The following is a 72089-nucleotide window of genomic DNA, read 5'->3' as shown; positions in this document are numbered from 1 at the left end:
CCCTGTTAGGGAGAGTCACCCTCTTGTCCTGGTGACCGTTATCACTGAGCATGGAAGTGATAGAAAAAGTTGAGTTGTCACCAGAACAGACATAGAGTGAAAATCTTCCAATGAGGACTCTATTTTCAGTGACCCTGGTGACTACTAGGAATTTCCTTCACTTTGGAAGGATTTTCTCTCATTTCCTGTTGTGACTATGGGATAGGAGGTCCCAATAGGACACATATGGCAAAAAACTTTGCAGGGTTTATAATTATCCTTTACTTCATCTTAAATGAGGACAAAAGTATTGCCTTCAGTTCTACTTTAAGTACATAAGGCAATAATGCAAGCATGGCCACATGAATGAGGTATCTTTAGTTAATGCTGAATTCCAGGCAATTATAAAGACACACCTTTTAATGCAGTTGTATATTTCTCTGAAATTTTTTTTTCAGTGTATTTTATCATACAGCTACCATATGTAACACAATCTGGCTTGATGTCAGCTTCTGTGATCCCCTGCACAGTAACATAATGCTAGTCATAAACATACATTTTTCTTGTTCAGCATGTGGCCACCCACAGCTCAAATTTTTGATTCAGCAAGAATTGGCCTAAGTTCAAGATGTGTATGTCCAGCTTTAGGGCTGGTTCACACCAGAACATGGTGCGGGAAACCCGCGTTCCGTGCATATTTCTTGAACTGTGTTCAAAATGCCCTGCAGCGGGTATCAATATTAAGTTAATGACACCCCAAACACAGGTCACAAACGCATGCACTACTTTTGGCGCGGTGCGATTTCATCCAATTCAAAATTAATGAGCTGAAATCTCACTGTAGAGAACTGCATGGGAATTGCACAGCGTTCCTGTTCAATTCCCGGTGTGAAGCGGCCTTTAGATAGGAAGAGGATGGGATCACACCAGGAGCCAACCGGCCTCTGCTGCAGGCATATGTAACTGTAATGCAGGCATAAAAAGCCATGAGTGACCAGGATCTTATTTCTCTGAAGACTGGATGACATTTAAGTGTGTTGATGCTCCTTTATTATCCAATCAGCAGGATGCAGGGGCAGACTGACCATTTGGAAACTCGGACACTGCCTGGGAGCCCGAGATCAGTAGGTGGCCCCATGAGATGCCCCTGGTACCTTTTTCATAGGCTTTTTTGAGTGTGGGCAAGGACACAGGGGCCCCATGATCCCCTATTGCCTGGGGGCCCCAGGAGTTGTCAGTCCGCCCCTGGCAGGATGAGTGCAGGTAGGTGACATCACTGTATTGCTTAAAGGGGTGTCATTCCTGACTGTGCTGTCTGGTGTATAACAAATGTGGATGAACTGAAATACAAATCCTGTGTCAGTTAAGACAGTTCACGTGTATTTATTTCAACTGCGTATTCCACTGTTTGCCTGGATTTCACCACAGCAATTTTCCCACCACAAATGCTTAAGGGCTCATTTATACTTGCAGTTGGGGGGGGGCATTAAAAACGCACAGTTGGGCTGCATCTCTAGTGTCCCCCCATAACCCCCCCCCATAGGCTGCAAAGGCAGCAGACGGGAGGAGTGTTTACATGCCGTGTTGGCAATGCTTTGCTGCCATAGCAGAAGCATGAGCTTTTGCACACACACCCAACAACCGCATACAGTGATTGCTTTGAGTGATTGCCAAGGCAGAAGGTTTTTTACTTTCATACATTCTCTGCATTAGGTTAAAAAACCTTCTGCATACAGCCCCCCCCCCCCCCCTTATACTTCTCTGAGCCTAATCTCTGGCTCAGTATAGACAAATATTACCCTCTAGATATTATTATTATTATTATACAGTATTTATAAAGCGCCAATAGTTCGCTCAGCGCTGTACATTACAAAGGGGGACAGAACATGTGACAGAACAATACCAATACAATGTGATACACGAGGGGTTCGAGGGCCCTGCTCTTTCGAGCTTACAATCTAGGAGATATAGGGACTGTAATGCAGTAAAATGTCCAAGAAAAGCCTTTTTGTATATAATAAAAGGTAAGTTTATTTCAAGTAGTATAAAACATCATACAGAATTAAAAAGTACACATATAGAAAGGCGACTAAATGGTAAGAGACACATAGTAGTACTATACAAATCAACAGATCCTAAGCATGAGGAGCATGAAGCAACACCCGAGGTGTTTCAAGACTGAATATATCTTCTTTAGGGGTGCACACTTTCAGGTTCAGATTTTTTCTCGTTCAATACGAAAGATTACAAGGGGTTGCCAACAATAAAAAACACATATACATATGCATTATACTGCTGCCACAAGGTGTTTCCACGGAGGACTGCCCCCAGTCAAGGGCACCCACAGCCACTGAGGCCACCAAAGGAGAGGGCAAGGGCCCAAAGATATCACTCTGATAATGGTAAAGCATATCCCATAAGAATTAAATTGTGAAAGCTTGCAACTAGGTAGTCAGACTGATGTTGGTCATAGCCACCATTTTCAAGGGATATCAAAAGTAATCATGTAAGAACATCTCCACTGCACGTATGAACAGGCATCATCCCCTCATTGGCTCAGAGACAGCAGAAGGAGCCAATGGCTGTCACAGCCAGTAAGGAGGGAGCAGAATGTGGGGCTGAGACATTCTCTCTGTGTTTATGGATGAGCAAGCACAAGTGCCCCCATAACAAGCAGCTATGGGGGCATATGGCGGAGGGTGGAGCCAGGAGGTCCCAAGAAGGGGAGGATCGAGGCTGCTCTGTGCACACTCACTTTAACTTTGCCATTTACTTTACTCTATCATGCTGTTGCTATATGCAGCTCTCCCACTGTACACTTAAGAGGACATAACAGCACATATGACAGAGTAAAGTACATAAAACTACACTTTCTATGGGTTACTTGAGCTCGGCCACAGACCACACTTTAGGTAACTCTTCATCTGCAACATACATAATGAAAGTTCACAATATTGCCCAGGCTTTAGCCTGCACATGTTTCTGCAGTTTCTGGATCCTTATTGACACAAGAATAGTTTTATGGGTGGATTGGCCTGTGCAGTGCCTCGCCTTAATCATTGGAAAAACCTCCCAGAGTCGACTGGTTTCATAGTCCTGAGACGCACGGTGTCAGTTTCACCCATGACAATCAGACGTTTAGGTGAGGTTACTCTGAGGAAAGCCCACATACCATTTTAGTGAAGTAGCAAAGAGCGTTACTGTCTTAGTATGCAAAATACTTGTGGTCAGAGTGATGTAAAGGGAAGCATATAGTAGTAGAGAAAAAAAAAAACATTAAGCGTCACAGATATTTGACTGGTGAAATCAAGTTATTTCATCCTCAAATGTCGGCTATGGTATAGAAAGGTCATTGACATAACAGGTCATTGTGGGAGAGTAATACATTGAAGCTACAATCTTACTAATTGACGTCTAGCCTTTTTATCCCTAGGGTGAAATACATTTTTGTTTCTGGTTAGAAAAAAATGGCTTGCAACACTGAAGCACATAGTTAAAGTGTTAGACTCGGTTCATACTGCCGCAACTTGGGACCCGACTTGTGAGCCCCCAAGTCGCATGACATGTGAAATCCCATGTTAGTCAATGAGAGCTGTCTTAATTAGCACTATTGAAGTCGCTCCGACTTTAGAAAATGTTCTTGTGCTACTTTAAGGCGACTTCTATCCGACTTGTGCCCATAGACTTTAATAGAAGTCACCTCCAAGTCGGATCCTCATCTATATTGATGTGATTTGGATCCGACATTACAGGAAGATTGCCCAGGCATTCCCTGAAATTTGCCTAAAAGTTGCTTCAGAGTTGCTACAAAGTAGTACTCAAGTTGCCTGGCAAAGTCGCGCTGCAAGTCACATGACTTTCAGGTAGCAGTAGTGTGAACGCAGACTTAATGCTACAGCTGTTCAATACTACTGTAATCTGTCGTTTTATAATGCAGTGTATCATTTGCCTTTGTGTGCCATTATAAAACACATTAAACTATTTTACTTTAATCTTTTGAAGCCAGCCACACACATATATGTGGCAACTCGGCATGTGGGCCTGAAAAAATTACTTACTGTGCTGACAGCACGCTTCCTACACTCTCCCAGCACAGTACCTGGTGGAGATCGGTAAGCTTCCGATCCATACTTGTGATCAGGAGCTTTCTAATCATGTGACTGCTGCGACAGCCAATCACTTAACTGGTTAACAGCTGTTTAAGCAAAAAGAGGGAGCTGCTGAGCAGGAAGAGTTCAATGTACTGAGTCCAGCAGCATTGCACTGTGGGAACTGTAGTCCAGAGGAGAAAGTCTCTACTGTAATCAAGAGGTTTTCCCAGAGGGAGATTGCCAGAAGGTGAAAAGCTGCATTTTTCATACTGTACAGTACACAGCTTCCTATTGCTATAAGGGAGACAGAATAGTGCACATTGCTGTCCATTGTGCTCCACCACTGCTGCATAACAGAGGCCTGAGCAGAATCCAGTGCTGATTCCAAGTGTGCTGACAGTCAGAGTCACCTGCGTGCAAAGCAGAGAGTGAATTAATCACTGTGTGTGACTGGATGGTAAGCTGCAATATCCCTGGGGCTGGTGAGATGCTGCTGTGGGGAATTATAATCTGCTGCTAGAAAGACTGAGCCCTTTGGGAACTGACCATTCAGCCATCTAGTAGCCTTATTGCTGCCTGCACGCTTGACTGAGACTATTCTCATGCACACCAACAGTACAGCTGAGCCCCAACTCTACCTTGCTGAAGAATTAGGACTAAAGACTTCCCCTTTACAGCTGCTATACAGATACCTTCACATATTGCTTATGTTGAGAGGCACCTCTTAAAGGATGTTGCACCATATTCTACCCATTCCCCTTGAGCAGGGGTCCTCAAACTACGGCCCGCGGGCCACATGCGGCCTGCCGAGGCCATTTATCCGGCCCGCCAGCAGGGGCGTATTTTCCGCGAGGAAGGAACACTAAGTACAGGGACGGGCAGGTGGCTGCTGTACCTTACCTGGCTCCGGTCCCAGCCCCATGACGATCCAGTCCAGGAAGCGCTGCTCCTTCATTCACTCTGGCCACTCCCTCACTCCTGCCGCTCAGATCCGCCTCCTCACCGGTGATTGGGCGCTAGAACTGTAGCTCAGGAAAGGCACATAGGCAGCCAATCACCTGCGAGGAGGTGGAGCTGAGCGGCCCCCACGAACATCGAGTGAGGGAGAGGCCGGCTTGAAGAAGGACAGCTGACAGGTAAGTGTGCCGTGCTGATGGTGCTGCTGCAACCAGGTATGCTGGCTGCAGCAGCACTATGCTGGAGCAGGGGCCAGCAAGTTAAGTGTCATTGGTGTCAGTGGGAGGATTAGTGCCCCATCATTGGTGTTACTGATACTAATGATGGGGCATTATTCCTCCCACTGACACCAATGATGGGGCACTATTCCTCCCTCCACTGACACCAATGATGGGGCACTATTCCCCCCCCCCACTGACACCAACAATGGGGCACTATTCCCCCCCCACTGACACCAACAATGGGGCACTATTCCTCCCCCACACTGACACCAACGATGGGGCACTATTCCTCCCCCCACTGACACCAATGATGGGGCACGTTTCTTCCCACTGACACCAATGATGGGGCATGTTTATTCCCACTGACACCAATGATGGGGCACTATTTCGCTCCATAAGACATACTTGGGGGGAAATGTCTGTGTGTCTTATGGAGCGGCCGGCCCAGTATTCCCACCGCCGTTGTATGTCCGCAGTCTCTGGTCATCTCCTGTACTGTGTCCGCAGTCTCTGGTCATCTCCTGTACTGTGTCCGCAGTCTCTGGTCATCTCCTGTACTGTGTCCGCATTTGTCCATAGTTTTTTTTTTTTCTTTTAAACTATAGTCCGGCCCTCCAACGGTCTGATGGACAGTGAACTGGCCCCCTGTTTAAAAAGTTTGAGGACCCCTGCCATAGAGTGCACTCTAGACTTGTTATAGTATTAGCATTTAATTATAGTATTTTTATGCACATTGCTAAAGCCTTAATTTATTCTAGCCCATACCATTCCACAAGTTCATATACCACTAAGTGGTCTTGTCTGATTCCTGGTGCTATTTCACAGCCAAATTAAAGGTATCTATACTCGTATTCTTATAAGTGCTGGTAGAAACTTTCTTACAACTATATTATCAGAGGGGCTGAGGGTGTTTTTGGAGTTGATTTGCAGAGCAGTGAACCTAAATTTCCAAGCGGCTCCTATGGGAGAGAAGCGCTACATGTATGTGGTTAATTCACTTCATAACAGTACTAGGACTCAAAGTAAGCAGTTTTCTGATTGCCTAGCTATACAATACCATACTGAGCTATGTGTGGAGGAGTGATGGACTTCAAGCCAGCACCTCATTCCAGCATATAAGGGGAGTACTTGGAGGGTTGGAGCTGTTTTCGATGACTCTACAAACTGAGCATCAATACCATTGCATTGACTCCAGAAGTATTTTATTCCTACTCCAGAATATTATTGTGGCTTCTGCTCCAGCTGCAGAGCATGGGGCATGATATGTAGATCTTTTCTGAAGTATGATTTGCAGCCTGAAGGCTTACAGTAAAAACGCCAACAGGTTTTTGGTTAGAAATGAAACAATTCACCTTTTTTACAAGACACATCGGTGTGCACACAGGAGATTTACTAAAACTGATACACTCAGAATCTGTTGCAGCTGTGTATTGTAGCCAATCAGCTTCTAACTTCAGCTTGTTCAATAAACTTTGAAAATAAAACCTGGAAGCTGATTGTTTTTGCACCATGTTATGGAGATAAGAAAAGGGGAGTTCTGCTGTTGTCCAAATCAGATGTGAGCAGTCTAATGTGACATGGCTGCTTCCCATAGAATGCCTGCTTTTCTCTTTGTTTTGAAGTTTTTTCTCTTTATTTTTACTTGGTCATCTTGCCAGTAACACATCTTCTGTCCAAGGACCCTTGTCGAGGTTTTTGGTTTGCATCAGTCTGATTTTGCTTTAGATGGATTTTGAATTCCAAAAAATGTATGGGAATGCAAAACATGCTGGAAGCAGTTTTAAATTCAGGTCAGAAGGATGTCAGCTGATGTACCTTTCAATGAATTCTAAATTATTTCAGATGCTGATGTCAAGCTGATGCCATTGAAACAAAGTCATGAACCACCAACCGTTAGGGTAACCACACTGCTTATTCATAGAAATAGCACCGTAAGTGAGTTGTCACTGTAAGACAGGAAGTGTGTTGCTGGCAGGATTGCCTGCTGAAAACAAAAGGAAATAAAACCCTACATAAGGAAAACTAATGCAATCACCCTAAGCTGAAATATGTTAATTTTTGTTGTTGGGTTAAGATATGCTTTAATAAATAATGTGCTGTTTATATAGTTAGGAAATATTTAAACTGAATAACATAATGCCTGTATCTAAAGAACAGAGGTCTCCACAGGTGGTTGTAGTCCATTAAATTTAAAAGGCAGGGGCCCAGAAGCACCAGCAGGGGACCTGAAAAGAGAAGGATCGGGGCTGCTCTGTGCAAAACCACTGCAGGTAAGTATGACGGGTTTGTTATATTTTTTAATATCACTTTAAAGGATATGTCCAACCAAAAATGTTTTTATTATTATTAATAATAACAATAATAACAATAGTAAAAATAACATCAACAGAATCTAAATAACAGATCAAAGGGGTACAAAACATTTCTAGAGTTAAATTAAAGACAATTCAGAGCTCTGATCCACCACAAGAATTTCAAATTAACTACCTTGTAACAAGCGGTTGTACATCAGAATGTGTGTATAATTGTTACAATATAATGCCAAAAGCGGATTTTCTAAAGCATCATGAAATCAATCTACACATATTTGGGTTAGATTAAACCTTTAATCGAATGACAATAATTAGTTAATGACTTTATTCCAATAAATGATTGTAGCTATTTAATTAAACAAGGCAATCTCTTTACATCACAAACTGGAGGTCAGGAAGAATCAGCTGGCCGCATTCCACCTGCTCCCATGAAAGGGAGACCAAACAAAAGGAATCCCCAGACTGACCTAGTTGTAATATTGGAAGAGGAGTGGCTTGTGTCCCCATTGCACAGTGTCACTCTTCACGAATGTCACCTTGTGAATTGTGGCTGGGCTTCATTGCATTGTGCTAAAGTGCTCTTAATTAACAGGGTTTAAGCTGAGGTCCTCTTTTGGATAAATTGGATTCAACACAGCAGCTGTCATCCTCTATAACATAATTACTATGCTGTGTAGTAATGTGCTTTATAATATCATCCTTCCATCATCAACTATATATATATATATATATATATATATATATATATATATATAATTTCTTCGAAGTTTAGATTTTGCTTTACTAGTCATGTATAAAAAAAGCAAAGAAATAAATAGCACTTCACGAACATACTTAAAACTATTATATCTTATTTATAGCACTGTCCTGCTTCCTGGAACATGCACTAAAATTAAACGTATTACCAGGAAACATAAGCATTTCTTCTTTTCCTCTAAATCTTTCTTTGCTAGCCATGAAAGCTTGTGTATGGTCAGCCTAATAAAATGTGCCTATCTCTAATGACATTAGTATATGTTAGAATTTTCCCAGTTGAGAACCGCCTTTTATCTCCTCATTAAAAATTGCAGGATCAGCTTGGAATTGGTACTTGTCAAGAATACCCCACTATGTTACCAGGTTGGCTTGGATCGAAAATCATTACAGTCATCCAATGTGTACTTGGACTCGGCAATCACTGACTATTATGGTATGATGTACACTGCTCACATAAATTAAAGGAACACTTTTTAATCAGAGTATAGCATCAAGTCAATTAAACTCCTGTGATATTGATTTGGTCAGTTAAGTAGCAGAGGGGGTTGTTAATCAGTTTCAGCTGCTTTGGTGTTAATGAAATTAACAACAGGTGCACTAGATGGGCAACAATGAGACGACCCCCAAAACCGAAATGGTTTTACAGAGGCCACTGACATTTTTATTCATACTCATCTTTTCTGACTGTGTTTCACTGGATTTGCATTTGGCTAGGGTCAGTGTGACTACTGATAGCATGAGGAATTACCTGGACCCTACAGAGGTTGCACAGGCAGTTCAACTCATCCAGGGTGGCACATCAATACGTGCCATTGCCAGAAGGTTTGCTGTGTCTCCCAGCACAGTCTCAAGAGCATGCAGGACATTCTGGGAGACAGGCAGTTACTCTAGGAGAGCTGAACAGGGCTGTAGAAGGTCCTTAACCCATGAGCAGGAATGGTATCTGCTCCTTTGTGCACGGAGAAACAGGATGAGCACTGCCAGAGCCCTACAAAATTACCTCCAGCAGGCCACTGGCGTGAATGTCTCTGACCAAACAATCAGAAACAGACTTTATAAGGGTGGCCTGAGGGCCCGACGTCCTCTAGTGGATCCTGTGCTCACTGCCCGGCACCATAGAGCTCGATTGGCATTTGCCATTGAACACCAGAATTGGCAGGTCCATCACTGGCACCCTGTGCTTTTCACAGATGAGAACAGGTTCACCCTGAGCACATGTGACAGACATGAAAGGGTCTGGAGAAGTCATGGAGAATGTTATGCTGCCTGTAACATCGTTCAGCATGACCATTTTGGTGGTGGGTCAGTGATGGTCTGTCATATCCATGGAGGGGCGCACAGAACTCTACAGGCTAGACAATGGCACCCTGACTGCCATTAGGTATCAGGCTGAAATCCTTGGACCCATTGTCAGACCCTATGCTGGTGCAGTGGGTCCTGGGTTCCTCCTGGTGCACGACAATGCCTGGCCTCATGTGGCGAGAGTATGCAGGCAGTTCCTGGAGGATGAAGGAATTGATACCATTGAATGGCCCCCACACTCACCTGACCTAAAACCAATAGAGCACCTCTGGAATATCATGTTTCAGTCCATCCATCGCCACCAGGTTGCACCTCAGACTGTGCAGGAGCAGAGTGATACCCAGGTCCAGATCTGGGAGGAGATACCCCAGGACATCATCCATCATCTAATTAGGAGCATGCCCCAACATTGTCAGGCATACATACAAGCATGTGGGGGCCATACACACTACTCAGCATGACATTTTTCCCCATTAAGATCTGATGTATTTTCAACGTTTTCCTTGAGCACTGTATTTACCCCCAGCCAATAACCACTTGAATATCAGACAACTGAGACAGAAAATCTAGGTTCATAGTTAATGCATTTGCATGTGTTTAGTATAAACGTATCTCTAGTGTCTTCCATAAAACCTGGAAATTCTTGTGCTGAATGTTTACATTGAATGGACTTGCCAATGTAGAGTGGTCAAATTGGGTCTTCTGTAGCTTATTCTTCGTTTTCTGTATTAGGCTTACTCCTTCCAGCTCCATTCCCATGCTATCTGCAGCATTTTGCAAAGCAGGCAAATTATTGGACCAGTATAAATCTATTGTTTTGTATTGGACTTATGCCCACTTGTAGTGTGTTGGGAGAACACATGCTACATTTATAGTCCTGAATGGTTCAGTTAAAGTCTATTGAATAAGATCCGTTAGCTCTTCGGTACCATGCAAATCCAAGCACATGGTAATGCTAATCTGCCAGTCTTTTTCAACCAGGATGCCTTCTGGGTTCTTCAGGGGTGCCTTGGAAAATGCTTAAAAATTGCTCCAAATTCCCCAAAAATAGTAAACAAGACAGAAAGTGGATCAAGCCTGCCTTTTTGTTACACAAAGCACAAGTTTTTATTGTGCAGTGGACTTGACACTGTGAGGACAGCCGCTGGCATACTAACAACTGATGATGTAATTGGTTGATAAGGAGGACATCTGTCGCCTGAATCCTTGTTTGGCCCTCTCCATCAGCACTGGAAGAGGAGCATTGGAATACTAGTCGGTAACAGTGTGCAAACTTGCAATAGCTTTGAGCCTGGGTATATTGCATGTGATTCGCACAGGAACCGCACCACATTCTTGTGCAAATCACATGTGATTTGTGTGCTGTGCAATTGAAGCCATACATTTTGTATGGCTTTAATCACACTGTACCCGCACCAAAAAGGTGCAGGACCCCTTTTTGGGTCCGCACTAGAATTGGATTGCATGGGTATTCACACCTATGTGGTCTGATTCTGCACATCACACCGCGTTTTGCGGACCACTTTCGGGGTGTTGTTAACTTAACATACACACCCGCAGCAGTTCTCATGAACGGGGTGCGATTCTGATGCTGTGCGGATTTCGCACTGAAAACACTACAAATTCCTCACTGCATCAATGTGAACCAGGGCTGAAAGAATAAACCACTTATAATGTTGGGTGAACGGTCTGGATAAAAGTGCACAGATATGTCCCAAAGGAAATCAGTGAATAGTATATGTCAACTGTGATTAGTGGGGAAAAAACTCACTGCTGCCATGGTAAAAACACATCGGTTTGTGGAAATAATGAACAAGAGCCAGGCGCTGTGTAGTTTTGTGATAAAGGTAATACACCTTATATGGAGGTGTGCCTTTAATAATTCATATGGTAAAAAATAGATAACCAGCCTGTGGCTTTAAGAAGCTAGGTTCCAAGATGGACGGCCCATTCACTGCTTCCCTCTTGGAACCTAGCTTCTTAAAGCCACAGGCTGGTTATCTATTTTTTACCATATGATTTATTAAAGGCACACCTCCATATAAGGTGTATTACTTTTATCACAAAACTACACAGCGTCTGGCTCCTGTTCATACTTATAATGTTGGGTGTCCTACTTGTGTGGATGTTGCTGCGTTACATAAAACTATTTGTTCAGTTTACTTTACATTTTAGAACAGGGTGCCTAGAAAATATGTGGAATTCTAAACGGTGCCTTGACTGAAAAAAGGTTGAGAAACACTGCTGTCTACAATTAAACCCATGTAGCTTTAGTGATATGTTTCTTTTTTTTTTTACCTACCAGTATCTCATTGTGTATTTTTGCTGCAAACAACCCTCTCTAAAGCCACCTGACAACTGAACCCAGATAAGGTGAAAATCCCATGTCTGAGAGTCTCTTTGGACACTATTATCAGACATTTCTCAAGGCAAATAATGATCAAGTGGTTTAGAAAGCTTTGTCTGGTTGCTACATATCCCCAATGTTAATCCAACTCCATAGGGTCTTTGTGTGCGCCCCCATGCCCCCCCCTTCCCCATCTCCTTTCCAAAAACACAATGTTCTGGTACAGAAAAGTGTCCTCTGATGCATGTGGGTAACATTAGCACATTCTGCCATAAACCCAGACATTACATGTTGGCAAACAGACAAAACTCTATTACGGTAAATTCCGTATTCCAGAAATAGTTCTACAAGTACTCTAAGTAGGATTTAAAAAGCGTTTAAGTTCAGCCAATTCTAGCAAGACCTGCATGTCTCCTCTGCAAGGGTTAGTTAAGAACCGGTCGAAACCAAAAAAGACCAACAACTGTTTATACATTTTGTGCTTGTGTTTTGCCATCAGGTATAGAATGTGTGTATAGCAAACAGCAGTCCTTTGCTGTCTGACTTTCTATTATTTGCATTGAGTCAGTCCTAAGGCAGAAACAGTGCTGTCACATAAACATACATCAAGGCATGAGGCCTACAATCAGCACAGGTGACCACAAACAGGTACCTGCTGCCTAGTGTTTAATGTCTTTATGCAGATAACAATGGTATGCAGGTTAAATAGCACAAGGCTGTCTTCCTTTTTTTTTTTTTCTTTTACGATGATAACAGATGTCTACTGTTGTTGAATAAAGACTGCTTTGTGTAATTATTGCTGTTTATTGTACAATATAATTTCTGTTAGTTCATATGGGTCACCAGGATATATCATCATAGATACTGCCATCAGACTTATGGTACTGTAAGATAAGTTGGTTAAAAACCTGTGTTAACGATTCATGGCAATGGAAGCAACCCAGCCTGCTATTACAAAATTTAAATTGTTTTAGGCATCAAATTATACCTGTAAAGGCACTACGTTTTTTTCATGCTGTGTCCTGTGCCGCCATGTTCTCTTCTTATGTCTGCTGCCTCTTCCTGATTCTTGCAGCCAGCCCTCTAACGATGGGCTGCTGCCCATGTGGCATAGATTGCCCTGAAGCCTTCTGGGGTGTGATGCTTGGATCTCAAGAGGCTTCGGGTTCAGAGGAGGTCATTCTTGGTGAGAAAGGTGGAAGTGAAGGTTGTTCTCCACAAAAAAGGTTTCCAAAAGACAAATTTGTATCTGTAATGTCATGAGAAAAAAAAAAGTTGCATTATTCTTTGCAAAAAAAAAAGATTGTATTCCACTATGACAATGTAGGAGAATTCCTTTAAGGTGACTGGAGCATGCACATAATATCGCTAACAGAAATGTGCATAGGTGCATCGCTTATAGAAATGAACATGCAAGCGTTCCTGCGCACGCACGTGGGAACGTGTCCACAGTTTCTGGCGCCAGATAGGCTATTTAAGGGATGCTCTTGCTAACTGTCAGTCCTGACTGGTCTTCAGCTTTTCTTGTGTCCTGGGTGTATCCTGTGTATGATTTCCGTTGATGACCTGGCTCGTTACTGACCTGATCCTGGATTCCATTTGTACCTCTGTCTATCTGTTCCTGACCACGCTTTTGCCTATGCTTCTGTACCTCGTTGCCTACCTGCTACTGACCTTGGCTACCTCTGTGACCTCGCTCCTGCTTCCAACTTAGCTTCATACTAGTTCTAAGTGTCTGATTCGGCTGTCCTTAATAACCGCTCCAGTAATCACAGTGTGTTCCTGCCTAAAGAATGCTGAGAGCTTTGACAAACCACGTTTCCAGAACCTGCAGTGCATGCAGAGTACCCCTTTAACCTTGGTTGGTCCCGCATGCATCATATTTCCTCCTGACCTGATGTCCTACCTGACTTCTGAACCCTGCCTCTTCAGCTGCAAGTTCTGCTATCAACACTCGTGTTCCTCCTGTCCCTTGGCACCATCTGTTCAACTTTCAGTGGGGCCTTGGCTTGAGGCAAACCTCCTCAATTCAGTCTCCTACCAGGTGCATGACAGACAAATACTTTGTTGCATGGTATCAGACATCCTTTTCTCACAAAAACAGCCGCATTATACTGCGCATGCATGCCACAGTCCTATTTATCACTAAAGGGAAGGCTGTACTCATGGCAGCTCTCAAAGGTGCAAAAGCTAAAAATGTCCTGTTTCATGAAAAAATAGCAATTTAATAGCTGTAAATTTTAAATGAACATTCTGATGGGAAAAATACCATCAACAGCTGGAATACTTCATTAGTAAATCGACCCCAATGTTTATTAATGCAACTCTCACTAGGTGGCACCAATGAGTTGCTACATCTGCACATACTACAAGAGGGCAAGACAATGACAAGTGATTTCAGGATTCTTTCCCAAGAAATCATTAACTTCTCTGAGACACATGGGGGTAGATTTACTAAAAACTAGTGCACTCATAACCTGGTGCAGCTGTGCAGGCTAGCTTTGACAATAAAACCTGGAAGCTGATTGGTTTCTATGCTAAACTGCACAAGATTTTGCACACTCCAGTTTTAGTAAATAAACCCTATAGAGTATATATATTCTCTGCACCTAAATTCGCTTTTTATTTGATTTACCAATCCTTAAAGCAGTGTCATACTCAGATTTCTAAATATTGCAAGCTTAATATAATATTTGAAGACTAACACATTTTAAATGGTATATTTTCCGAAAATACATGTATGTACCAGGCAGGGGCGGACTGACAACTCATGAGGCCCCCGGGCAATATGGGATCATGGGGCCCCTGTGTCCTTGCCCAAACTCAAAAAAGCCTATGAAAAAGGAACCAGGGGCATCTCATGGGGTCCTCTACTGACCCCGGGCCCTTGGGCAGTGCTTGAGTTTCCAAATGGTCAGTCTGCCCCTGGTACCAGGTTTTATTCATGTTCAGGGATAGACGTATGATATAATAGATTCTTGGAGGAATCAGACAGACAAGTAATGCAATAGAACACTGTTTTTCAATGTTTCCTTTTTCCTCTAAAATGTCTTAGCTGCTCTTTAGGTAAAATACCTTTTACATATATAGCTGTGAATGTTACTAATAGGTTCTTTGCACTGTATTATCATGCCCTAGGTCTTTAAAACACAAGCTTTCCTAAGCCTGGGTCACTAATGGGCCCACATGTCTTGTAGTAACTGCTACTCTTCTTTTTACCTTTACTGCTACCCCGCTGAGAGCTCCATATGTGAGAGACTCTTTATTTCATTTTATTGCTTGATTGCACCAATGGTGAGCCTTCTCCAGCATTGACTATCCACAGGAGGCACTGTTTCCATTAAAAATACATGCTCACAATGCCTCGTTTGCCTTGAGTGGAGCAAGCGGCTTGGATGGTTCCTCTATGCTGGAGAATTTTTCTTAATAGCAGATGTCTGTCCATGCCTTAGTTTATTATGAATAACACCAATAAACTGATTCTTTTCTAAACAATACATGTCTATGAGTACAAATACACCTCGAATGCGTGCCTAGCATGCAGTCTTGTTTAGTCATCTAGTCAAGTGAACACAAGGCTTGTATTAGTCATAATGTAAGAACAATTTTACTGTATATGAGATGATGGATGAAGGCTTTGATCTGCCACATTATCATTTAAACATAAAGACAATGTATTGTTTAGAATTGGTTTATTTAGACAGATACAGTATGTGACATGGTTAGTGTGTCATTACAAAGAACAGTCAGTTGAATTTTGGTTTACGGCAATCAGATAAGCACATTACTTTTTATCGGTTGGGTTATTGCATTTTGCACACTTATTTTTGAATTGTGAACATACTGTGGCAAATGCGGTTGAATTATCTGTTATCCTTTGGTAATTACCACTCCACACTTCCATTTTTCTCCTTGCACAATCCCATGGGGTTTGATTCAATAGAACTGGAGAGTGCAAAATCTGGTACAGCTCTGCATAGAAACCAATCAGCTTCCATTTTTTATTGTCAAAGCTTAATTGAACAAGCTGAGGGTAGAAGCTGATTGGTAAACCTGCACAAGAGTTTGTACTCTCCAGTTTTAGTAAATGAACCCCGTAGTTTTTGTTCTAAATTCCTTGCTTTTAATTATAGTACGGCTTGTAGTTTTATGTGGTTTCTTATAATATTGGATTTCATTACCTTAATCTTCAACAATTAGCATCCACATAATACTTTCCAGTTTATTCAGTATGATCATTTAGCAACCAATCAATAATTTTCTATTTTTTTAAGTGTAGTAAAATAAAACCTTTATCTGCACATCCTCACTGACAATTGCCTGTACACCTGTTTTAAAAAGTGATGTTACCTATAGTATGAAATGGCAGCCATAAGATATAACTGCTACGCATCCTTTATTTAAAGAAAGAATGGCATAAACATGTAGAGCAACGACAGACAGTGGTGCATGTTTGTTTTCTGTGCAGACATTTACCAGTGCCAGCCTCTTCTAGGAGGAATAGTAACAATTGGCTGAAAAAATTCTTTCCCAGTACTAAACCCAATTGTCTACACTAATTGTGATTAGATTATAAATATATAACTTTTCAGCTCCTTATGGACATCTGTGGGTCCCTACAGAATGATATTCTGCAAAGCACAGTAATTTACAGCAACCAATCAGAAATAATATTTAACTACCGTAACTGTAATCTAATTGGTTTATATGAGGTCTGCAATGTGGACATCCTCAATGCCTTACTGACTAAGTCTGGGTGAATGAGATGAATCTGCTATGCAGCATTTTCTCCAGAACTGCATATGATACCCACAAAAAAAATAAATGTAGCCCCTTGCTGAGTTTACACTCCTTCAGGTCTTTGGTTTCAAATCATTTTGACAAGCATGGGCTATGATATTGACTTATTGAAACAAATTGCACAAGTAGCAGCAAAGGATGGACAGCCCCCAATGTGGCTTGTGCCATACACACTTTCAGTCTGATCACCTAGTTTGACTAATGGTTAGGTTATTACCGCATTTCAGGTCCAAATGCTTCAAATAGCCAGAGCAGCCTTTTCATTTGCAAACGATTCATTATAGCCAAAAGTGTGCTGTTCTTCTGGCCCTTCTTGATGCAGCCTGTTGTATTTGTGAAAGGACCGTTTCAAATTTCATGTGCAGGAGCAGCTGTTGCGGGGTTGAGCCGGCTCTTTCAGATTTGCACTGAGCACCCTTTTCACTTGTCTCTTGTATGGCTTTTGTCTTTGTCAATGAAATGTCCCCTTTGACCCTGATGCAAGCTCGAGTCTACCTCTTTTGTCAGCCTTTGCAGACAAGTTCCAGCCTAAATCAAGCATTGTCTGGGCCTCCAGAAGCCAGCACGTGCCCACATCCCCTTAATCTTTTAATTTCACCCCAGCAAGAGACAGCTGCTACTGATACACGCAACTCACAGCTGTCGACTGTGGCCTGCTGCCTGCATTCTGAAAGCCATAATAAAAAGGAGAAATAAGTGAAAAGTGTGTGTGTGTTTTTTTTTTTTGCCTTTTGAAACAGAAGACAGCACGTGCTCCTTAATTCTACAATGTCGACAAAACCACTATCCTTCTTTAACCCCGTATTAAATCTCCCTACAAGGGTCTTAAATTGATTTTAGGATGGAAACCGCTTTTTGACATCAAAGAGACTAGATCGCTGTTCATTCTGTTGTAGTGTAGCTATGAAATGATCTACAGCTAAATTACAGTGTGGGTAGGAAAAGAAAACACATGTATTATGCTACTTCTAAGCATCTGTAAGCAAAAGGTACTACTTGGAAAAATATATTGCAGCCATTAACAGGAGGAAAAACGTGTATTGTTGATTGCACTAACTACAGTTTCTACACGTGCCTATGCAAAATTATACTCTGAGCGGCAGGTTGCTAGAAAGCCTGGAAATGCCATTTATTAAAAGTCACACAAATATCATACATTAAACAATATGCAACACTATTGACAATGATTCATTGCATAGAATAACTAAGTGAATGCACATACCCAAGTCTGTAGTGACTAGCAGTTGTAATTAGCATACACCTAAAAGGGCAAGAGATGGATTGATTTACAAAAGGAGTTTAGAATCTTTACTCAAAAATTGTGTGAATATACACTTTAATTCGCCAACCATATGAGAAAGATCTATAATTTTTCAAAGTGTGTATTTGTTGGAATACAAAGTTCATGTATTTTGTGCGACAACAACATCAATATTCAGCAGACCTATATTCTTCAACCAGTAGATGGCAATGCTTATAGGTTTGTAGCTGCATCTATGGCAGCCTTTCTTAACCAGGGTGCCCAGGCATCCTGGGGGGGCCTTGAGGTTTCTTAAGGGGTGCCTTGGAAAAATATCTAAAAATTGCCCAACACTTGTATACAAGCCAGCGGGTGGAACAAGCCTGCCTTTTAGTGACACAAAGCCACAGGTTTTCATCGTGCACCATTACCACCTTCTAGCCTCTGATGTCCTGATAACCATTGACATAAGTTGATAAGGAGGATGTCAGCTGCCTGCATAGCATCCTAGTTTGACCCTCCCCTGCCCCTCTCCATCAGTGCTGGGGTCACATTAGCTCATTGATGGAGAAAAACTGAGGGAGAAGATAAACAATAGAATACTGGTCAGTACCAATGTGCAAAAGTGTATTTGCTTTGGAAGAATAAATCACCTCTAATAGTGGGTGTCCTACATGTGTGGACGATGCTGCGTTATATAAAACTTTTCACATTTAGAATGGAGTGCCTAAAGACTTTCCGTAATTTTAAAGGGTGCCTCGGGACTCTGTATACTTTTTAAGGGTGCCTTGACTGAAAAAAGGTTGAGAAACACTGATCTATGGTATGCTATGTCTTTTCTCTAAATAAAGTTTCCTATTTCTTTCTTGCAGTGGAGCAAAAAAGCACATGTGGACTGTGCACTGTCTGTTCTGCAGGGCTATAAACAGAATTTCTAACAGTATTCAAACTGAATGCACACTTTGAAAAATTTAAGTCAAAATTTACACAATTGTTTGGAATGAAGATTCTCAATTCCTTTTGCAAATCAGCCCCGGTAGGTGGGCAGATATTGTTAAACAGTGGCGGTAATTTTGATGCAATCATGCAATAATTTCTGTGTGTAGGAAGTGCAAATAGTAACTGTTACCTAGCCTATGCAAATATTCTTTTGGATTTTATCTAACTGTTGCCTAATCTACTTCTGCTGGTGCTGCATGGCAGTTGATTGTACTTGGCACACAAAATCGCAGCTGTCAAATATAGCTTTATGGAGGTTGCAAAGATTATGCCTTCTGTTCACACAGGGAGGCTTCAATGTACATAGAAATGAGCTGAATGCTGATTGTTTCTTATTTCTACTAGTGCTGAGGCTTCAGTAGATATGATCTTCACCTTTGTATTACAGCCACATTTGACTGTTGTTGGCCTGTTAATTTATGACATGTCAAGAACATCGCATTGCAATGCAAGATGGATACATGATGCTGTAGGCCAACTTGCCAATAGTGTGCTGTAATGTCTTATAGGCAGTAATTGGTGATCAGCAAAGCACATGCAAGAAAATATGCATATCAATAAATAATGGGTTATGTTAAGGGCCCAATCACAGCAATGCACAGGTAGTGATAAAAATTGCTGTCAACATATGCAGTAGTTGCAAACCATAGCAAGTCGGTCACAAAGTATAAACTCTAAATATCATTATATTTGTTTTTGTTGCATGGCAAATGGCTACCACAAACTTAAGATAAGATCTGGCAAACATGCTCTTTAAACCTTTCTTATCAGACCTTTCTTTACCAAAAAAAAAATGAATTCGTAGGAGTCGAAACTTTAATTGGGATTTTCCCCATAACATTTGTATGTGACCTTAAATGAAAGCAAGTGGCGTTTGATGATTCAGAATTTGACAAGTTTGTGGTTTCTGATTCATGAGATAAATGTTGCACGTAGGTGTAAATAACATATATGTTCCCTTCAAGTGTAATAGACTGTAAAGCCAGTACAACAGTATGCAACCCCATATATTTATTTAAACACCTTACTGGCAAAATCCCTATACCTGTCCATTTATTTTCTTTTTTAATGATGGTACTGATTCACTCCAATGTGCTTTGTCAGCTGTTTATTTGTATTCCTAGCATAGAGCAACTGCAGTGAAAATATTTCTCAATATTATTTATAGGTTCCGATGACACATGTGTTCTGTTGTGAGCTGTGTAATGTTTTATGTTAAAAAATGAATGCCCGTTATAGTTTTGTGTTATTTGCATATTTACAATTGTACCCAAGACATAATTAAAGCATGCTAGTACACATTTTCATGTTCTTTATAATGAAAGAGCTATGCACAATTTTCTAGCTGCAAACATTTATATAATTTATCTTTAAAGTGCATTTATATCCAAAACTATTTTTTAGTTTTAGATATCAGGTAAGGGTTACAACCTATTTCAGTTTATTTATTTGCTGTTTATGTCCCAATGGGGAGATTCCCCTTCAATTCCTGTCTTGTATATAGGAGAGGAAGCGAGAAGACATTACTCCAAAGTGAGACAGCTGTCATCAGAGCAAATGTCCTCACTGGAATATTTCCCTTTTATTCCTGTTCTTGAGCAACTCAAAACTGAGAATTTTACATCATTCTTGTGCCAGTTGACAATGACCACAGAACAAATAGAATGAGAGAACCTTACCGATTGGGAAACCAACTGCATTAAAAACCTGACAAATCCTTTCCCATTCTATCCAAACCTCAAAAAGGCTTTGGTTTTAGATACCCATGAACAATAGATGCCAGTTTCTCAGCCACTTTTAGCTGGCTTGGATGATGATACACCAACATACACCAACATACACCATCAGCCATGTCAAGGGGAAATATCAATACAACAGGTTAGGAAACCTTTTATTATATCTATTGCTTTGCCTTTGATAAGCTTGTGCCATGGCACTTCTTTAAAAATAAGCCCCCCCATAGTATCTAAGAGAAGCAAAAGCCATACACAGACTTGGTTACTGAAGTCAGTAGATCCTATTCTGCAGAAATATTCAAGACACCTAGTACTATTCCAGTGCTACAAATAATTGCAGAAGCAGCGAACATCAGGTAAATGTGTTATCAGATGTTTGAGGAGTGATCCCTTATCAGTGTATCATCAGTTGACTCTGCCTTCATCTAGCATTTATTTTGGCTAAAGAACAAGGCAGAATTCTGTCTCTTTTCACGTCATTATTGTAAGTGTCTACACACAATACTTTCAATTTTGGCATACACTAAATAGTAAGATAATACATGGAAATAAAAAAAAAAAGATTTTTGTTGAGGTTTAAGGCTGTGCAAAGTTAATAGTTTATTTTAATTAGTGTATTTTTACTATTGTGGTGGTACTCACATCAATAGCTTGTCATCCAGTCCTCGTCTTCTCTTCTCTACTTTTAACTCTACTTTCTCCATCTCCACCCAGTAACTCATTCACTGCTTATGAGATTGCAAATAATTTCAAAAACAAGATTGATGCAATTTGCAGGGACATTTCCACTGCGCAGACAACTATCCCACTTAGCATACCTTATACTAAACCTCCCTCAACACTTTCCTCTTTTGACCTTGCTACTACAGAAGAGGTCACTAAGGTTTTCTCAGAAGCCTGTCTTACTACCTGCCCCCCGGATCCTGTCCCCTCACAACTACTACGGTCACCCTCTTCTTCCATCCTATGCTCCCTCAATCACATCTTCAATCTCTCCCTCTCTAATGGTGCCTTCCCCTCCCCTCTAAAGCATGCACAGATCACTCCTATACTTAAAAAGCCCCTCCCTGGACCCCACCAACCTGAACAACTTAAGACCCATCTCCCTGCTCCCATTTACCTCTAAACTCTTAGAACGCTTAGTCTACAATCGCCTGAACTCCTACCTCACTGACAACAACCTTCTTGACCCTTTACAGTCTGGCTTTCGCTCGCTACACTCCACTGAAACTGCCCTACTAAAACTCACTAATGATCTACTAACTGCTAAAACCAATGGCCACTACTCCATATTCTTACTACTTGACCTCTCTGTGTCTTTTGATACTGTTGACCATCCCTTCCTCCTCAAAAAACTCCACTCTCTTGGCCTCTGAGACTCTGCTCTCTCCTGGTGCTCCTCCTACCTATCGCAGCGCTCCTTTAGCGTTACCTATAACGCTGCCTCCTCCTCTTCACTCCCTCTTTCTGTAGGAGTCCCACAAAGTTCTGTCCTTGGACCCCTTTTCTTCTCCATCTACACCTCCTCCCTTGGTCACTTGATAAACTCCCATGGCTTTAAGTACCATCTCTATGCTGATGACACACAAACCTATCTTTCTACACCTCACCTCACCCCTTCAGTCTCCTCTCGCATTATTCACCTACTAAGTGACATATCGGCATGGATGTCACTCCACTTCCTCAAACTAAATCTTTCCAAAACTCAGCTCATACTATGCCCCCTCACCTGACTTCTTCATCAAGATCAATATTACAACCATCAGTCCCTCCCCTCATAACAGGGTACTAGGTGTAATCTTAGACTCCCATCTGTCCTTTCAGCCCCAAATGCAATCACTGTCCAAATATTGTAGACTTCACCTCCGCAACATCTCCAATATACGCCCGTTCCTAACCTCAAAAACCACTAAGCAACTTATTCACTCCCTGGTTATCTTTCGCCTTGACTATTGTAACTCCTCCTCATTGGCCTACCTCATCGCAGGCTATCCCCTCTTCAGTCAATCATGAATGCTGCTGCCAGACTCAACCACCTTATTAACCTAACCGTTCCATATCTGCCATCCCTCTACTGGCTTCCCATTGCCCAACGAATAAAATTCAAAACATTGACAATAACATATAAAGCCATTTATAACTCTGCCCCAAATTACATCACCAATCTTGTCTCCAAATATCAACCAAATCGTACTCTCCGCTCCTCGCACGACCTCCTACTCTCTAGCTCCCTTGTCTCCTTCTCCAATGCTCATCTACAGGAATTCTCCAGAGCCGCCCACATCCTCTGGAACTCTCTACCCCAGTTTATCAGACTATCCCCTACTCTGCTCACTTTTAGGTGATCTCTGAAAACCTATCTCTTCAGGGAAGCCTATCCTACCTTCATCTAATAATGGAATCTTCTATTCCTCCTACCAGTCCATACCTTACAGTTATTACCTTTTGTACCACTAGCCCCTCCCTCTTAGAGTGTAAGCTCCCTCCTAACCCTCTTGTATTGAACTGTACTGTTGCTGTATTGTCTCCCGTTATATTGTAAAGCGCTGAGCAAACTGTTGGAGCTATATAAATCCTGTATAATAATAATAATTCAAATAGTAGACCGGTTTTATAACATCAACCCAACGTTACCACCCCTTTTGATAAGAGCAGTCTCCACTTCTCTCAGTGTTCCTGTTGTTTGCTTGTCCGGCCGAAAGCCAACAGCAAAAATCAGTTGTTTCTTTAGGAAGCTGCAGCGCGGCACTTCAGGTGAAATCTAGTATTGCAGATCTTTGTCCTTAGAAAGCCTAGGACAGCTTCTTGTGTGCAGCCATTTTATTTCAAATATTTTTACTGCAAACTTTTAGAGGTACAAACACTGTAATAAATAAATATCACAGTCAAAGATAATCATGATGTGCTGGCAATAAAACATATATGGTGTCAGTGAAAACGTAGTGGTTTGTTGTCCTGATTGGTACTGGAAGAAAAAAACAACCTATAGTTTTGCAGCCATTTTTGACCGAACAGGTTGCACCCAGTTTGGTTGTTAGCCATCAATATTGGTACCTGCTTTTTGATTCCTACTCTTGTGGCTTGCACCTTTGCCAATGATTATTCCTGCTGCACCCTAAAAACGTGAGAAGTAATAAGATAGGTGGGCTTGTTAAACCGTTTTCAGTGCTAGTGTTGCTTCACATTTAACATAAACTGGAGATGGAGGGTACTGCAGAGATTGGGGCTGCATCCTTTTTTTCCTGTAAAATGGCATATGCCAAAAAATAGCAATAGTTTTAAGGTTAGAATGAGGTGTGAGTGGGCATGCATGAGTCTTGGTTCACACCTATGTATTTTTCAGTGTGTTTTGCAGAAAGGCACTACAGTCCATTTAATATGGTTTCCTATTAATCTAGTTCACATCCCTACTTTTTGAGCCGGTGCATCTTTTGGAAAGGGTCAGGGACTTTTCTTCCCTCAGCAGATCTCTTTTTGTGTGCAAATTGTGTAGATTGTAAGCTCCAAGGAGCAGGGCCCTCCTATCCCTCTTGTATTGAACTGTATTGTTGTATTGTCTCCCATTATATTGTAAAGCGCTGAGCACACTGTTGGCGCTATATAAATCCTGTATTATAATAATAATAAAAGACTTCAATGGTTTGCACCAAAAATGTGTTGTATTTTTTTTTTTTGCTAATAGGAAAGTATGACAGTTCTGTTCTAAAACATTGATGTAACTTTACAATCTCTGGCACTCAAGTAGCATCAAATTTGCATCAAAATCACACTACATAAGCAGAACTGTCATACTTTCCTATTAGCCCCAAAAAAAAGCAAAACGCATCAAAAACATGTAAAAAACGCATGTTCAAAAACACAAAATGTGCTGCAAATTGCACTGGAAAAAAACACTTCAACCGCAACCTGCATAGATGTGAACCTAGCCTAAAACTATATGGGACACACACCACCTTCAAGACAAAATATCATCCAAAAAAAAAAAATTATTAAATTAAATATTATAGTCCAACTTACAGTGATGTGTACTCTATACTAGGGCAAGAGCAGCATATACCAAACATTTTCTACTTGGTTTTAAAGTGTATGCATTGTCAAAACCTTTTTTTTTTGTAGTTTTGTTAGATTAGGAAGGTTTAAAACCTTCATTTTTTTATTGCTGTCTATGTGCCCATTAGGTAGGTTCTCCCCTCTATTTGTCCTGGTAAATATTGTCACTAAGACAGAAAGTGAGAAAACATCTTCAATTCTGAGCTGTCACTGCAACAGCTGTCAACTGAACAAGATATGAGAGCAAATCTATCAATGGAGACACCTGTTCCAGTGACAGTTGTGTAAGAAGGGATATCTCCTCACTTTGTAGAGAATACCTCTTGCTTATTGATGCACCTGTGGGATGCAACAAAGTTTTGTGTAAGCATACACTTTAACCACTAGCCTACAGGGCACTTCTACCCTCTTCCTGCCCAGGCCAATTTTCAGCTTTCAGCGCTGTCGCACTTTGAATGACAATTGCGTGGTCATGCAACACTGTACCTAAATGACATTTTTATCATTTTTTTCACACAAATAGAGCTTTCTTTTGGTGCTTTTTAGTCACAGATGGGTGTTTTATTTTTTTTTGCATTATAAACAAAAAAAAGAGAAAAAAATTTGAAAAAAAAAGTTTTCATTAGTTACTATTATAACATTTTGCAAACAGGTAATTTTTCTCCTTTACTGATGTGCGTTGATGAGGCTGCACTGATGGGCACTGATAGGCTGCACTGATGAGACGGCACTAGTGGGCATTGATAAGGAGGCACTGATGATGCAGCAATGATGGGCACTGATAGGCGGCACTGAAAGGCTGCACTGATGAGATGGCACTAGTGGGCATTGATAAGGAGGCACTGATGATGCTGCACTGATATGCAGCAATGATGGGCACTGGTAGGCAGCACTGATGGGCACTGAAAGGCTACACTGATGAGATGGCACTAATGGGCATTGATAAGGAGGCACTGATGATGCTGCACTCATATGCAGCAATGATGGGCACTGATAGGCGGCACTGATGGGCACTGAAAGGCTGCACTGATGAGATGGCACTAGTGGGCATTGATAAAGAGGCACTGATGATGCTGCACTAATATGCAGCAATGATGGGCACTGATAGGTGGCACTGATGGGCACTGATAGGCAGCACTGACGGGAAGCACTGACTGACGACACTGACTGGTGGCACTGCTATGCGGCACTGATGGGCGATACTGCAGGGCACTGATCATCAGTGCCCTGATCATCAGTGCCAATCTGCTCTGTGACAGCAGCCGGTTATCGGCAGTACTTTCCTCATGCTGTGACAACGTGAGGAAAGTGCTGCCGATAACCAGCAACTGTATTTACTCCGTGATCTGCTGTGTCACTGAATACAGCTGATCACGTGGTAAAAGGCAGCTGTGATTGGCCTTTTACCTGATCATGTGATCAGCTGTGTCCGTAGGAAACAGCGATCACGGAGATCGCCAGGTGCGCGTCGCTGGGGGCACACGGGAGGGCATGTTCTGGGAGGACGTCATATGATGCCCTTCCAGAACTGGACAACCACGCTGTAGCCATCATTCAGCTATAGCACGGTAAGGATGTGGTTAACCACTTCCAGACCGGACACTTTTACCCCCTTCCTGACCAAGGCAATTTTCAGCTTTTAGCGCTATCACACTTTGAATGACAATTGCGCGGTCATGCAACACTGTACCCAAATGAATTTTTTACAATTTTTTTGAGATAGATAAAGCTTTATTTTGGTGGTATTTATTCACCACTGGGATTTGTATTTTTTTTGCTATGTAAATGAAATGTCCAAAAATTTTGAAAAAAAGTGTTTTTTTTATAAAATTTTGCAAATAAATAATATTTCATCATAAATCTTAGCCAAAATTTATTCCGTTATCTTTTTAGTAAAAAAAAAAAAATCCAATTAGTTTATAAGCAAAAATTATAATTTTTAAACATTTTTTTTACATTTTTATTTTATTTTTTTATATTATTTTTTTTTTTTTTTTTTTTTACATACTGTCACCCTAGCAGTACAGTGTCACCATGGTGACACTGTACTACTTGTGAGGGGTGATGCAGATTTTTTTTTTTACACTGATTGCTTTTACACAAATATAGGATGTAAAAGCAATCATTTCTCTTTCTCTCTGTGTGCATTCTTGCACTCATTGAGAAGAACTGAGTGAGCTGTGATTGGTCACAGCTTGTCACACGGTACAAGGCTTTTGTGAATAGCCTTGTACCATGTGACCTCTGTGATCATTCACAGATTTCACACATAGTAAGCAATGATGTCAGAAGTGACATCTTGCTTACTACTTTGCATGTGATCACTGATTGGCCAATCAGTGATCACATGATCGGGACCTCGTACAGAGGTCCCGTCCGGCGATCGGTGTTTCACTGTGTCCGGAGGACACAGCGGGCACCGGATCGCGGTGCTGCGCGCTCCCAGGGAGCGCGCACAAGCAGGGTGCGGGGAGGCCGTTTATAGACGGCCACCCGACCCTGCACTGCCACCGTCCGGCCGTTTATATACAGCGGCCGGTCGGGAAGTGGTTAAAGATGTATTATTAATGCAGAGCTGTGCTAATGTGTGTCCTTTTTTATTTATTTAATATAGGTACTTATATAGTGCCGTCAATTTATGCAGAGCTTTACATATATATTGTACATTCACATCAGTCCCTAACCCTCAAGGGGCGTACAATATCTGCTTTGAGTTCAGCTTTAATTAATAAAAGCTCAAGCTTCCTTAAAAGAAAGGTGAGTGTAGATGTGATATGATGCAAAATGCTACCAAAAGCAACCAATGAGATGTTGGCTCTTTTTCTGACCTATGCTAAATGTATTCTACCTGGAAACAGGTTGGTTGTTTTGGGCAACACCTGTGGTTGTTTTTTTGAAGTTTCTTCTTCATGACCATTTTAGCAAGAGGTGCTGTCTAGGAAAAGACAAGTTTCCTACACTAATAATTTGCAGTTTTGAACACACTTTTCAAAAAACTATGTCTGCTCTGAGGCAGGCAACATAATTTGCAGAGAATTTTAAACTGTTGGTTTCATCTGCAGTCATCTGTTGAATATATCATATCTCTGTGTGGGACTCAAAAGTATGAACAATCCTTACATTAAAAACAAATAGCAAAGTGATTACAAATTCAATATCCAGGCCTTGTTTGTGCCAAAACATGCCAGTGCTGCATGGTCCTATGCTTAGGGTGCTGCTATGACAGCTTGTAGGCAGGTGCAGTCTGTACTCCCCACTGTAGGTGGCACTTGACCAAAGTGACAATACAGAAGAGGAAGAAAGTCTTGGGTAAATTCATTCCTCTATAATTTCCTATGATTCAGCCCTCGTGACTTCTGTGGCCATCTTGGGTGAGCACAGTTTATTTAACCACTTCAAGTCCGGACACTTTCACCCCCTTCCTGTCCAGGCCAATTTTCAGCTTTCAGTGCTATCACACTTTGAATTACAATTGCGCAGTCATGCAACAGTGTACCCATATGAATTTTTTAGCGGGCACCGGATTGTGGTGCCGTGCGCTCCCAGGGAGAGCACACAGGCAGTGAATGCGGAGGCCATTTATAAATGGCCACCTGCTCCTGCACTGCTCCTATTCAGCTGTTTTTGTACATGGGCCAGACGGGAAGTTGTTAAACTCCTGGCCCCCTGATTTGGTGCGCATCTTGCAAGTGGCTAGAGCAGGAACAGCTTTCCCACCTGTTAAGGACAGCACTTAGCAGCAGGGAAAGGTTCCGGAGGGGTAGGGAAAGTGCAGGGACTAAGTCTTCCTCCTTGGAGTAGCTCCCCTGTTGGGTTCACTCCTAGTTGCAAACGCTGTCAGCATCACTCAAAGCATCAGGATCTCTGCTGTTAGATTTGGAAGTGGCACCGTATATCTGTGCTCACCCACCAGGCCTGGTTATACCTTGTTGGAATGTTCACAATATATTCAGTTCACCGTACTCTGCGTGTTCTCTACCCTCTGCTACACCATGCTGCACACTGCTCACAACCTTGCCACTGCAACACTCTCAAACCCAAAATATTTGAAAAAAGGAATCTCATTTGTGATTGAATATTGACAGAGATCATTGACAGCAATAACAAACCTTTGTTGAGTAAAATAACACATAAACACAATAACATTAACCCAATATAAAAGAAAGTTATGGGTCAGAAGTGGTAACCATGGATCCAATTAATCAAATGTTATCCATATATTATCCATATAATTAATTGGTAATTACATTCTATGAATATATTATTATTGGTTGGACTGAGAGCTCTCAGAGAGGAGGGACAGGCACAGAGAGTAAGGAAAACAGAAAAAAGGAGTGGCCACTAAAAAATGCAGCTGCTATATTGATATATTCCTCTCTGGCCATTGGATAAGCCATAGAGATCCAAAACGTAATGGAGGTCAAGAAATAGACTGATGGACTTAGAAACGACCAGACCAACAGCACTGAGCCATCCTTAAGGCATGTATATGGTTTTAGAGTGTCCCGGTCAGGAGTGAGCTCTCCTCCCCTTATTTATATATATTCTAAGATATAAACCTGGTAGGATCATATTTCTTTTAATTTTTTTATATTAAACACAGAAGCCGGTAGAGAAAGTCTTCCTTTGCTTGCTTCTTCTGCCTCACTCTGTATCAGATGATCTCATCAGTCGGAGCCGCAGAGGAAGCAAGTTGTGGAAAATGTCCTCTGCCAGCTTCTGTGGTTACCAGTACTCAGGAGCAATTTGCACGTAGAGCTAAATCTCAGTGAGCAGAGCACTGAGTGCTGATTGGAGGGAAGAGATACACCCCATCCACACAGCACACAGGAACAGACCTGAAGCTGTCAATCAGCTGGAGCTCCCTCCCCTGTCATCATATTTCTCTTGGTGTCAGGAAAACTTGTCAGAAGTGACTCATGCAGAGGATAGAGGCAGCAAACAGAAATTACACTTAGGGGTAGATTTACAAAAACTGGTGTACTCAGAACTTGGTGCAGCTGTGCATGGTAGCCAATCAGCTTCAAAGTTCAGCTTGTTCGATTAGGCTTTGACAATAAAACCTGGAAGCTGATTGGTTTTTATGCAGAGCTGCACCAGATTTTGCACCATGTAGTTTTAATCAAAAACCTGCTAGTTTTCTAGATAGAGACAAGTACACATTATAGAGGGATATGCTATGTTCATATTTCATATTTACAACCACTTTAAAGCAGAGCTCCACCCAAAAGGGGAAGTTCCGCTTTAAGGACTGCTCCCCCGCTCCCTATTAAGGATTGGCACCTTTGGGGGGGGTGGGGGGGAGTAGGTTCCTGAATTTGACAGGTACCCGCTCCCACTTCCAGTCCGATCGCCTAGGCGACCGGAAGCAGAATGTGTCCTGCCTCCCTGTAGTCTTTTGGGCCATGTGACAGCTCCCAGAAGACTACAGGACCATTCATGAAGTGCAGCGCTACTCGCGCATGCGCAGTGGGTATCCGGCTGTGAAGCCGCAACTTGTCACAGCCGGGTGTCCACAGTGAAGACGCCGGCCTCCTGGAATACAGGATGGCCAGTGAAACGGGCTGCAGGGGACACACCGTGGGACCAAGGAACAGGTAAGTGGCTGTTTTTTAGAAGTCAGCAGCTACAGTTTTTGTAGCTGCTGACTTATTTTTTGACAGGGTGAGTGGAACTCCGCTTTAAGGGCTTATGTACACTGCAGCTCCTAAACTGACATTCAGGAGTTGTTCAGCAATTTTTTCAGCAGCCCCTGAACTCTCCCTAATGTTTTCCTATGTGTCCATGTAAACATAGTCGTTTACAGTCGTTTACAGGCAGTTGAGTTTACAGTCGTATTTTTGAACACACCAAACTGCGTTCAGGAGTAGATTTTATCGGCGTTTCAAATGCTTGTAAATGCATGTAAACGCGGTTAACTGCATTTAGAAGTGTTTGCGTTTAGAAGCGTTTTTTAAATGTTCAATGTCCAGATGCTGTCCAGAGCCTTTTTTCATCATCAGAAATGCATGCAAAGCGTTTTCCATGTATTCAAATGGACCCAGAACACCAGTGCAGTCAGTTCCAGGTTTCCTGTGAAGGAAAAAATGGTAGAATGCGCTGCATTAGGCTCATGATGGGATCCATAGTAAATACAACCAGAAAAGACAGGTCATCTCAAAACATACTGCTCTCTCTGCTTCTGCTCTCTCTATTTCTCTCAAAATGTCTGAAATAGTTATTTTACTATTTTTCAGTGCATTCTGGGCATTTGAGAAGGTCTTCTGAGGTTATCTTTTAAAAACGCTTCTAAACGCATTTGCACATAAATACGCATAAATGCAGTATGCAAACGCGGCTAAACTGCCGTTTTTTAATCTACGTTTTCCAGCAGTCAGTTTCCATCGTTCAGAAGAGTTTTCCAAATGCCCCGTGTACATGAGCCCTAAATATATCTCACTCTCATTTTTAGACTGGTACAGATATAGCAGGTGAACAGGAAAACTGGATTATCAGAGAGGAGTATTTGATCCTGGTGAATACCGTTTGAAGAGAGTCAATGTACATAATTGTATTTGTTAGGAATTTTCAAATGAATAGATGAGCACACCAGCCAGCAGTCAGGCAGCCTGCTTCTACTTGTCTCCACCAGTGTTTTTTGTGTGTTTTTATTAAATTCGGAGACATCAGAGTGCATTCAGGACATATGGTAAGCGTTACACCTGTCCTGTATAGTCCACACCTGCTTGATCTTTTGAAAAGAGGAAGCAGGCCTGCTATACTTTACAAGCCAGGGGGCATAAGCATCTCTGTCTATTAACATACTGGACATTAGCCACACGTGCTGTGAGTTTAGAGAATGTTGGCTGTCCTTTCAAGATTAGAAGATCTGCAGGAGGTAGAGGATGTAAAAGGAAAACAATGTTATCTAGCCACCCATTGACTAAGAGTTGGGGCCAGCTACTTCACTTTACATTAGAACACACTGTGCTAGAAGGTACAATTGATTGACTTGCTTATTACAATGTAGATAAGTTGGAAAGTTCACCACTTGCTCAGCAGGCGAATCTATTGATAAGGTTCTAAGAATTTTATCAAAAGCAATGTTGTGTTTAATCTATCAATCCTTCACATGTATTACAGAATTCATTTTTTGTGCATATAATAATTCACATTCATAATAATAATTGTTATATTAATAACACAGTAATGTTGGGTTGAATGTTGTAAGAAATTTGCACTTTCAATGAAACTTTTTAGACTTTAAGGTATTGCATATTTATTATTTTTCCTGCAATTATCCTTATATAAACCTCCTAGATTGTAAGCTCCCAGGCTCAGGCCCTCCTAACCCTCTTGTATTGAACTGTATTGTTGCTGTATTGTCTCCTGTTATATTCTAAAGCGCTGAGCAAACTGTTGGGCCTATATAAATCCTGTATAATAATAATATAAACATCTGCAGTTTAAAATTCATGACATACACCGTGTTCCAAATTATTATGCAAATTCTATTTAAGTGTCACAAAGATTAAATATTTTGTTTTTCAGTGTAACTCATGGATGGCATTGTGTGTCAGGGCTCCTTTGATCACTGACAACAATCTCGGACACCTGTGATAATTAGATTGGCAGGTGAGCCCAATTTAAGGAAACACTACTAAAGGAGGGTGTTCCACATTATTAAGCAGAGTACCATTTTCAAGCAATATGGGGAAGAAAAAGGATCTTTCTGCTGCCAAAAAGAGTGAAATAGTTCAATGCCTTGGACGAGGTATGAAAATATTAGATATTTCACGAAAACTTAAGCGTGATCATCGCACTATTAAGAGATTTGTTGCTGATTCAGAACACAGACGGGTTTGTGCAGATAAAGGCACATTGAGGAAGATTTCTGCCAGATCCATGCATCGAATCAAGAGAGCAGCTGCTAAAATACCATTACATAGCAGCAAACAGATATATGAAGCTGCTGGTGCCTCTGGAGTCCCACGGACATCAAGGTGTAGAGTCCTCCAGAGTCTTGCAACTGTGTATAAACCTTCTATTCGGCCACCACTAACCAATGCTCACAAGCATAAATGGCTGCATTGGGCAGAAAAATACATGAAGACTAATTTTCAAACAGTCCTGTTCACTGATGAGTGCCGTGCAACCCTGGATGGTCCAGATGGATGGAGTAGTGGATGGTTGGTGGACGGCCACCCTGTTCCAACAAGGCTGCGATGTCAGCAAGGCGGTGTTGGAGTCATGTTTTGGGCCGGAATCATGGGAACAGAGCTGGTCAGCCCCTTTAGGGGCCCCGAAGGTGTAAAGATGACCTCTGCAAAGTATGTGGAGTTTATGACTGACCACTTTCTTCCCTGGTACAGAAGGAAGAACTATGCTTTCCGTAATAAAATCATCTTCATACATGACAATGCACCATCTCATGCTGCAAATAATACCTCTGCATCAATGGCTGTTATGGGGATAAAAGGAGAGAAAGTCATGGTGTGGCCTCCATCCTCCCCTGACCTCAATCCTATTGAGAACCTTTGGAGCATCCTCAAGCAAAAGATCTATGAGGGTAGGAGGCAGGTTACATCCAAACAGCAGCTCTGGGAGGCTATTCTGACATCTGGCAAACAAATTCAAGCAGAAACTATCCAAAAACTCACAATTTCAATGGATGCAAGACTTGTGAAGCTGCTATCAAATAAGGGGTCCTATGTTACAATGTAACGTGACCTGTTAAAATATTTAAAAAGTTAAAATGTTCTTAAAAGTTTGACTGAAATAGCTTTTGATTTCAGTAAATATGCTGCAGACACAACAAATGACAATTTTTAGTTCTTTACAACCTATAAAGTGTTTTGAAACTTACTGTGTGTAATAATTTGGAACAGTGCATTGGAAGTATTTTATCTTTAAAAAAAATCCTGTTATCATTAGGAGGTTTGTTCAATAAAATGTGAATTGTACTCTTAATAGTTGATAACATGAGAATTATGCTGACTGTTATTTACATCAATTATTTAGGTAAATTAGAAAAATATAATTTGCATAATAATTTGGAACATGGTGTATATATGTTCATAAATCATTTACTTACTCTGGATTACAGTAGCAACAATTTAAAAGAGCCTTTTTAAATACGTATATTCTTCCAGAATGGGAAAAAGTTTTGCAGAGCCCTTACATGCTGTCTAGTATAACATTTGCTCGTTGGGGTTTCTTGGTGCCTGCTATGCTGAATAGGGCTATTAATGTGTGCCCCGAGGCTGCACGTTAGACCAAGACAAACTCAGTCCCATCTGTCACTAGATCTGGGCCATCCTGGCTGCATAATTGGGCAAGGCTTGAAAAGAAGGTATAGACATGGCCATGTGGTAACCCTGCAGAGTAAAGAGAACGCAAGGTGAACAACTGGCTGCTGATTGGCTGTCGAGGAACGCAATAGTATGACATGACACTCCAAGCCTTAGTTAATCACAGCAGCTGATATCTAGGGAGTGCTATACATCCACTTATACCAGAGCCACTATTCCGGCCAGTCTACAGCTGCAATGACTAACTCACAGAAGTAGCGTTCATCTGAAGCAGAGATTAAGGCTTTCCTCATTTGGCCCCACTGTGGTTACAAAGGCAACAGGCAGGGCCATTGTGAGGCCATTAGGAAAGAACAATGAAAAGCTGACAGGATAATCAGACTGAAAAGGGGAATAAAACTTGGCATGTGCCGGGGACCATGCTCTAGCTCATTATGCATAACAGCAGATGGAGTATGGCCTAGTTGCCAGGCAGAATCTAAGCCTTCATTGGGGGAAGGGTGTCTGAATCCACTACCTCTATCACCACCACAACACAAAGTCTTCCCGACCAAAAAAAGTTACGTTTGTCAACAGGATCCTTTCCTGAACAACGGAATAAATTCTAATATTGAATATTTTCTACCCCCAGGAACAGATGTGAGCAGACTTATGTCTGCAAAAAATAAAAAATAGAATTTTTCAGTATTATGGAAATGTCTGTAAAGGAACACAAGAAATGGGAAAATAGCTAGTACAAGCATGAAGAACGACGACATAAACGTTTAACTCATGTGTACTGGTGATAATCCTTTCATATAGTACTACAAAAATGAACCACTTGCCCTTCAGAGCATTTACCCTCCCCCCCCCCCGCCCCCCTCCTGACCAGGGCATTTTTTGCGATCCAGCGCTGCATTACTTTAACCAAAAATTGCGCGGTCATGCAACGTTGCACCCAAATTAAATTTACGTCTTTTTTCCCCACAAATAGAGCTTTCTTTTGGTGGTATTTGATTGCCTCTGCATTTTTTATTTTTTGCACTATAAACAAAAAAAGACTGACCATTTGGAGAAAAAAACTATATTTTTGACTTTTTGCTATTAAACATGTCCAGTAAAAAAAATTTAAAAATCAAATTTCATCATAAATTTAGGTCAAAATGTATTCTGCTACATGTCTTTGCTAAAAAAAATACATACATGTAAATTAATTGGTTTACGTGAAAGTTATAGCGTTTACAAATGGTGGTATAAATACTGGAATTTTTTTTTATACTAGTAATGACGGCAATCAGCGACTGCGGGACTGTGGCGGGCATTCTGACACTGGGGGGAACTAAGCTGGTGTCACAGACATCCCCAGTGACACCAATACAGTGATCAGTGCTAATAAAAAGCACTGGCACTGTACTAGTGGCACTGGGCAGGAAGGAGTTAACGTGGGGTGGTTAACTGTGTGCTGTGTGTGTGTTTTCCACTGTAAGCAAACTACTTTGTATGGCTCTGCTATGCAGAGCCATACAAAGCAGTGTGCAGGAGCTGACAGGGAAGAGATCTGTGTTGTTTATACACAGGTGTCTCCCCCTTCGGTAATTCTCGGAGATCGACGGGTGCCTGCGGGGAATCACCAGCCAGGACCCGGTGATTGACAATCGAGGCCGTGACTGACGGCGCAGGTAGGGCCCCCTACCCGGTACTGTAGAATCACGTATATATACGTGATTTTGCGCACCCCTGCCGCCCTGTAGCAGTATTTCTGCTATAGGGCAGCGCAGAAGCCGTTAATGTTGGAACCTCCTGCCAATGTTAAAAAATCATGCACTGCAAACAAGGCCCACTTATTTTTTTTGTTCTCCCCAATGTTAAAATGTTGTAATAAAAAAGAAAAAAAAACTGTAGGGAAAAAAATGAGAGTAATTCCACTTTTGCTGAGAAAAAATGATTCCCCTATTGGTGATCTAAGTACATTGCAGAGATTTAAAAAAAAAAAAACCTTGTTGCAGATTCCTGCCTTTTGTTATTCTGAAGAAAGAGCGGTTTGTTTGTCTGTGTCCATGAGCAGAGTGAATCTTATGGAAGTGGTTTTATAATTATCAATCAGCTCCTGCACCTGCAGCGCTCTAATTAGGGAAACTGTTGGGTCTGCATCCTTTTAGGCCTGGTTCACATTAATGCATTTCTTATTGCCTTTTGCTGAAACGCACTACAGTCCATTTAACATGGTTTCCTACGGGACATGTTCAGATGATCAGATCTATGCGTTTTTCAGCTGCTGCTTTTTTGAAAAGGGTCAGGGACTTTTTTAAACACAAAAAGCAGCATTTTGCTAAAATGGAGTTTAATGGAGATGCTGCTGATATGCTGTTTTGCGTTGTTGCCACGTCTTGCATTTTTATTCTGTCCAGTAACAAGAAACAAACAAAAAAATGCTGAAATATACTCACAATGCAGTAAAGCATGTGTGTAAAAACGCAAAACAAAATGCAAAAAGCATTTCAAAAATGGATCAAAAGCATATGTGTGAACCAGAGTTTATACATGATTTCCTTTGGAAGTATCCCACAAAAAATGACATTTTTGTTGCAGGGGATGCCCAAAAATGTATTTGTACCCTATTACCAAGGCCGGTGGTGGGAGGCTATTTTGCACCCTAGGCAAGACCAGCTACTTGCTTAAAAATAAGAATGTAATTTAAACAGTAGAAAATAGTAAATCAACAAAACATGAAATTGCTAATTTTCTGTTAATTTGCAAAAATAAGTGTCATAAGATGCCACCAGCACCAATATTAAAGACAAAATCAGTGTTACAGATGGACTGTATCTGTGGCTGGAAGTGGCAGGGTGACAGTTGCAGTGAATGGAGGATGATGGATCCACACTCTGACAGATCCCAGGCTGGAATTCCCCAGGTAATAGGGGGAGATTCCTTTACTGTGACAGCAGGCAGCTGAACTGAGCGATCATACAGTGGCAGATCCGACACAGCACACCACCACCAACACTAACACAGATCAGCAGGCACTAGAAGAGCAAGATGTGGGATCATGATGATGTCATCACTCACTGACACATTGCACATGTGATGGATGTCCGGCTGGGTCACACTCACACAGGCACGAGACATCATAGTCAGACATTACCTTCCTCTGCAGGCACAGCTCCGCCTCTGCTGATGAATGGGAAGAGAAGGGCTGAAACTCCACAATGATCAGCAGACGGCTTGCAGTAAGGGACTGAGTCTGAGAGGAACACTGGAAGGATGGAAGGAGCAGCAGCTCAGCTGCTACACTGGCCCCAGACACCCTGAATCTTCCTCTGTCCTTTCTTCCTCCCCTCTGCTGCTCCTCCCCTCAGCTGAAGGATCATTCATGACGTGGCGGCATCCCACACAGACAGAGTGCCGGCCTGTGCTGTGCCCAGGCGCCCCTGGATGCTAGTGTGCCCTAGGCAGTTGCCTAGTTTGCCTCGTGTAAGCACCAGCCCTGCCTATTGCGCACTCCTGGGAAAATCAGTAAGCCAATCACACAATCAGGAAAATATGCTTCTGGGGGACATTCTGTACACCATCTGTGTACAGAACCCTACCAGGTTTCCATATTGCATTGCATTGTATTTTACAGAAAAATTACAGCGCTGCAGATTGAAAAGGAAAGGTAATTTTAATAACGTTCAAGTATAATATGAATTGCAATTGTATACGGTATATATATATATATATATATATATATATATATATACACACCGTATTTTTCGCTACATAAGACGCACTTTTTTCCTCCCCAAAAATGGGGGAAAATGTCTGTGCGTCTTATGGAGCGAATATGGAGCCTCTTGGCTCTACTGTGCAGAAGAACCCGCTCCTCCGTCCTACCTGTTCCTCAGTCCAGCACTGTCCTGCTTCCATCAGCCATCTTCTCTCCCTGGCTCCGGCATCTTCAGTGTGGGCACCCGGCTGTGACAGCTTGTGGCTTCACAGTCAGGTGTCCACTGCGCATGCACGAGAAGTGCTGCGCTTTGTAAATGGCCCCGCAGTCTTGTGGGACCTTTCACGTGTCCCACAAGACTATGGGAAGGGAGGGGAGGAGGACAACTCTGCAAAAGTGGGGGAGGGTACCTGTCAAATTTGAGTCTCTGGTCATCTCCTGTACTATGTCAACAGTCTCTGGTCATCTCCTGTACTGTGTCCGCAGTCTCTGGTCATCTCCTGTACTGTGTCCGCAGTCTCTGGTCATCTCCTGTACTATGTATGCAGTCTCTGGTCATCTCCTGTACTATGTCAACAGTCTCTGGTCATCTCCTGTACTATGTCCGCAGTCTCTGGTCATCTGTACCATGTCCGCTGTCTCTGGTCATCTCCTGTACCATGTCTGCAGTCTCTGGTCATCCCCTGTACCATGTCCGCAGTCTCTGGTCATCTCTTGTACTATGTCCACAGTCTCTGGTCATCTCCTGTACCATGTCTGCAGTCTCTGGTCATCCACTGTACCATGTCCGCAGTCTCTGGTCATCTCTTGTACCATGTCCACAGTCTCTGGTCATCTCCTGTACCATGTCCGCAGTCTCTGGTCATCTCCTGTAGTATGTACGCACTCTCTGGTCATCTCCTGTACCATGTCCGCAGTCTCTGGTCATCTCCTGTACCATGTCAGCAGTCTCTGGCCATCTCCTGTACTATGTCCGCAGTCTCTGGTCATCTCCTGTACTATGTCCGCAGTCTCTGGTCATCTCCTGTACTGTGTCCGCAGTCTCTGGTCCATCTCCTGTACTATGTCCGCAGTCTCTGGTCATCTCCTGTACTATGTCAGCAGTCTCTGGCCATCTCCTGAAGTATGTCCGCAGTCTCTGGTCATCTCCTGTACTATGTCCGCAATCTCTGGTCATCCCCTGTACTATGTCCGCAGTCTCTGGTCATCTCCTATATTATGTCTGCAGTCTCTGGTCATTTCCTGTACTATGTCTGCAGTCCATTGGTTCAGAATTTTTTTTCTTGTTTTCCGCATCTAAAATCGAGGTGCATCTTATGGTCAGGTGCATCTTATGGAGTGAAAAATACGGTATATATTTATTTATTTATTTGCTTTTTTTTTTTTTTTTTTTTTTCATGAAAGTGGAGTTACTCTTTAATAAATATACTTACCTTTGCCCCAGCTCCCATATTAAAGGGGTGAGATCGCCATCCTTCCAGTGAAATCCCAGAGTATACTGCGTATCCCAAATCTCAAAGACCAATTCATTATATCACTAGAGAAAGTTAAAGAAAAATCTGGTTTCACTTATCACAAATATGAAATATGCAAAATGTAGAAATAGTTTTTTCTGTTCTTTGTACATGACAGTTTCATATCACATTTAAAGAAATATGCAAAATGTAGAACTTGTTTTTTCTATTCTCTGTACATGAAATGCACACAATAAGGTGGGATAGCAAAGATTTCTCTTTAACACCAGCATGAACTTTATTCAGCAGAGACAGAAACTACTCATGTGACTCGCCAAATTTAGCTTGCATCACGCTGTACTATAAAGCAGCTGACCATGACTTGGCATTTTCAGTAATATTGCGATTACAACATTCATCTTACATCAGAATTTCCTAAAACTGAATAGAAGGGGATGGGATATGTTTTCATGTTGTTGTACTGGCAGGATGGAATTCAATACATGGAAATAAAGCAGAAAACATGTTGATATTTCTCACTTTCTTCCAGTAAGCATGTGTTATGATGTTCTTAGTTTTTATTTGCCCAAGAGCACAAGCTCAAAATGTGGCTGTAAACAGCATACTAAAATGCTTAGTCCTTGCCAGAATTTTAAATAGTTCTCCAATTTTGTCAAGGCACAGATTACTCGCACTGACTTATTTTTTTTAATGCAGACTCCAGATCCTGACACCTTTATATTGCAGTAACACAGGCTAGGTTTTAAATGTGCAGTAAACACATGGTTGACCTTTGCTCCCCCAAAAGTGCTTTTAAAGCCTTAAGGTTTTTCACCTTGATGCATTCTTTGCATTAAGGTGAAAAACCTTCTGTGCTGCAGCCCCCCCAGCCCATCCACCCCCCCTTTTCTTACCTGAGCCTGATCCGATCCAGCCATGTGCACAAGAGCAGCAGCTCTAGCCCCTGTCTCCCTCTTCTTTGGGCAGATTGATAGCAGTGAGAGCCATTGGCTTCTGCTGCTGTCAATCAAACGCTGTGACATGGGAATGGGGGGGCGGGCCTAAGCTCCCTGCTCTGTGTCAATGCAATGAATGTAGACTGGGTAGCTCGGGAGCAAGCCTGCACGGGTGTCCCCATGGAAAGCTGATTTTCGTGGAGGCACCTTCCGAAAAGGAGGGGCCAGAATCACTGGCAGGAGACCCCAGAAGAGGAGGATCAGGGCTGCTCTGTGCAAAAGCATTGCACAAAGTAGGTAAGTATAGACATGTTTGTTATTTAACAACAAAAAAAATAAATGAAGGTTTAATATCACTTTAAGCTGCAAATATTGTAGCTTTTGACCTTACTTACCAGTGCTTGGGAAGCAGTGCTATCTTTCCGTGGTTGTTTTTTTTTCGTGGCTGCAGGTCCCCGGCACTGCAATCTTGGACATATAGAATGCCAGCTATGGCACGGTGCTTTTGGAACACATGCAGGAGGCTGCAGGGGGGGGGGGGCTGGGGCAATGGGTGTCATCCTCACCTTGGCGAAGATTGCAGACGTGGGAGCAGGTATTGATAAAAATCTGTACTCCCTCTCTCCCAAGAAAGGTATAATTCAGTTACAGTCTGGGAAGAGGGAGCAAATCAACTGGACTTCCCTTTTGTCAGTGAAATTCCACTTTAAAGTAGGTGTAAACCCTAACTGGATGACTGCTAAAGTACTGTGCATTATAAAGTATTGCCATTTCTTTCTGTCAACACAGCCACTTGTCTCTATGGGGAGCCTGGGTGACAGGGTGACAGCGCAGAAAAGCTATTGGGGACACGGAGGGGAGTGTTGTCATCCTATAACAGGAAATACCTCAACAGGAACCTTGATCATAAGGTATTATTCTAATGGAAGAATCACATTTAAAATATTGAAAAGGACTTTTGAAATTAAATTAAGATGTCCATAGGATATTTTAGGGTTTACTTATACTGCAAGCTCCCTTTACATTTATATTCTGTTAGGCTTATGTACAAGAAGAACATCAAAATGTGTTAACATACCTGGATGTCAGTTGTAATGGCAATTCAACTCATATATCCTGGCTCCCATTCACTTATGTATTGATTAAAGGTTCTTATGCAAGGGTTGTTGAACTTCAGAGCATTGCAATTGTGCAGAGGTGTGTCCCAATGTTCATTTAACTAATCTGCAGCATGAATCCGCAATCTGTATTCACCACTCTCTGCAATCATCATAGAAATATGTGGGCTGGGTGGCAGGTGGTCCTTACTTGCCGAGTATGTGATTGTGAGCCTATGGGGTTGTTTGAGCTAAGCCAGGTAGTGTGGGCAGGATCACTTACCCTGCGCGTGGGGTACCTTGTCCCGTGCACATGCTCATCAATGCCCAGGGACGAAGCGAAGGCCATGTTCAGGTGAAATCAAACTTAAGGTGGCCTCCAACTTAGATGAGCCGTACACTGTGTGAAATGAGTAGCCATACAGAGTTCCTCTGTGAAGTACTGCACCCTGGATCACTACACACCTCATGGTAACTGTTACATTTATGAGGGACACCGCTGAGCATAGGGTCCCTCTACTCCGATGCCGAGATACCCTCTTGCAACTGACTTGCTTCATACCCCATATGTGTTTTTAACTGACCCAGGTGAGTTTAACTGCCAATTTAACCTTCATGCAGCCCTTTATTAACTTCAGACCAGGCTTAGAACAAGTTTAATATATTTTACTGGAAGTTATAGAGCATAACAGAGTAAAGTGCAATACAGTTCAAACAGTCTTATCCCTAAACTATCCATACTGGTATGTGGCTTCCCAGGCATACTTCAATAAGCCAATAGTGTCTGCTTAGCGGTGCTCCAGATAAATCTGCATTTTTGGGGGACTGCAGGTCCTAGCAGTCCCCCTCTGTAGAACTGTGTAACATCCTTCCTCAAGGCAACTAATCCCCGCTCACAGGAAATCCAAGAGTAAAAAGAAGCAGAAGAAGAGCAAGATCCTGTGTACCCAGCCTTCCCCCTTTTATATATTAGCAACACAGGGCAGGTAGGCTGGGTTCTGAAAGCCCAGGAAAAGGGACAGAATAGTTTAACCCCTTCCCCTGGCCCTTCCTCTGGTCAATTACTGCTCACTAACCAAAGTAGGCAACCTGCCTACAAGTAAATGGATGTGGGAATCACTGCTGCCAGTATGCAATAGCCAGAAGGGGTGATTATCCCATCCACGCAGTTAAAGATGGATAGAGGAGAGTATTCAATTTCTCTGAATGGCAGATATCTACAGTATATGTGTATGGCTAGCTTAAGACATCAGTGGGTCCCAGTGTAGATTTGACTAAGGACAGGAGTGGTCCTACTATGGCAGTCTTGGAAGTCCATCAAATAGCTGGCCGGAGACAAGTATGCACCTCAACAAAACTTTAACAGGTCCACTTCCATCCCACATTGATTTTTTTTAATGGCTGAGACTCTAAAAGCTTTAAAAGGGTGTGCTGAGTAGGTACGTCTAAGTGCCAAGAATATCAACCCACAAATATTTTTTTAATGGCTCCACAAGTGTTAAAAGGTGGTGTTTAGTAGGAACTTCCAACCCCTGCCAAGTATCTCTACCCACTTCCAACCCACACTAATTTTTAAATGGATGGAACTCCACAAGTGTTAAAAGGGGGTGCTTAGTAGGTACTTTCCTAACCCTGCCAAGCATCTCTCAATGTTGTGCACCAAATGCCTCAGTACATGCTTCTGCAGCTGTTAATCAGCCTAGAGATTATGCAATTTTCTTTCCTTCCACCGTGGGTTGAAGGAAAGAAAATTGCTCAATTTCCCCATCAACAGTGTCAATGTTGATGAGGGAATCCCTTGCACAGTGCTATTGTGTTGTGGCGGCAAGGAGACTTCCCTTCCAGCAGAACACAATGATCACTGATAGCGGTTATAGCTGCCGGTAGTGATCGCGCGCAAAATATCCAACAGGCTGGTTGCACTGAAATCGAACAATGGATCAACTTCAGTACAATGACCCTGCCCATAGAAGAGATGAATCTCGGCCAGTCCCTGCTGAACCGGGCAAGATTCCATTCATCTATGGCCAACATTGCTCTGTTTCTCACAATTGATTTGCATTGATTGATGTAATAGGTGCTTTGGGCTTTTACATCCAGTGCCCATGGAGATCCAACCTAAAGGTGCCCATTGATAAGAAAATTTGACAGTCACCCAATCTAGCACAATCACATGAGTATAAGAATTGCTGAGACAAGGACCAAAGATGCCAAAGTATGTCCCCCTTCCCCATTGAGCTATTTAATTTGACGATACAAAGACTAACAAGATTTTAACACATAACCAATTACCCTTTTTGGAAAGTAGATGCCCCAAGGTAATCACATTTTTGACACATTTTATTTCATGAACAGTGACTGGACTGAGAAAAAAAAGGGTAGACCCCCAAATGCTTTTCCTGAAAATATAACTATAGGTGCAATTTAAAAAATATATATTTCATGGACAGTACTCAACTGTGTTGTAGGAAATATCACACAAAATCCCATAGATATCCCAACTTGTTTGACAGATAGTGAAGTGTGGTAGCAAACATAATCTACTGGACAATTAGTCACATGGGTCTGCTAAATAGATAATTTTCTGGAGACCACCAACACAGTATTGTCTTAGCTGGATCTAAAGATGCCAGAAATGCCAAGATACAGCAAGGTTTTCACATGGAATGTGGAGACACTCTGAGATTCTAAGGTGGAATGTTGAGCTATACTGAGATTTTGTTGTGTAATCTAGGGTGGAATGCTGCTGAGTAATTAGAACTTTCCCAAATTTTTATTACCTTTCACCTTCCACACCTACTAAAATAAGCAAGTGAGTTGCAGTGACCGCCTTATAAACAGGTAATGATGTTGCAGCCTTCAATGTACTGTATCTCTAATGAAAACATGTATTATTTTTAAATCAGATTAGTTTATAAATGTACTTTAATAGAACAGTTCAACTGTGTTATGTATTATTTATTTTGTACAGGTATTTATATAGTACCATCAATTTACATAGTCTTGTACATTCAGATTAGCTCCTGCCCTTGAGGAGCTTACAATCTAGGGTCCCTATCATCATATTCATATAAGGGCTGATTTAGACAGGAGCCGATTAACTTACCAGCATGTCTTTGGAGTGTGGGAGGAAACCAGAGTACCCCTATGCAGGCACAGGGAGAACATGCAAACTCCCAGCAGGTAGTGCCATGGTTGGGATTCAAACTGACGACCCTAGTGCTACCAGGTGGAAGTGCTAACTACTTAGCCACTGTGCTCCTGTATCAATGAAAGAAGAATTTTACTGATAAATGGGAAAAGTCAGCAGCTACAAGATACTCCAGTCTATGCACTCCATTACTATTCAGCCCATGCATCTCAGAGTTCCTGCTCCTCCATGCCTACTATTACAATGATTCTCTGCTTCCACAGCAGTCCCACAGTTATGGAATATGCATACTTACATTGGTTCGCACTGGACCAATCTAACTATGCAATATAAACCATAACTGGAGCTTTCAAATGAAATTTAACTCTGGTTTAAAATACAAAAATTCTATTCTAGTCTGTATCCTTAAAGAGGAGTTCCAGGCTCCCCCCAAAAATTAAAAGTCAGCAGCTACAAATAGTGTAGCTGCTGACTTTTAATATAAGGACACTTACCTGTCCAGGGATTCAGCACCACCATCACCCAGACTAGTTCTTCAATAGCTTCCGGGCTCCCGGCGCCAGCATTGCAAGTAAGGGAAACTGGAAGTAAAGCCTTACGGCTTCACAGCCCGTTTCCTACTGCGCATTAGTGACTTGCGCTGCGCCTTGTGATAGGTCCCTTAGTCTCCTGGGACCTGTGAAGAGTTCCAGAAGATTGCAGGGGGAAGGAGGGGGGCAAAATTTCAGTTCAGTTTGCTGCTTGATGTGGGAGCAGGTACCTGTCAAAACCAGGAACCCTCTCCCCCCTCCCCCCAAAAAAGTACCAAATGTAGCAGTGGAAGGTGCAAACAAGCAGAGTTTCCCCTTTTGGGTGGAGCTCCTCTTTAACCCAAAAAAGTACCATCAATTGCTCACGTCCTCCTCCAAACACTGCTCATTCCCAGCAAGCATAAGTGAGGGGAGGTTCAGAAGCTGAAGGATGTTAAACGGATACAGAAAAACATAGGGGGTTATTTACTAAAACTGGTGATTGCAAAATCTGGTGCATAGGATCCAATGAGCTTCCAGGTTTCACTGCAAAAGTTTAGTTGAACAAGCTGAAGTTAGAAGCTGATTGGCTACCATGCACAGCTGCACCAGATTCTGAGGGCACCAATTTTAGTAAATACTCTCCTTAGTAACAATGTCATGAAAAATAGATTATAGGGCCATTAACCTCCCTGGCAGTCTAACTAATCAATATTTTTGAATTGCAAAGTGGTACATTGTTTTGCATGGAAATTTGTTGTTTTATATTGTAGGCCTGTAATTCTTAGGAATAACTCACTTAAATCTGTCCAAACAAGAGTCTAGTAAACATCCCGGGCATGATAAAGTTTGAAACCCGAAATCATAAATTATAATATAATAAATAATATTATAATAATAATGAATTTAATTCAATAATATAATCAAACCAAAAACACTGAAATTTTAAATAGAGCGCCAAGTTCGCACACCGCTGAGCTTAGTTGCAGAATCGTTTTGAGTATCTGATGATGAATTTCCCCACTAATCATTATCACTCAATTCTGCAAGTGATTCTAATTCACTATCGCTGTTCTCTAGCTGGTCTAAAACCACTTTTGACCTAAAGGGACGCTTTTTGGATGCCATGGATGTTCTCAAGTTTCCAGGTAGAAAGAATGGTAAAAAGGCAGGTAGGGCACAGGACAAAGCACTCGGGACAAAATGTATGTGAAATGGTTTGATACAGTAATATAATACTAAGAGATTACAATTTACTGTGTGTATGCCATGTTTTAACTTTTTTGAATCTCCCGCCGGTTCCGCCCACCTATGTCCCAACGCTCGCAGGGAACAGAACCCAAGAGACGAATGCCAGCATCAGCCGAAGGATATGGCCGGAGGACACAGCATAAGGATATCGCGGGATCACAGGACAAGGTAAGGATCAGGGGATCGCAGGAGAAGCACTGCAGTGTAATCCTACGTGTTGCTCGGGCTTACCGCTATTGGTACTGTAAATTAACCCCGAGCCACACTCGGGATTACCACTAGGAAGGTTAAGGCTAGCCACACATTATACAAAGCTCTTGTACAATTTGCTTTTAGATTTACCAAAACCATACATGAGGTCAAACCTAAACACTTTCAGTTTGTATGCAATCAGGAAGGCAGTGATTTAAAGTGTTACTAAATCAAAAACAGTAAAATCAGTTTGTATATGCAGTAAAACATGCTTGTTATCAGTGGTGTATTTACGTTTTGTGCTGCCCTAGGCAACATAAAAATCAGCACCCCCCCCCCCCCGCAGAGAGAACCTGACATTGACCAAGAACACCCCTTCCCCCCACCAGAGAGAGCCTTTTACTACCACTGCCCCCCCATACACCAGCCACCATCCCCAATGGCGAGAGAGAGAAAGAAACTCACCTTTACACCTCCAGATATCCCCAGGAACAAGAGTCGGGTTGTGCATACACCATCATGAAACCCGCAGCCTCTCTTGGAACCCACCAGGTTCCCATGCTGCTTATGTCCCTTCTTCCGAGGGCCAGTGCTGCCCCCCTGAAAAATGCCGCCCTAGGCAAATGCCTTGTGTGCCTTGTGGTAAATACGCCCCTGCTTGTTATATTCACTGTGGAACCTATAAGGTTAATCCTCTGCATTGTGTAAAAAGGCTGTTAGATCTTGACTTCTCTAATCCCCCCCTTCTTCTACTGTCCCAAATTTGTATTATTATTTATTTTAGGTACTTATATAGCACTGTCAATTTACGCAGCACTACACATATATATTGTACATTCACATCAGTCCCTAACCCTAACGGGGTGTACAATCTAAGATCCCTAACTCACATTCATACATACACATACTAGGGACAATTTAGACAGGAGCCAATTTACCTACCAGCTTGTCTTTGGAGTGCGGGAGCTGGAGCACCCAGAGGAAACCCATGCAAACACACGGAGAACATGTTAAGTACAGGCAGGTGGTACTGTGGTTGGGATTTAAACCGAGGACCCTAGTGCTGCCAGGCAGAAGTGCTAACCAATTAGCCACTGCACTGCACTCCATATTCTGATAGAACAGAGCCATAGGGGCAAACTGCACGTGCTCAGTTTGGTGTATATGTCTGTAGAGTTTTCTTTTCTTTGGGAGGGTGCATGCGATCAGCATAGGGTCAATCAGCACTGTTCCGACAGAGAGTCAAGGGTCCTGCAGCCTCATAGGACAATCAGGGGAGAATGAAAACGCCTTCTACAAGCTTAAACCAGTTCTCTGCTGGACACTAAGTCACAAAACTGCTCTAACTGCTGATAAGGAAATGTATTTAGCAGTTTATATTTACTAAAATAATTGCATTTCCATGTTCTGTGTACTGTGGGAGACCAGATATAGTGAATGCAAGGTCTTGGGTTTAGTAACACTTTAGGCAGCCCTTCATTTTAAAGCATTTCTTGAATTTAACTCCACCAGGTTTCTCTTTTTAAAGACTCTTTGTTTTAATGTGTGTACTTTATAAATGAGAAGCAATACTTAACAATATTTATTAAAATTGTTACAATATACACCTTTCTGTACACAGTGCAATTTCTAAACATTTTCTGGAGCCACCAGAAAGTATAAATGATAAAACAAAGACTTTTCTTAGGTATGTAAATATAGACGGAGATCCTGGACATACTAATCCTGCATGTCTTTCCCTGACTTCCTTAGTTTTATGTAGGAGCCAGGAAGCATGTCTGTGGGGTGATCTCTGTCATACATACCTAGGACAGCAGTGCCAGAACAGTTTTTGTAACAGATCAGAAATGTGGGACATTTCCTGAGAAGGCATCCTGCTGCAGCTTGAAATTTCAGCTTCATATGTATTCCCTTTCCTTATCTGGAAAGAAAACATACTAATCATTCTTGTGCAAGATTATTGGCATAACTATGCAACTAATGTGTAAAAGTACACTAGTCTATGGGTCTTCCTCTGTTGTACATTTTATTACTTTATTAGGCTCAATCAGGTCCACCAGTCGTTTTTTGAGGTGGACTTGATCAGAAGTTCCCCGTTAGCTGGCTGGGTGGTTGGATATACGTAAATGGACTTCCAACATCGGATTAACTCTAAGCCTTTCCAGGTTCGAAAATAAAGTGGAAAAGGTTTGCACCCTTTCAATATGTTTGACCTTAACGTGACAGATCATGGGTAATCAGATATAAATGGATGCAGGTCCAGCTACATTTGACCACCCATAGTTATAACATGGATCCAGAAAGCTCTGTTTTTTAAATGCAGCAAAAAACTGAACAGGAACGGATGTCAAAAAAGTGACATCCATTCCGTTCTGCTCCAATTGAACAGGAAATTTGTTCATGGATCCCCTGCTGAATTAACAGACCAGACAGCACCCATGTGAAAGGGGCATTAAAGTATAACTAAAAGCAAACATTTAGGAGCTGGACCTTGGATGACATCACGACGCTTGGAAGGATTAAAGAGTGCGACAATTGTTTAGCGCTGAGAGCAGGGGCGGACTGACAACTCATGGGGCCCCCGGGCAATAGGGGATCATGGGGCCCCTGTGTCCTTGCCCACACTCAAACCACACCCAAAAAAGCCTATGAAAGGTATGAGGGGCATCTCAGGGGGCCCCTTACTGACCCAGGGCCCTCGGGCAGTGCCCGAGTTCCCGAATGGTCAGTCCGCCCCTGGCTGAGAGTGTTATTGCACAGGACCGCCGGTTCGTATCTACACGCTGTAAACTTCTGGTACGATTGAGCACCTATTACAAGTGAGCGCAATTCTATCTGTTTTATATAAAAAAAAATGTAACTTATAAGGATAAAGCACTATATAACGTTTTATTTTCATGCGACGGAGTGGTGATTGAGGAGGAGATGAACGGAGAGCTGTGGATATTGATCTGGGACTCACAAGATTCATCTTCAATGTCCATTAAAGGGACAAAAGGTGCTATATGACCGAACAGCTGATATAAAGTCATATAGAGAAGATGAGCAGACATCGGGTGGTGGTGTGGTCACTTAATATTGCTAGATCAAGTACAGATGGTGGAATTATTATAAAGGCACAAGACTTTGCTTTGTAAAGGACTTTATGTTGAATATATTGTATTAGTTTGTTTGTAGTATAAGGACTATTATTTAGGAGAGGTTGGTATTCCACATAACAGCACTGCACAATATAGATTTATTGCTGCTGAAAGAGGCCACTCGGGAATACTGTTTCCAACGAAGAGGTATACTTGGTTGCCATCAATGTTTAGGTAGGTGGTGCATGTCAAAACAACATCCATATGAATGGCAGGAACTAGCAAAATATTGCTCAATGCTCTGCCGGCTTGCCTTCTTCCCATACTGCCTCCTGGTGCCATCTTTTCCCTAGGTAAATTATGTACACAAATCTGGCCATCCACATGATGTAAAAGAAAACACTTAATCGGACCATGCCACCTTTTCCACTGCTCTTTGGTCCAATTTTGATGCTCATATGCCCATTGTAGACACTTTTGACTGGACACAGGTCAACATGGGCACCCTGACCGGTCTGTGGCTTTGCAGCCCCATACACAACAAACTCTGATGTTCATTTTTTCTGCTTTCAACCCATCAACTTCAGAGACAACATGCTTACTTGCTGCCTAATAACATGCCATTGTAATGAGATAATCGATGTTACCTGTCAGTGGTCAAGTTATGGCAGTGTATATGAAGAATATATATATATGTCCATGTGATTAGTGGAATCAGTGGAATAGCAGGTGCATTGCTTTGTGGTCCCACAAACAAATGATTAGGAGTAGGATTTTGTTTTGATTGCTGAGAACAGATAAATCAGCTACAGAGTGGTCTAGTCATAGTCATGGTTGTTTAGTCCAGGTGCCAAACATTCTTGACAATAATAAGAGCAATCATAAAGAATTTTCATGTGTAATAAGTACCTATTTGCTGGTCTGATGGCCAGGACATATGTGCTGCTTCTTCCTTTCATGTGCATCACCTGGAAAGCTCAATAGGGAAATAGAACAGGATTAGGGTCATGCTACAAAAATAGTTGCTACTAATTGAAAGATGATTAAAGTGTTACTAAACCCACAACAGTAAAATCAGTCTGTATATGCAGTAAAGCATGCTTGTTATTTATACTCACTGTGGAACCTAAAGGGTTAATCATCCATATTCTGTAAAAAGACTGTTTAATCCTGTCTTCTCTGATTTTCCCCTTCTTCCACAGTCCCCAATCCATCTGTTGATAGTACAGAGCTCTAGAAGTTACTCTGCACATGCTCAGTTTAGTGTGTATTGCTAGAGAGGTTTTTTTTTTTTGGGGGGGGGGGGGGTTGCATGTGATCAGCACAGGGCCAATCCGCACTGTCCAGACAGAGGGTAAGGAGTTTTGCAGCCTCATAGGACAGTAAGAGCAGAATGAACACTCCTACAAGCTTTAACCAGTGCTCTGCTGGACACTGATATAAGTCACAATACTGCTATATGCTGCTGATGAGAAAAAGTATTTAGCAGTTTTTAGGATTTAGCAGTTTATATTTACTAAAATCGTGGCTTTTTTTTCAGTGGGAATGTGAGGGGAACACAGTTCTGGCACCTCCAGCACTGGATGTATGTATTGGCAAGAGGTGCTTGGGTGTGCTGGAGGGTCTATTGATGCTTGCTGCTAGGGGATCTACTGTTGCTGGAGGAAATCTATTTTTGAGTGTGTGTGGGGGGGGGGGGATAATGCTTCTGGTTATTTGTTGCTGGGAGGGATTTACCATTGGGTCTATTATTGCTGGCTGCTGGAGGGTTTTTAGATCTGCTGTTGGTGCTGGAGGGTCTATTGTTGCTGAGGGATCTATTCTTGCTGGCTGCAAGGGATCTATTTTACAGCTTTTCTTGTTATCATTAACAAGTTCCAAATTACTTAGCACAACAATGATACTTGGTTCTGTATTCTGTAAAAGGGGCGGTACTGGGAGGTGGAACCAAGGGAAGGTGCTTGGAGGTAGGTAGGTAGCGAAGACAAGGGTTACTCAGAAAGGGGGGGGGGTTCCTGCACCTATTCTCTGAGAAAAAAAAGTCCTGACTAAAATAATTGCATTTCCATGTTGTGTGTACTGTGGGAGACCAGATATAGTGAATGCAGGGTCCTGGGTTTAGTAACACTTTAAACTATAATAGTAGATTGCAATAAAATGTCAGCTCTTGTATTTGTTGCACCGTACATTCACATTGTATGAGCAGTTCTAACCTGCTGTAAATATTTGCTGTGACAGTAAAAACATTTCTTACTTGGTGCACGTGGCATTTATTGTATTTTCCTATTGGTATAAGTGTGCCATAGTGGTTTTATATGATGCACCATGGGAAGTGATAAAAGAAAATATTGAAGATGCTCCCTGGCAACCTGCATGATCACAGCAGATGGACAAATGACTTCTGCCCAGATATGAGGATTATGAAGCTGAGAAAAACACTTGGGATTAGTACCCTGTTATTGTGATCTGGCCATTCCAAGATAAACTCTTGTTACCCTGGAACACATGGAACAGCAACAAACTTATTTTCCTCTTCTGGTCAGCAGACTGTGTTTTGATCAATATTCCAAGTAGAATAACAAACATCAAGGCGTATTGTGCAATAGCCATGCTTGTTCTAGTGAAGGCTGTTATATCTGCTTGTCCCTATGGGGCTGTCCCTTTGCTATCCTTTTTTTAGCTATGCAGGTTGCTTTTCACCCTGCAAAACAACATTTAGCCCGTGTCTTCATAACAAGTAAGAGAGAGCTGCACATGGCTCTATCTTGCCACTAAATCTTACTGAAGTTTTCAATTAACTCTCAGAGACAGTCCCGTAATGCTGCTGGAGACTGCGTGCAAATGTGTTTATGAGCACTTTGTACTTAGAGCCAGGACGCCAGAGACTTCAATGTTCTGATGTCAGATGATTTCATAGGAATATGTTCCGAACCCTGGCTGCGTTTTTGCCTTGAGCTCTCTTGGCAGTGGTCCCTACAGGATCTTTTTTTAAAATATTGGCCAGCCTCCAAAAGAGAACGGTGTCACTCTGAGAAAGTCAAATGAATTTGTTCCTTACAGGCGTCTCCAAATGCGTGACCTTAACATGTGCAAACATTCTATTAACATCCTTGCATGGGATAGCAAACATAAACTGATCTCACCTTGCGGGGCTGCATAACCTGATAACATAGTGGGTGCAATTTATGGTCTTATAACACAACGTTCTGCCAGAAGCACAAAAATTTCTGTGCAAATACCTTGGCAGGGAAAACTGATATAAACAATGAGGAAACTTTAAGCACTTTTAAAATATCGTTGAGGAAAAAGCATGTGCCACTATTGTCTCACTCTGTATATTTAGTGAAAGAACAGCCTCTAGAATGAAACCGTTCAAGAAGAACTATAATTAAGGAAGAACAGACTGTCCTGAAGCACAGCTAGGGTGGATCCAGGCCTTATTATAAAATAGATTGATATTATCCTTGCTACATAATACGTTTTTCTTAATAGGTTACAGCATAGAGCAATGAGACGCCAACACAAACTGCCAGAGTGCGACAGTTGTATTCAAAATACTGAATATGGTCTTGGTCGGTATGCTTTGTACGTCACTCAGCAGCAAGAGAATGCATCCGAAACAATGCCGAGACTAGTACATGCTATGTTCATGTTTTAATATGGGGAATCATTTATTACAAAGAAGTCCAATTACAGTGGGTATTGTAAATATTAAGGTTCTTTTGACAAGTGGTCCACTTGATTTTATTCTGCTCATTGATGAGCAGGCTTGCAAGTTGAGCAATTAGACTTTCCAACATGTCCACACTTGGGTAACTAGTTTGCATGACAAAATCACTGTAGCTCCTCATTGGAGAAGAGGCAAGCTTACTTAGGCAGGCCATACAATAAGCAATTTTCTTTGCTGGATGGATCAAATTTTGGCTGGTCTCTGCTGAACCAGCCAAGATTCGATCTGTCTATGACCGGCTTTACTTATATTATCTAACACTGTGTGTGGGTAAATCTACAACATAGGCTGGTTCATGTCTAAGAAACTTTGATTGCTCGCTCAGCATCTGAAGAATGCAAACCACTTTTCTGTGCATTAAATGATCCATCTGCCCAAGACAGCTCAGTACTGTCTAACCACAAATGTGAAACTCTTTTGGAGCACAGCACAGTCTCACACCAGAATCCTATATGAAAGAAGATGAATCTCTAAGTAGTCTTGCCTGCACCTATCAACCATGGGGTGATTCACTTAAGCTGGGTACACTATAATAAAATCAGAAGAACGAGGAACGATTGGATGAATATCTGTTTGTTAGTATAGTGCTTTCGACAGCTGATTCTGATTTTTAATACCATTGTCTGCTTCAGTGTGATACACACCTTTGTGGGACAACACCGTGGTTAAGTGGTTATCATTTCTACCTGACAGTGCTAGTGTCATTGGTTCAAATCCCAACCACGGCACCTTTTTGGCGTTTGCATGTTTTTCCTGTTCCTGTGTGGGGTTTCCTCCCACACTCCAAAGACAGGCTGGTAGGTGAATTAGCTCCTGTCTAAACTGGCCCTAGTATGTGTACATATGAATGTAAGTTAGGGACCTTAGACTGTACACCCCTTGAGGGTTAGGGACTGATGTGAATGTGTAATATATATGTAAAACACTGCATAAATTGACAGTGCTATATGAGTACCCATAATAAATACAAATTTGATGATCTTTTGTCCAATTTTCTCATAGTGTGTACCCTACTTGGGATTGCTAAACTACAACCTAAATGTTGACCTAAAATGGAACTAAAGTCTGAATTATGGTAAGTGATGGTGGGCACCATCTGCTGCCCACCAACACTGCCCCCCCCCACGATCACAAGGGAATTCCAGCAGTGGCAAAAAGGTTGGCTCTGGGTGAAGAGCAACTTTGGAGGGAAAGGATGGGGCAGAGAGTGGTACCTTGGCATGAAGGATGTGATGGCTGGGGCAGCTGGTTCCTTCTCAACTCCAACCGAGGTGGCTTGCTCCTGCTGGTGACAGATGAATCGGTGTGCAGGGGAAGGAGTGGGGAACCTGCAGAAGAGCTGGCGGGGGAAGCAGGAAGCTTGAATTAGCTTGTTGAGAAAGCTGTTGTCTTATGACAGTAGGGGGGTGGCACTACCCCCTGTAAAAATGACTGGTAAATATGCCGCTGATCATGGTGGGTGAGCCTTTGCGCAGCAAATATGCACATTATGACACCCTTACCTACCAAAGTCCCCTTCCAGTGATGCGACAGTCACAATCTGCCTCGTAACTTTGTGTCTGCTGCTAACATTTTTGCTTCATTCTGAGTTGGTGCCATCTCAATTGGCCAACCCATTTTGATGTACTTTCCAAGCATGTGCACAACAGTTAATTCATGACAGCACTCAAGGCATGCCAAAAGTGCACATTCACAGCTCACTATACAATTACAAGTACATTGCTGCTAGGCAGAAAGGGGCTTTTATTGCAGAAGAGACAAAAAAAATATTTTGCAATAATAGCTTACCTGACAGCAAAATTTTAAACATCCTTTAGTTCCTCATTAAATAGAAGCCTTATAGAGGTGCTTTATAGCTAAGCCCGGAGTGAAAGAAGGAGGAGCCTAGACGCAGGGCCGACATGACTGGGTTAAAAAGGGTTTGGCATAGTAGGAATTGTTTGTGGATCAAATGAACAGGATTTCATGAGTAGTCACCAGATTGGTGGATAGAGCTGTAGTAGGTGGGGCTTCAGGGATTTGGGATGAAGGAGGGTTTGGGTAGTCTTTAGTCAGAAGAAAGCTTGGTCGGGACAACTTCCCAGCCTCCCTCCCTTGTTACTTTGCTTGTGTTGGGTTTTATTATTTTTTTTTTTTTTGATAAGTTACAGGTGCTGTGTCTTTTACGTCATGACAGGTGGCGGGGTGCAAGGTCCCTGGATGTGTTTTTTATTATTGGCAAAAAGATAGTTGTAGGGACCCGTCTGGGGTATGGCTCCCATTATTCTGGTTGGTGGAACCTGCTATGGTTAGTTTGTCTCCGAGTCAGTATTTCTGTGGCTGGAGGCCTAATTCTGGTGAACGCAGGTACTTTTGGTAATTGCCCAACAAGGACCTTGGGAACCCCTTTAATACTGTACTGAATGTTCATATGTTGATATGATATTTATATTTGGTTAATAAAAGGCTGCCATTGCCATTAAACTCCAATTGGTGTTATGTGTGGTTATCTAACTGTAGTTGGTGTAGGGGTGGTCAGGCAGCATTGTCAAAGCATCTTTTATACCCATGTCACAATCGCCCACCTCTGACCATCAGTGTTAAGTGAGTGTAAATAAGGGTGCATTATAAGCCACCTGTTACTGAAAAGGGGCCCACTGAAACTTAAGAGGCCCTGTAATTTTTAGTTATGCTCCTGATGCTGACCCTTTTTTTATAGGGCAGAGAGCATCAAAAACAGTGCAGTTCCCATTAGAACATATAAACAATAGCTCTGAACTAATAAATGGTGAAGCCTAATTCATTTCAATAGACATGCCTAATTACTGTTGAGCCATTACCACATTGCTGCGATATTTACTGTATTTAGGAATGTACTATACAGTATTATTACCTTCAATTCTATCAGAGCTCTAACCAACAAGGAACAAAGACTACCAAACCCCTGACAATGAAACAAAAATGTTTGTCTCTTTTCATTAATTTTCACTAATGGAAATACCACCATATTGCTTCAGCCATTTGGAAAATACCTTTCTGTTCTAAAATGCATTATATTTTGTGAAGAATATTTTTGAATGGCATTTTTTTTTATTATGGGTGTATGATGTGTGGTCCTGGTTCACATTGTGCAACTGGGCCCAGAGCAGCCTATCTGCAAGCTGAACAGCATACTGAATGATTATCTCTGGAACTGAGTTATGAAAAACCTAACAAAATAAAAAGTTAATTGACAGGTGACAGTGGATTGGTTGCAGTGCGCTTCTTCTGCACTTTCCATCTACTAACAGCCTGTATCATCTCACTAATTTTCTGTAAAGGGTATGTATACAATATAATCCGGTTAAAAACACTTACATCATAAGATGTCCCTGGCAGCCTTGGTAGTCTACTGGCTGCCGCAGTGGAAATTCAACTAAGAAGACTGCTGAGAATGTGCTGGGCAATGCATAACCCAGTTATGAACACAGTGGAGAAAATGCAGACTGCATTGCCTGCAAGCTTAAAGTGTTACTAAACCCAGGACCCTGCATTCACTATATCTGGTCTCCCACAGTACACACAACATGGAAATGCATTTATTTTAGTAAATATAAACTGCTAAATACCTTTTTTCATCAGCAGTTAGAGCAGACTTGTGACTTCAGCTGAGCACATGTTAAAGCTTGTAAGCTTGATCACATTCACTCTCCCAAAAAAAAAAAACTAGCAATACACACCAAACTGAGCATGTGTAGAAGGCATACAGGTTCAGTCTGTCTTATCATCTTTGAACAAGAGGAGGGGCAGAGAAGTCAGGATCAAACATCCTTTTTGCACAATGCAGAGGATTAACCCCTTAGGTTCCACAGTGAGTATAACAAGCATGCTTTACTGCATATACAGACTGATTTTACTGTTGTGGGTTTAGTAACACTTTAACTACATATTGGGATTGATTTACTAAAGGCAAATAGATTGTGCAATTTGCAAGTGCAATTGTGCTAATTTTCCCCAGTGAATGCGGTGAAGTTTCACTTTGTAAAAACTACCCAATCAGGTGCAAGAAAAAAAAAAGTATTTTTGCTTGCACATGATTGGATGATGGAAATCAGCACTTTACTAAGCTCTGGGGAAAATGAATGCACCAGCACTTGCAAAGTGCACCGTCTGTTTTAGTAAACCAACCCCCCTTTATAAGATTTACTAAACCTGCAAAATCGGGTGCAGCTCTGCATAGAAACCAATCAGCTTCCAGGTTTTATTGTCAAAGCTTAATTGTGCAAGCTTAACTTAGAAGCTGATTGGCTACCATGCAAAGCTGCACCAGATTCTGAGTGCTCCAGGTTTAGTAAATCTCCCCACTTTGTCTATTTAGCTGTAGTAAATTGTGTTCATTAGCCTAACCCCTGTAAGCCACCAATTCAAAACAATGATCACAGGATGTCATGGAATTCACTGCTGTTTATTGATCCTGGCTAAAGATATGTATAATCCTTAACAGAATAAAAGATTTTATGCAGGCACGTGAAAATATGAACTGACATGTTAAACAGTATGATAGGTGTTTCAAAAATGAATGCCTGGAGATGAAAGCGTACAATGATGACAGTTTCATGTCATTGTACTGGAGCTTATAAATAGAAATACCATATTAAGCACACTTGAGCACATTCAGACGTACTTTAAAAGAACTGAGTTAATTTAAATTTAGAAAAAAAATGTACGTCTCAGCAGTAACTACAGCAACATCTACACAAATCAAAAGAGTGAGATCAGTATTGTTTGTGCCAAGACGCCTTTACACCTGCAAGGGATATATGTACCATACTGGTATATAAGGCCATCCAGTCATCAGGGTCATGTTTTCAAGATCACTTCAGGCAAACAACAGGTGAAATAACTAGAGCTCTTATTTTCCACCAAACTCAGGTGTCCTTTTATGACACAGAGAATAGCTGCGATTCAACGGATCTCAGCTATTCTCTGGTCATTCACAGTTTATAACACTCAGGAGATCCTGTCAGCCCTTCTCTGGAGATCTGTGTTCTCCGTCCAGATTCTCCAGCCCAGAGCTGGAGAATCAGAGGGACCGAAAACTAAGCAGAGATAATTTACCTCTGCTTAGTAAACTGGTCTTTTACTATAATCTGGAGAGATTATAGTAAAATGAGCCATTTTTCAGAGTTTGTAGACCGTTATCCAGCGTTTGGAGACCGTTCTCCCTTCGTTCGGAGAACTGCTTCATAAACTGCATTCACAGGAGAACTTTGTTCTCCGAGAATGCCGGAGAACTGAGCAGCGATCTATTACCTCTGGTTCACAAACGGACACCTTAGTGAACACAGTTCTGCAACTGCCTGCATGTCTAAAAACGTGGCCTGTCAAAAATCCTGGCGAACTGCTGTTGAGAAACATTGCCATCACATACAGCTCCGGGAAATGATTTACAAGCACCCTTTGGTTCACTTATATATCACTTCAAATGTCATACATTTATTTTTATTGCCTTACATTTTTATTTTTAATACGTTGCCAAATACTGGTTGAAGTTTAAAATCAGGAGTTTAGCAAAAGTGTCTCTTCTGCTAATGGGTAGACAGGAATGAAGGTAAAGTGTCTGTAAACCCAGTGAAGTCACTGGCCTCGGGTGATACACAGAGATTAAACAAATCCTCCTACGTAAGTTGTACCTGTTTATCTGCAAACGTCTCTACAGCCGTGCTGATTTTTTAAAAGCTTGTCTGAGAGTCCAGAAAAAAGGGGGAGGAGAGCTGAAATTACACACTGCAGAGCTCAATGAGGAGAGCTCTGAGAACTGATTGGAGGGAAGACACACACCCCCCTCCACACAGCTCACAGGAACAGAGCTGAGGCTGTCAATCTGCTGGAGGCCCCTCCCGTCACTATTTTTATCTTGGTGTTGTGAAAACTTGTCAGATGCTGATAGTAGAGGAAGGAAGCAGCTGACAGAAATTACACATAAGCCTGGATAAAATGGATCAGATTCTCAAAGAATTTTCTTTCGAAAATCTTTTCTAAGAATTTTCATTCGAATTTCGTACCATGAGCCCTGGTTCACATATGTGCAGCCATGGGGGCCGCGTTTTGCGTGGGCACGAGAACCCATTCATTTGAATGGACTCCCATGCCCCATGACACGCAGGGAAGAAGTCCCTGCACTTCTTTGGAAACTGCAGCCTGCACAGGAACCTTGGTTCCCAGTATGGTTGCGTTTTCTAGTACGGGCAGCGTGCCATTAGAACTGCATTTCTCTGTGCGGGTGGTGCGACTGCATGGATTTTCATGCAGATCTGCAGTGGCACCACCCACACAGATATGCACCTAGCCTTAGTGGGCCACAGCAGCAGCCAATTTTTTAACGACCATCGAATTTGGGCATGTTGGAAATTTTTTTTAAAACTAACGAATTTCTAATTAATAACGGGAGAGTCGTGCGAGAAATGTAATTGGAAAATAAATGTGCATGAGCTGTGACCTGGAAAGAAAAGAACATTCTTGGCCATGAAAATTCTTTTCTGTAGCATCATGAGGTTAAATTAAAGGCTTGGTTGGTCAGACTCCGAAACAAATAGTGGCACCATCGGATTACAAAAACACACAAAATTCATTTGGAATTCGACCAACGTATGGACTGCATTAGGGGAAGATTTACTAAAACTGGTTCACTCAGAATCTGGTGTACCTCTGCATGGTAGCCAATCAGCTTCTAACCTCAGCTTGTTCAATTAAGCTTTGGCAATAAAACCTGGAAGCTGATTGCTTTCTATGCAGAAGTGAGCCTGATTTTGCATTCTCCAGCTTTAGTAAATAAACCCCTTAATGCTCTTAACTGAGACAAATGCACACTATACAGGGATATGCTTTGTTCATATTTCATGTCTGAGGTTCACAACCACTTTAAGCCTTGGTTTACACTGATGCGGAGCGGAATTTGCTGCGTTTCCTGTGCAAATTCCTCACCGCATCACAATCGCACCCCGTTCATGCGAACCTCTGTAGGTGTGTATGTTAAGTTAGCAACACCCCGAAATCTGTCTGAAAAATGCGGTGCGATGTGAATACCCATGCAATCTGATTCTAGTGCGGACCCAAAAAAAGGGTCCTGCACCTTTTTTGGTGCGGATGATGTGCATTGTTACATAGATAGTCTGGCTGAAAAAATACAAAAGTCCATCCAGTTCAACCATAGAAAAAAAAAGTTATAATCCTACACCCACAGTTGATTCAGGGGAAGGCAAAAAAACCCAGCAAAGCATGATCCAATTTGCTCCTGCTGGGAAAAAAAATTCCTCCCTGATCCCCTGAGAGGCAATCGGATATTCAGTGGATCAACTTTACCTATAAATGTTAGTATCCAGTTATATTCTGTGTATCTAAAAAATAATCCAGGCCTTTTTTGAAGCAATCCACTGTGCTGGCCAGAACCAACTCTTGAGGGAGTCTATTCCACATTTTCACAGCTCTCACTGTGAAGAAACCTTTCCGTGTTTGGAGATTAAATTTCTTTTCCTCCAGACATAAAGAGTGCCCCCTTGTCATAATGTATGGCTCAACTCACACCGCACAGAATTCACATGTGATTTACAAAGTGATGCGGTCCCTGTGCGAATCACATGCACCTCATGAGTGTGAACCCAACCTAAGTGACCTTACCGAAGTCTATTAGCACACTTCTAGGAGGCAATGAAGTAGCTGGATGTGTACAACATAGTCACCACACTTGTTAAGAAATGTAACCATGCAGTACAGCAGAGGTGGGTGGACCACAGCAGTATGTGCTTCACCCAATCTCTTGGCAGGTAAAAAAAAGTTCTTTTATACAGTGGATTACTAAAGCTGACCTTACACTTGTAGAATTTCCTTCAAACATTTTGGATGAGAAAAGATACAAATTGCTCTTCTAACCAAATGGTGATGCCTCCAAGAAATCAACAAATTTTGGACTACTTTTCATTTGAGTATCATGTCAATTCCTAGATTGTAAGCTCCAAGGAGCAGGGCCCTCCTATCCTTCTTGTATTGAACTGTATTGTTGCTGTATTGTCTCCCGTTATATTGTAAAGCGCTGAGCAAACTGTTGGCGCTATATAAATCCCGTATTATAATAATAATCTCAATTTTCATAGAATGACTGTTCTACTTCCAGATTAACTTTGACAAGTGCATGCACATAAAACTAGCTATAAAACAATTTTTCTCAGCTGAGAGCAAATTCAACTATTAAAAATGTGTTCCTTCCAATGATTCAACAAAATGTTCTATCCTTGTCCTCTGATGTTTTGCTCACTCTGGTTGACACTGATTGTCAAATCATCCCCTTTAACTTTTAGATAAGATCATTTCTAATTTGTAATGAACTGGTGTAAGGCCAGCTTTAGTCTGTTGTGTCATGTTTTTACTGTAATTCAAATGTACATAAACAAAGAACAGTATAGGGCATGTGTTCCAATAACTTTACATTTTTATTAACCCCTTCTTGCCACCACCTCCCAGTCCTTTAAAAGGTTCTAAATGAAGGGAAGGAGAGGCAGGCATTCTGATCCAGTGACCGCTGTGATTGGCAGTCACAGCGGTCACATGATCACAACAATTCTGATCGCAAGTATGTATCGGGAGCTTTCCGACACCCACAGGTAACTGTGCTGGGAGCACACAGGGTGCGCACTCTCAGCACAGAAAAATGTTTACATAAGGAGACATATACGCAGCCTCTTGAGAGCCACCTTCTGAGAGGCCACATTTATGTGCAGGGCTGCTGTTAGAAACCATGGGGCCCCATACAGCCAACCTGACAGGCCTACCACCCCCCCCCCCCAAAAAAAAGTTTACTATGCTTCAGTTATGAATGAACGCAGTCAGGGATCAGTACTGATCACTTATTGTGTTCATTTTAAAAAGGAAGGGGCTGGTAAATGTGACATATTTACTGGACCGTTTCCCCACTCTCTATCCTGAAGGACCCTATTGTGTGTTTACAGCTGCCGGTGGGAATGAGAGGAGAGAAGCTGGCAGCACTGTCGGGGGGCACATGGGGGTGTGGGCAGCAGGGGGAAATGTATGGTGCACAGGGAGGGTAATGGGTGCTGCAGGGGGGGGGCAATTACTGGAACTTATCCCCTGTATGGCTCTCTCTCTGCAGCAGCTGAAAACCAGCAGGAGGAAGAGGAATTCAGGTTTCAGCTGCTGCAGAGAAAGCCATACAGTGCCTGGGCCCCCTGCTGGACTGGGGCCCTGTACAGGAGGACTGATGGTACCCCCTTATCCACTGCCCTGTATATGCGTACGGCCAGCAGGAACTGGACAAAAATGTGAAACACTAAATATACACAGGAAAGTGGTTTTCATGGTGCAATAATCAGTGTAAAAGAGTGAAGTGAAAGAGACAAATACAAACAAAAAAAATCCCTGGCTGTTTTATCGAAGGCAAAGCTTCCAGACTTCCTGACAGTGCTGAAGCATGGCCATCCCTTCCTGCCTCCTGCACATTCCATTTGACCAGAAATGTAGCACATTATAGTAATGGCCATTAGGATTTGGAGGACTTAACAGGAAGCACCAACACTACCTGGAAGTGTGTGAGCTTTGCCTGTCAGAATAAACTCCAATTCTGGTGTGATTGAAGAATTTTAGAGGCTGTAATGTACGGTTTGTAACCAGGGTCATGTTGCCTTTGAGGACAGTGGAGGTGGCCACCAGCACCAGCATCCCTGCAACCAACTGCCCATGGCACAGCCATATTTGTAACTAAATCAGTACATGGGGGCAGCCATATTTGTTCATTTTTTAGGCATGCTGTGCTTCCTATTTGGAACTGAACAATGGTTGTACACCACAAGGTGCCATAGACATGAGATAAATCATCTCCTGGCTATAGTTTTGGAAGTCCTATCTAACACATCTTTAGGGAAAAATTAATCAGCCAGATTAGAAAACCCTGTCCAGTGCCCTGCTATATTGCCCACATGATAAGCCCATGCCAGAATAGTCTGCACCAGGGGTGTATTTACCACAAGGCAAACCAGACATTTGCATAGGGCGGCATTTTTTTAGGGGGCCAGCACTGCCCCTCGGAAAAAGGGACATGGGGACTAGGTCAGATCCGAGAGAGGCTGTGGGCTGATTGATGGTGTATGCAGAGCCCAACTGTCATTCCTGGGGATGGCCAGATCTGTGAAGGAAGGCTTTCTCGGGTGGGGGGATGGGGCAGGGGTGTTTATTGGTCATGGTCAGGCTCACTCCACGAGGGGGAGGGGATCTTGTGTTGGTCTAGGGCAGGCTCTCTCCGCCGGGGAGGGTGTGGCGTCAAATTTTTGTGTTGCCTAGGGCAGTACAAAACCTAAATACACCACTGGTCTGCACCACTTGTGATGTGTATTGCCCCAGCCAGTGGACAAAACACACAGCCCTGGCGATAGTTCTTAAGCCTCATGCACACTGGGCTTTAAGCACCGGCATATAGGTGCGCATGGAAGGCACACCATCCATCCCCACGGCTGACAGCTGCTGCAGTTGGACCAGGCTGCAGAATGTGCTGAGTGGTACTAAAGGGGCACTCAGGGAACAATGGTTGGGGCTGCTACAGCTACTGCAAAAATGACATTCGTTAAAGAACACAAGGATGAGGACATCTGGTTACACAAACTTTCGTAACAACAGTAATATAGAATTGTGAATTCATCTTTGCATATATAAAAAATGAAGAAAATCATAACACTTTTCAGTTCTATACTGTATATAACTAATTGCCAATATACCTTCTTTCTTCCATTGCTGTCCTTCTAGCAATGCTGGTTGCCTAACTGTTTTATTTTTAACACTTTCTCATGTCATTCCTCATCTGTATACCTACGTCAGGAAAGTACGAAAGCAATTGGATTAGCATGACTGCAAGGCAGCTAGTACTTGTACACAAGGACAGGTAAGCAAGGGCAACTTGGGTGTTTCTCTCAGCAGAGATTCCCCTTTCTCCCCAAGGCTGTTGTGAGCTGCTCTTTGCATGACTAACAGTTACAGTCAAGGCTGGGTGATTCCAGTAAATGAATTTTTGAAGCTACAACTCTGACAATATGCTTTGACACCCATGTATATAAACCCTGCACTGAAGGACACAAGTTTACACTAGCAGCAGCCATTGTAGCCCCTCTAAAAGGAGATCTGCAAAGGATCACTCTTTAGTGGCATTTAACAGGAAGTGAGGATGTGATATGTCTCCCCCAGACCTCCTGTTTTAACCCTGTAAATGACCCACCACAACCTTGTGCAATGTGCGTGGTTGTAGCACAGTCTATGCCAAAGCCCTATTCACTTGAATGGGCCACAGTTGGTGGCATTACTGCCTGCCAAGTGCAACAAGGGGAATCATTTTTGCTATGACCACTATGGGGTTGATTTACTAAAACTGGAGAGTGCAAAATATGGAACAGCTCTGCATAGAAACCAATCAGCAACTCGGGCACTGCCCAAGGGCCCGAGGTCAGTAGGGGGCCCCATGAGATGCCCCTGGTACCATTTTCATAGGCTTTTTTGAGTTTGGGCAAGGACACAGGGGCCCCATGATCCCCTATTGCCTGGGGGCCCCATGAGTTGTCAGTCCGCCCCTGCTTACAGCTTTATTTTTGTCAAAGCTTACTTGAACAAGCTGAAGTTAGACACTGATTGGCTACCATGCACAGCTGAACCAGATTTTGCACTCTCCAGTTTTAGTAAATCAACCCCGCTGTGTACAACTTTGTCCGGCTGCTTATCGGGGATGGTTGTGTGGGGGGTTATAAACACGGCTCAACCACTTATCACCTTCTCCACTCAAACGTGTAAACGAGCCCTAAGATTTTTCTTGCATGTATTAGCAGAATGGTTAAATGATATAAAGTTAGCTGATTCTTTGTTAATATTCTGAATAAAGTCAGTAACCATGACAGTTATTTATATAAAAAATAAAGCCTACTGCATTGTTATAATTACAATACATTGCTCGTAATACAATTAAAAATGAACATACCCAGTAATAACCAGTCAAAAGGTAAAAATATTTAATTTTCTCTAGTCTTACTCAACACACTGGTTTATTTTTTTAATATTGGAACATTTAAACATTAGTGTCTGCTCCTGTTCTTGGTTTTGTGTATTTAAAAAGGAGACATGTATTTAAGTATACATAGTATATACATATAGAAAACTATAACCACTTTCTGAGATGTGACAGAAAGAACTTAAAGTATGTATGTAAACATTCACCTTGTAAAACAACCCATTCAGTTTAAAATAGAAATGAAAGGCAAAACATTTGTGTAGAGATGTAAAAAAAAAAAAAAAAATGTTTTCACTTTGTTAAAAGTGATCACATACCCTCCGTTCTCAGCTGCATAAGGAGCTGGGGGAGGAGGAACAGCAGCACATTGGGCTTCCCAGTGAAAGGCAGTGCAGGGGAAGAAATGTCAGGACAAGTATGATAATTGGATTAGCTCTCAGCACAGCCAGAAAACTGACCACGCTGAGCTCCCACGGTTGGCATGGTCAGTTTTTGATAGAAAATCAGAGGGACTGGCAAGATCACCAGTCATTTCACACAAAGGAAGCAATACAAAGAGAACAGTATACTTTTTTCATACAAGTGCATGGTGCAGCAGGCACATATCAGGAATATGAAATCTTGGGTTACGTATTCTTTAAAGTGGTTCTGAAGGCTCAAGGTTTTTTTTACCTTTATGTATTCTATGCATGAAGGTAAAAAACCTTCTGTGTGCAGCGCCCCCCCTCCCATTTTTTTACATGAGCTCCCTCCGATCCATAGGTGTTCATAACAGCCTCTACTGTCTGGGTATTCTACTGTCTCATTGGCTGAGACATGGGCTCTCGCTGCTGTCACTCACAGCCAGTGAGCCAATGAGGAGGAAGCGGGGGGACGGGCGGGGCAGGACTGAGCTGTGGTTCTATGTGTCTTATGGACGCATAGAGCAGTGGCTTGCAGACGAGCATGCAGTAGTCCCCCCAGGGTGAGCAGCTTTCCCTGGGGGCACTGCTTGAGGAGGAGGAGCCAGGAGCATTGTCAGAAACCTGAAAAAATGAGGATCTGGGCTGCTCTGTGTAAAACCATTGCACAGAGCAGGTAAGTATAAACATGTTTATTATTTTAAGAAACAAAAACGAAGCTTTAGGCTCAGTTCACACTGCCACGTCTTGAGATCTGACTTGTGAGACCCCAAGTCGCATGACATGTGATCCCATGTTAGTCAATGAGAGTTGTCTAATTAGCACTAATGAAGTCGCTCCAACTATAGAAAAGGTTCCTGTACTACTTTGACTTCTATCTGACTTGTGTCTATATACTTTAATAGAAGTCGTCCATGAGTCAGATCCTCTCTATATAGTGATTTGGATCCGACATTACAGGAAGATTACCAAGGCATTCCCTGAAAGTTACTTCAAAGTTACTTCAAAGTTGCTTTAGAGTTGCTTCAAAGTCTTCTCAAATTAGTACTCAAGTTGCCTGGCAAAGTCGCACTGCAAGTTGCTCGACTTTAGGTAGCAGTAGTGTGAACTAAGACTTAGTGTCACTTTAAATTCAATAAAGTCGCATGCACTCAGGCATATTAAAATACTTCCATCTAAGCTGAGTCTTTCTAGCATGAGCTGGCAGGAAAATCCAGTGAAAAAAAATGCTTGTTTTGGGACATAATTACGCACATTTATGTATGAAGCATAAACTGGTTATATTAGCTAGAATATTATTTTCTATAGCTGCTAAAATGAATTTACACCTGTATGTATGTAAATGTTGACTAAGACCCATACAGGGCTGAAACACACAAATCTGGGAGTACACATGTAACTTTTAATCTGCATTTAATAAAAGTATTACTGTGTCAAGTGTGTTCTGGTTTGCAACTTAGGATGGAGGAGGAGCGGCTACCAGGAGCCCATGGTGAGCACCGCACACCTGCACTGAAGTTTATGGTCTCATTGGGTAGCACGGCGGTAATTGTTTTTCTTGGATACTTGTGGAAAAAATACCAGTGAGCTCCTCTTCTAACACAGGTATGGGGCTTTTTTATGCCACTGAACACTGCTCTGAAATACAAACCTAAATGTCACAAAGCACATCATTGACACATTAGCTGAAATAGAGTTACCCCCAACAGAAATCAATTTACCCTTTACACTTGTGATCATTGGGAAGAATGCCCCTTTACAGAAAGCTAAATAGACCAATGGTGTCAGTGGGAATGTATGTGAGAGGCAAAAATTGCTCTTTTGTTCAAGGAACCCCTTTAACCTCTGGTGGAACCCTAGTTGAAAAACCCGGACCTAATATATACAGAATAATCAGCAATGTTTTTCTTTATTCTTCTCTGCCACAGGCTTCCTCGATGATATATGACCAGTCCTCTGAAGGGCCTTCTCTTCCCCATTCCTCCAGTTGCAGGCTCTCAGGTGTCATCACATTAAATGCAGGACCAGCAGTAATGCCCCTACCATATCCCAGAGTGCTGGAGAGGGATTGAGAGCACCAGCTGTGGAGGGAGGAATAACGTAAGAGTAGCTGCTTGTTCTGTTCCCACTGGACAAAACAAGAATTGTTCCCCCTGGACAGAATAAGAACATCTTTATACAGACAGGTTATTTTTGGTTTTGTGACAAGATGATAATTGACAATGAGATAAACTGGCAGTTGCTATGGACAATACTAATTAATTTTTAAACAGAATGATGGATACATAGGATGTTCTTGACTCTATTTAATATCATGTGCTAAGAGCAAAGGGTAGAGTAACTGTTTGACAGGCCATATATGTGGATGCTTTTTCATATGATTAGAGGAAGATTCAATGTTTAGCATCCTATGGTATTCTATAATTTGAAATCATTTCATGCAACTATGCATTTTTCAAAGTAAAAATTGCAACTGGCATGTACTTCAAAAGATCGCCTGTGCTGATACCAGTCGTTAAAAATAAAAATAGTTTAAAAATAATTCCAACCAATATCTCCAATTTTTATCAATCATTTGCACTTGTGACCTTCCACAGATGAACCATCTTTAGATTACAGATCTTGACATCTGGTTGGTAACTACTTTTTTTGGGACGTTGTCGCTGTCAAATAAGCCCTGATGCCTTGAATGAGAAATCAACCACATGACCCAAAATCACTGTGTGTGGCCAGCAAATGGTCTAGGAAAATCATATGCAGACAGAAGCAGCCTGTGCTGTCATGCAGCTGACATACTAAACTTACAAGTAACAAGAAGGTCTTCTAAATTGTCACATGGGTCAAACATTTTACTTTAGCTTGATATTGGACATGACATAGCTTCTTTTATCTTTGGAAATAGCTGCTTTTACAAGTCTCATTCAGAAGCACACCACACATAGCTGAAGCTAAGTGCTTGTTGCAGTGTTAAATAAAATTCAGATACACGGCACCTGATGGATAAAGCTGTATTTGAAGCATTATAACAAGATATGATAACGATGACTGGTTCAATAAAAAAAGGAAAATTTTCAGTAGAGTCAGGACAATTGGTAACCAGGAGGAGCAACCAACCCAAGCACAGTGTTGGGTCACCTCCTCATCGCACACTCCAGATCAGTAGCTTCATGTCTGCTCTGACAGCTACAGCTGTCACACCTTGTCCACTCTCCACCCAATTCACCCACAACTGGGAGGAAAAACACATCATACTTTTGCAACTAACTTCTAGCTGCAAGAAAGCAAGTGATTTACCATGCATAAAATATATATATACAAACCTGCGCTAATGAAAATAAATGATCAATAATCAAAAATAACATGTATAATACATAGCAGCTGAACACAAAAACCCTGATACTAGGCAATAAACAATATATACATAAAAGTGCAGCGCTTAAAAAAGTGACAAACAATCATAAGAAAACAGAGAAAAATGTGTCAAGAAATAGTCCATCCAAAATTAAAGGAAAAGTCCCAGAGGCTGTGATGAAACAAAAGAAATCCAAGGACAGTTGTTGTGTCACCAACCACTCATACAGGAGGCTTACCAGAAAGGCATGACCCCCTGTTAAGAGTGGTCAATTGTGCTTTGTTAAACAACTTGAATCCTCCTCCAGATCACCAAAAGAGCAGATAAAGATCTTCCAAACAATGGACCTTAATTAGGGTAGCTAAACCAATCAGGATAAGACTTGGACAGAGAGCTACTTGGTCAGTAGCATGTATATCATGAGGTCTATGCCATCCACTCTCCAGCAACTTTGTCAGTCCAGTTAGAACCCTCTGCTGGCTACATGACAAATACGTTTGAAGGGCTGTGACATGATCAGGATGATGCTTAGTAAAAACAACGAACGTATTCGTCCGGCACTGGACGAATCTGTCTTGGTAGTGTTTTTCACACATTTTTAGCACCTAGAATTATTTAAGGGGAGTAGTTTCATGTGTTATTATTGTTTTGAGTTGTTCCCTTGCATTTTAACACCTGATTTAAAAAGCTATTTACTAGGTGAAAAACTAATTAAGGGCTTTAGCATTGCATTTGTTTATAATCTGTCGGCAAAACATGAAAATCCAGTGCTTTTATTAGCTTAACACCAACAGATTTGATAGTTCAGATGTTTCAAGAGAAGGTTACCCTGATCTGTCTGGTTGTTTTTACAATTTAAATCTGAGGAAAATATACCACAAAAGTAATGTGACTGCGTGTATGCCCAGCATTAGAGTGTACTAAAACATTTACTGCAAGGTATGTTCCTGATTAAATAAGTGCTTGTAATAATTGGATGTAGACATGTAGGATGCTCCAATATTAATAAGCACTTCCAATGGTCATGAGCACCTGTTATTGTGCATAGAGGTTCTTCAGCTTGGAAAGTCTCTATGGGAGCAAGAGTATTTCACCATACATGCACTACTTTCAAAGGGAAGATTATGACAATTCTCTGGATACAACAACGCATGTCAGATTGTAGAGGTAGATGATTATGTCCTATCATACGTGGTGAGGCATCCTCTAGTCCAGGGTTTCTCAACCCGGGTTCCGTGGAATCCTAGGGTTCCTCCAGAGGTTGCTAGGGGTTCCTTGAGCAATGAGAAATTTCTGACTCTCAGATACATTTCTACTGATATCAATGATCTTTTTAGCTATGTAAGGGGGTAATTCTTTTAAATGACACTAGTGTTAGGAGCATTCTTCCCACTGACCATCACACTATTATATCATGAATTTTAGATATAGTAATTTTTTGCAGGGGTTCCCTGAGACCAAAAAGTTATTTCAGGGGTTCCTCTGTGTTGAAATGGTTGAGCAAGGCTGCTCTAGCCTGTATCCCGTCTTGTCCATCGCATTATTTCTGTGCCCATAACCATCAGGAAATTGTCCTAAAGAGATTTGGAAAATGTAAGTGGTACAGCTTTTATTACCCATAAAATCCTTTGTAGGACACTTTGTTCTGACAAATGACTAAATAATGTATCAAGAAGAGCAGGTGACTATTACATTAGTGTACAGACATATCTACTATTTGTAGATTCTTTTTTTATAGCAAAATATAAAGACACATATGGTGTGTGCTTGAAAAACATGTTCTTCCTATGTTTAGACTTTCCTATAAATCCCATGATACTTGTACAAGTGGAATAGGAGGAGATCAGTGTACCGGTTAACCAACATCTGTTCTTTTAGGAAGGTAGAAGATAATTTAGATTTTTTTTTTTTGCATGCTAAAGTGACAGTTGTAGCAGCTGTTCCACTGACACAAAGAAGTTTGGTGATTGGAAGGTATTGTGACAGCATGAATGAGAGTACCTCTAATCTGTGTGTATTTAGGTTGTCCTTATTTTACCTGTTTCAAAGAAAAATAGATGTTACAACAGACTGGAAACTTCACATGATCCATAGTCATCTAGTAAGAGCATACATTGGATTATTATTTTTATAGAGTTATGTCCATACAAGCCTAGGTTTTTTAGACGGTGTGCATGGCTATTTATGCAGTAGTAAACTTGATCATTAAAAAAAAAATTCCCCTGCAAGGGAAACATACCTAAAACAAAGCCCTCCAGTGGTGCACTGTCACCTATGATGAGGCTTCCATCTTCACCTAGTCCTTCTTCCGGGTTCGCTGGCTCCGGCAGATTGAATGGCCAAGCTGAGTTGGCGTCATTCTTGCACTTGCGCACAGGAGTCACTGTTTACAGCACACAGCTCTGAAGAAACAGCATGGGTTCCTTCAGTGTCTGTGTCCCGTACAGGGGGACAGGTGGTACCCCCTTACCGTTGGCCCTGCCAGTGAGATGCACAAGTGGAGTACTGGGAGCATGCATGCAAAAAAGAAGCCAGAAACTGACGGTAAAAGACTTAACAAAAAAAAAACAGCCATGTTATACTTTATATTTTATAATGAGTGATGCAAAAAAAATGTGAGTTACATTGTGAGACATTGTTATCTTCATTGGTGACTGAATCTTAAGTGTCAGAATTTTGGTGCTCCACAGTTAATAGTAGCTTTTCACAACATACAAGTATTTACAGTTTGAATGAAATCATTCTCAATATGCCAGGATTTGACAAATTGATGGGTATTTTAAAGTGTATGTAATCCCTAGGGGCCCTTTCACATGGGCATTTTGTCTGGTTTTGACTGTCAGTTTTTCAGATGGATCCAGACCGAACCACAATGTATGTCTATGGGTGGGAGGATGTAAACAGTTGATCATCCATTTACACACATCTTTATCCGTTCCCGTTCAGGTCCATTTTTTAAACAGAGCAAGGCTGCATGCTTTCCTGTTTAGATGGATCTGAACGAATGTAAATGGATGGTGTCCATTTACATCCATTTGCATTTATGTCTGTTTTAGACACATATGACTTGTTTCTTCAACAAAGGAATGGTTTGCATGGGGCATATTAATTTGTGCCCCATGTAAGGGCCATGTTTAC

General features: G+C 41.9%; 1 long non-coding RNA gene across 2 annotated transcripts; it reads right to left on the bottom strand.

Annotated features, from left to right (window-relative positions):
• Positions 1 to 12749: 12749 nt before the first annotated feature.
• LOC149462261 (uncharacterized) lies at positions 12750 to 40223 on the bottom strand. 2 transcript variants are annotated; one of them, XR_016312679.1, is made up of 4 exons: positions 40137 to 40223; positions 39202 to 39305; positions 12954 to 13214; positions 12750 to 12849 (listed from the first exon to the last, which is right to left on the bottom strand). It is a non-coding gene; the product is annotated as an uncharacterized LOC149462261 (long non-coding RNA). The 2 variants fall into 2 exon arrangements; XR_016312678.1 differs by having other exon boundaries at positions 12750 to 13214.
• Positions 40224 to 72089: the final 31866 nt, after the last annotated feature.

This window comes from Staurois parvus, unplaced genomic scaffold (assembly GCF_062004578.1).
Source record: "Staurois parvus isolate SC_StPar_1 unplaced genomic scaffold, SC_StPar_1.0 ptg000178l, whole genome shotgun sequence".
Classification (NCBI taxonomy): Eukaryota; Metazoa; Chordata; class Amphibia; order Anura; family Ranidae; genus Staurois; species Staurois parvus.
Note: the sequence above shows the minus strand (reverse complement) of the source record. Positions and strands in the feature narration are given on the sequence as shown.